This window comes from Mesoplodon bidens (genome assembly GCF_964165515.1).
Source record: "Mesoplodon bidens genome assembly, chromosome: 4".
Classification (NCBI taxonomy): Eukaryota; Metazoa; Chordata; class Mammalia; order Artiodactyla; family Ziphiidae; genus Mesoplodon; species Mesoplodon bidens.
This window is the reverse complement of record NC_138160.1, coordinates 85,677,746-85,749,834: the sequence shown is the minus strand read 5'-3', so window position 1 is coordinate 85,749,834 and position 72,089 is coordinate 85,677,746. Positions and strand designations below refer to the sequence as shown.

Below are 72,089 nucleotides of genomic sequence, written 5' to 3'. Positions count from 1 at the left end.
CAATAGATGCAGAAAAAGCTTTTGACAAAATTCAACACCAATTTATGATAAAAACTTTCCAGAAAGTGGGCATGGAGGGAACCTACCTCAACATAACAAAGGCCATATTCGACAAACCCATAGCTAACATCATTCTCAACAGAAAAACTGAAAGCATTTCCTCTAAGATCAGGAAAAAGATAAAGATGTCCACTCTCACCACGTCTATTCAATATAGTTTTGGAATTTCTAGACATGGCAATCAGAGAAGGAAAAGAAATAAAAGGAATCCAAATTCAAGTTGAGAGTTCAAAGATGAGTAAGAGTTAGCCAGACAGAAGTGATTGGGGAGAAGAGCTTTCAGGCATGGGAAGCAGTAACACATGAAGAGCCTAAGGTAGTAAAGGGCTGGAGACACTGAAGGAACCACAAAAGGTCAATAAAGTTGCAGAAGGAGACAAAGAGACACTAAGTGAAGTTTGAGATGTAGGCAGGGACCAGAGCATGCCAGGCCCTGAAGGTACAGGTGAGTATTTCCCACCCTTTATTCCAATTGCCACAAGAAGACTTAATATGTTTTAAGAGAAAAATCTGCATTTTTTAAAGATCACCCAGGCCTCTGCATGTATTTACCTGATATCCATATTCTTTCCATGTCCACTTGTAGGTATTTTAGCTCTCTTTATATATAAATCTTCCTTCATGAAGAAGATGCGGCTGTTGGAAAAGTCAAGTAATTGAATGATGTCAATTTCCTTGAGTTTCCATAAGTTACTGTAAATTTAGCTTCCAACTGAAATAAACTAACTGGTATGCTTGTGAAACTCAAAATTATGCTATCATCAGCTAAGCTGAATGAAAAGAAATTAGAAATGGAAGTAACAGGCAGCCATTTTAAAATGGTATAATTTATAGAAAAATCATTATATGGGACAATTAAAAAGGAGATTTATTTGAATACACATTTTTTTTTCTTTTTTTTTTGCGGTACGTGGGCCTCTCACTGTCGTGGCCTCTCCTGTTGCGGAGCACAGGCTCCGGACGTGCAGGCCCAGCGGCCATGGCTCACGGGCCCAGCCGCTCCGCAGCATGTGGGATCCTCCCGGACTGGGGCACGAACCCGTGTCCCCTGCATCGGCAGGCAGACTCTCAACCACTGCACCACCAGGGAAGCCCCATGAATACACATTTTTAAAACACAGTTCAACAAAAGCAAAACTCCAGCAAAAGTACAAAATAACCCTTTTAAACAGTTAAAAGACTACACTGAGAACATGAGATTAAAATCTAAATAATAAACCATGAGATAAAATTCAGAAATATAAAGCTTAGTTAGTATCCAATTGATAGTCAAACCCATTAAAATACTAAGACTAATAAGACACTACTTTAAATAACTTAGCAACAAATTTATACATTATTTTATATCATGCCTTCTTAGTTATATCACAGTAATCACATCTAAGTAGGCATTAAATATTTAATTACAAGTAACTGGTAACTCCTTTCAGGCCAGTGTATGTGCCAGGTTATGTTGTTGTTATTGTTGTTGTTTATTTCAGTTTCACTTAAATTCTAAACCTTTAAAATTAATACCAAATATGTCAAACCCTTAATTTAATTTTGTGTAGATTGTATTATAACATTTACCAGGACTAAATAAAATTTCCCTACCTTGAGAAATGTTTCTTTTAAGCAAAAATGGTGAAATAGCAATTCCCTGTGAAAAAATTATTTATGTTTATGACTCAACATTTTTTCATAGTAATAAGTATCCAAGCAAGATGATGATAATTTATTTTAAAAGCCAGTTAATGGCAATATAACGGCCAGAATTAACTTCTGATGTTTATCTCCTAAATTTAGACCAAAATTGTTTCATTATTGTAATGATTTCCTAAATGATTCTAATTAGAAATAGCCATTAATCAGAGAAGTCTAAAAAACATTAAGGTCATTTGCAAATGCTGTGACCAACAAGGGGTTAATATCCAAAACACACAAACAGCTCATACAGCTCAATATCAAAAAAATCAGACAACCCAGTCAAAAAATGGGCATAAGACCTAAATAGACAGCTCTCCAAAGAAGACATACAGATGGCTAACAAGCACATGAATAAATGCTCAACATAGCTAATAATTAGAGAAATGAGATATCACTCCATACCTTTTAGAATGGCTATCATCAAAAAGTCTACAAATAACAAATGTTGGAAAGGATGTGGAGAAATGAGAACCCTCCTACACTGTTGGTGGGAATGTAAATTGGTACAGCCACTACGGAAAAGAGTATGGAGGTTCCTTAAAAAAAAACTAAAAATAGAACTACCATATGATCTAGCAATTCCACTCCTGGGTATATCACACATCCAGAAAAAATGAACACACTAATTCAAAAAGATACATGCACCCCAGTGTCCATAGCAGCATTATTTACAATAGCCAAGACATGAAAGCAAGCCAGGTGTCCATCAACAGACAATTGGTTTAAGAAGATATGGTATATATACAGTGGAATATTACTCAGTAATAAAAAATGAAATATTGCCATTTGCAGCAGCGTGGATGGACCTAGAGAACACTGTGCTTAGTGAAAAAAGTCAGAGAGAGAAAGACAAATACTGTATCATATCACTTACATATGGAATCCAGAAAACAATACAAACAAATGTATATGCAAAACAGAAACAGACTTACAGATATGGAAAACAAACTTGTGGTTACCAAAGGGGAGAGGAGAGTGAGGAGAGAGAAACTGGGGGTATGGAATTAGCAGATACAAACTACTATATATAAAATAGATCAGCAACAAGGATATACTATATAGGACAGGGAATTACACTCATTATCTTACAATAACCTATAATGGAGTATAATCTGCAAAAATACTGAATCACTTTGCTGTACACCTGAAATTAACATAATATTGTATACCAGCTATAGCTCAATTTAAGAAAACAGATTAAAATGTCAAGGTTTACATAGATTTTCAGGTACTAGACTTTTCTAAAATTTAAAAAAAGGAAGAACAGAGATTTTAATTCCAGACATTTGGAATGTGCTAATTTCAGCAGGTTTCAATTTTGAAGACCCTATTTTAGAAGCACGGGTAAAATAAAATGTTTCTCTATCACTTACTGCTGCTGATATGCACTTGGATAAAAGAACATGCTTTGAAAAGTGTAAAATGATGTGTAAATAAAAGACATTAAAATCACATTCAATAAACTCAGTTGATCAAGAAATTATTGGGCCTCCCTGATGGCGCAGTGGTTGGGAGTCTGCCTGCCGATGCAGGGGACACGGGTTCATGTCCCGGTTCGGGAAGATCCCACATGCCGCAGAGCGGCTGGGCCTGTGAGCCATGGCCTCTGGGCCTGCGCGTCCGGAGCCTGTGCTCCGCAACGGGAGAGGCCACGACAGTGAGAGGCCCGTGTACCACAAAACAAACAAAAAAAAAAAAAAGAAAGAAATTATTAACTTTTCTATAAAAATAAAAAATGATCTATTTTTCCATAGAATAACTCAACTTTTCTCTTTTGAACTAACACTCCTCCTTGTGGTAGAACTTAATCCTAGCCGATCACCATCATCTAGCCATTTCCCCCCTCACCACCCCTGGTATGTGTTCACAGATTAGAAGAACTAAGTGATGGAGTGAAGGTGCACTTTGCCTGGGTCAGTAGCTGTCCCCTGAGTATCCACTGAAGTACCTCTGTTCACATCTGGCCTTCAAATTTTAGCTCACACAAATCACACCAAACCACTCTCTACCAAAATATTAAGTCAAGCCCAGCTTTTTCTACTAGAGCAGTATCCTTCTTGAGTTCACAGGTCCATTCTTTCTCTAGAAAATAAGTCCCATTAAAGAAAGTTTTCCATTCAACCCTGTGAAGCTAAGGTTCTGTCTATTCCCCTGTCACTTATGTTTGCATCTTCTGTCCCTCCAGTGAGACTCCAGGTACCCAGAAAACCTGCCAAGTTTTTTTAAGACCTCTCCACCCAGGGCCCGTTTCCTGATGTCATGCTTGCAGTTTCCTGAGCGTTACGCTAGAAGTGAGGAAAAAATAGGTCCTCGGAGTACTTGTATACTCATCCTACTTGGGGTTTCTGGCACAGTTCCCTCAGGGTCTCCTAAAACGTACAGAGCAGATTTTGCCTCACCATGTTGTTAAGAAATCTGCTTTAGTCCCAGGGAATGGAAACCTTGCTCCTGTAACAGGTAAAAACAATCTGCTAAATCTATATTATCAAAAAACATCTACTTATTAATCCCCATTCCACTCAGGGATAGAGGCATATTTTGAATCAATTTAGGCCTCTTCCTATTATATCCAGGGTTCTATTAGGTTTAAGGGGCTTATATTCTGCCAGGGCTGGGATAGAACCATCTAAGCAGGCACTGAATCCATACTTAGCTCCATCGGGTCTGCAAATGTCCATACCTATAGGCTGTTAAACCATCCCTTTTCCCAACTACAGAGCCTCTTTAGAAATTCCTCTTCCCTCATTTACTAATGCAACTTGGCCAGAGGCATGTGAGTTCATTCCGTTACTTGGGAACATCACTGGAGAGCATGATACTTCTTGACTCAATCTTTCTCTCTGACTACAAAAACTTCACAGCCACTTCCTCTCTGGATCCTGATGCTATCTAAACTTTGTACAGAAAGGGAAGGGTAGACCATCTTTGCCCTCAAATTGCCCCAAAACATCAGTGCTTTACCCAGGCCCATTACTGGCAAGCAGTGATTTTGAATGCCCTTTCTTCAGGGATCCACCCTATCTATGTATCCACCTATTTTTTTATTCTTTTATGACAATTATTTCTCCTCCAATTCTGTTTTTCTTGTTGGAGTATAGGCTGTAAACAGGAACCATAATTCTTGGCTCTTAATTTGAATTGGTCATCTTAATACCAAAACTCAAGAATTCGTGTGCTTTGTTTTCTCTGCTTTCTGTGGTCTCATCCCTTTCCGGAAGTAAAATCACTGAGGGCTTAGCTGTCTGAATAAAAAAAACTTTATTAAGAGAAAGAAATTAAAAATATATAGAGAGAGGGCTTCCCTGGTGGCGCAGTAGTTGAGAGTCCGCCTGCCGATGCAGGGGACACGGGTTCGTGCCCCGGTCCGGGAAGATCCCACATGCCATGGAGCAGGTGGGCCCATGAGCCATGGCCGCTGAACCTGCACATCCGGAGCCTGTGCTCCGCAACGGGAGAGGCCACGACAGTGAGAAGCCCGCGTACCACACACACACACACACACACACACACACAAAAAAAAAATATATATATATATATAGAGAGAGAGAGAGAGAGAGAAAAATTCAAAAATGTGCCATGACATCACTATTCTCCTCATCATTCCATGTGAGTTTTATATTTCCCCATTCAAAAAAGTTTATTATCTATTTGAATTGATTAGTCTTTTTATTTTCTTTATGGTTTCTAGCTTTGGACTTTTTCATGGGAATCAATAATCTGGTTTACATAAAACAGTATGAAATACTGTTGGGGAATACTAGAGTACATTAGATAATCTGCCTTACTTTTAGTCCTTAAATACAAACAATAAAGACCCTACTAAGTGTATGGTGAATGAGAAAGTTTTTATAAATTGTAAGGTCTTACATAAATATTATATGATAATCTAAGCTCCTAAAAGGAAGACACCCTCAATCATCTAAAAGGTAGTGTTATTGTCAGCTAAAAAGGGATATGAAACATTTACCAGTTTGGAGAAAATGGAAAAAAAATTATATATTAAAACACCACCTTTTTGCTTCATGTCAACAACGATAAGGACTTCAAAAGTGTTCTGAATATCTACCTCTGTGACAGAATGTATCAATATAAGAAAATGCCCTATTTTTCTCAGTATTCAGCACATAAAAAAAGTTATGTGTCATTATTTTTAGCTACTGCTGCTCTTTCAACTTCATGATAAAATATGTGGGACCAGCTATGGTGTACCTTTTGTATTGACACTGTTACCCTGTACACAAGTCACACAGAATGTCATTCCAATTGTACTCTTTAACATTTGGGAAAGCACAGTGACAGTAGAATTGGAGCCCAGGGCCCTGAGCAAGCAGAGGTTTTCACCTACATCTCCAGCACTGCACCTGAATTAAGGACTTGACTCATTACTTGCTATTTCAGGCTTGAGTCTTTCTTGGTTATACTGATAAAGTGCAAAACACTGGAAGCAGACATATCAGGCTTTTGATGCAAGCCTCACCCTGTAAAAAACAGCAGCTTTTTAAGTGCAAAGTGCACTTAACTTCCCATGGGTATCATTTATCTACCAGTCAATTGCTAATCCGCAGTAAATGAAGGGAAATTGGGATGGGCTTAGCATAAATTCTCCTCTTTCACAAGACCTAACTAGCAAAACTCACCAGGCAACTAACTGCTTTTTGAAGTGACAGTAGTCAAATTACACTGAGATATATGGAAATGGCGACATTTTTATGAGATATATGTCTTCAGCAGATTGATAAAAAAGAGTAATATTGTGATCTAAGCTTCATAAAAATCTATCCATATTATGTAAGAATATATTTGAATTTCACCCCGATTCTGTGTTTTGTTCATTTTTTAGGTTACCATATTTTTTACAGAAAAATGAAGACTCAAACTTTCTCTTTTTTCTTCTTAGGAGGTTAAGACATCAAAATTTAACCCAAAGCTGTTGTTCTTATGGAAGACCAGTAAACTCATCCTTATAGCTAAAACAAGCAACCTGGCCCTCAAAGACTGCTTTAAAGCACTTAAATGACTGCTTTTCTGCAAATGTCAAAAAGAAGAGAAGATTATTTTGAGAGCTTCTAGGGTATAAATAATTTTTCTGAAACACTAGAATTATGCTGGGATGACTTCTGCCTTTGGAAAAGATAATTGCAATTCGCTGTTGTGATACAGCTTAAACAAGTATTTCTCATTGTATTTAATATTTAATGTCATTTTTCATCACTATAAACCAACAGTTCTTTCTGTAGCAAAATTATCCTATTTGACACTCTCTTTCTTTTCTTCACCTCCTGGCACACCCTCACATGTGCAGGATTATCTAAACTGTTTACACCAAAATGTGCAAAGAGTTAGCCTGTAATGGAAGCACTGAAAATATATTTTCAATAGATTTTAAAATTCCAAGCAAGCCTCAACATATTCAGTAAAATGTCAGAAACAGAAAAACTTTAAATCTTTCAATTTTTTCATTCTTATTCACACATCTAGAAAAAGAAAAAAGCTACTTTAAGCCTAACACATATGGAATGTGTTTGTTTCCCGATGCTGATGGTCAGTCATGATCAGGCACTTGGTTATATTACTTACTGTGCTACATATCTGGCAATACTATGCATTGTCAAATGAGCTTTAGGTCTGATGGTAATTTTATTCTCAGGTTCAGTCATATGATGCTTCCCTACAGGAATAGGTTCTATCACAGGAGCAAATTATTCAAATCTAATTTAACAGACTCAATAGTTCTCCTCAGTTCTATCTTGGGCATTTTGTATTCCTTTCCTTACACCTAGTGGCTATGTAACAATTCAATTACCAAAGTTCTTCGTCCAGAAAGTGCAGTTGATTTCCGGTAATTCTTATTCTGTTTGATTTCTTTTTTTCTCCTAGTTTAACACATGCCAGTTGGTGTTGACTGAGTTAAAAATCTTGAAATAAGCCTGGCACTGTGTCAGTATGTAGGTTAATAAATGAGAAAAAAAATTAATAAAATACACACTAGAAATGGAAAACAAGATTAGCAGTGACATGTCATGAGGGCATTTTTCGTCTATGCACACAAAATAAAACGAGCTCAATGCAGCTGAAGAAAAGAGGAATGAGAGAGATGATATAAATTGAAAGATGAAAAGGCAGAAGGTAAGTGTAAAGAAGCGTGTTGAGAGCACACAGAGTCAGCTGACAAGAAAAGGCAGCTCTAAGAACCTTAGAGGTAAAACCCCAATAAGCAGATCAAAGGGTAAGAAGCAAGTTTTAGAATATAAAAGCAATAAGATAAGCAACTTCAAGGATGATTAAAAGAGCAAGGCGATAAAAGTATGCAAGAGTCTTTGGAGGTTATTAAGAATTTTAGGGAATTACAATAATAAGAAAGTTGTAAGGGAAAAAAGTCTTTACATAGTCTTTCATAAAAGAAAAATCACCTGTCAAAATCTGTCTGCCTGGACACTAGAATTAAGATTCCTGTTCTCCAAAAGCAAGGTATGTCTTCTGATCAGATCTGGCTTCATCTTTCTTCATTTTTCTAAATAATCTTTCTCTGCTTGAAGAAATATGCAAATAGACTTATATACCTATACATAAACAATGGAACTGAAAATTCAAAGAGAGTCAAAGAAAATAGACAATGTTGGAATTTCATGAAATTAAATTTGAAATGAATTTCCATAAATCTCATAAGTATATTAGTTATATCTACAAATAATAAATTCATTAGAGATCAGCAAGTATCTGATTAAATTATTAACACAAGAAGTAAATTCAATTGAATCAGATAGATAGATACTTGGAGAGAGGACCTGAGCAAACTCTCTTCGTCAGTACCGATTAAATGAATCAGAAAATGAGTTTCTACTTAATATCTGACAAGTACCCACAGACCCTCTTAAAGATTCCCTTTACGGATCTTCAAGTTAGATAACAGAAATACATATAATTAACATCTTGGGAACTTGTCTACCCTAGTTTGTACTCTTGTGCTCCATAAAGAGTCTTAATAGACTTCTTTAGAAAGAACACTGTAGATTCAGATACACAGTCATAGAAAGTTAATAAAAACAACTACCAACTATTCAGCCTTTACTATGAGAAATGTGCCTTACTGTCCCTATTTTGCAGATGGCAGAACATGGGACTGGGAAGTTACCTCACTCTTCTGTCTTCTTTATGTTTAGATTTCAACTAGATTATACAAAGTACTTCTACGTATCAATAAGAAAGAAGCTTTATAGAAAAGTGGTCAAAGCATAGGGATAGGCAATTCCTGGGGAAAAAATAAATATTTGAAAAGCTGATCAGCACTATTATTAATCAAAGAAATGGAAATTAAAATAATAATGTGATAATTTATAGAAAATAATTATAATTGACTATATCTGACTTGGCACTGGTGGCGACAAATGATCACATACATGTTGTTGATAGGGGAGGCACTGTGGCAGGATGTATCAAACTCAAAGTGAGCATGACGGAGAACCATTAATTCTGTTTCTAGAAATATCTGTAAGAAATACTCACTTGTGTATGGAGGCATACAAAAAAAGAAGCAAATGAGCACAATTTAACAGCAAAAATATGGACGAATTGCTCAACAATGAGGGAACTGTAAATAAATTGTCTCATATTGCTATTATGCAAAACTCTAAAGTAATTAAAAAGAACAAGATGAATCATATGAAAAGAACTCCAAGACACATTTTAAGAAAAGAAAAAAATCAAGTAGTAGTAAATAGATAAGGAAATTGCATTGTTACATCAGCAGAAGGAAATAGAACCTGCTGCTGAGAATGTAAAAGTAGGCTATCCTAGTCTTAATTCCATATACTTCTGGGTTTTGAAATAATTTATAAAGTGTTTCTGTATTACTCATGTGATTAAAAAAACACAAATATGAAATTCTTTATGGGTTCTATATTTCTCTCAATGACTAATTGGACTCAATTTTACATATAAAATTGTCTGAATTTTTATACCCTACTTTGTATATGTGTTTAAAAATGGCTCAATGAAATTAAAAATTCTCAAAAAATATAATAAACCCCACTATACTGGAAAGAAGTGCACATTTAGAATCATAGAACTTTGCACTTACTCTTCACACAAACTTTTATAAAAATCCCTTGAAGTCTGAACCTCAGTTTTCCTTATTCAAAGTCATCTTTCCTGCTTGACTTCTCATCTCCATAATCATATCCACCCTAATTCAACTTCCAGAGCTACTGTCAAATGCAAAAGAATTCTATAAAATTCACTTTGCAAACAGCACAGCATTTTATACATTGATAGATGCAGATGTAGATATTTAGTTAAGCTGAGACTGTTAAAGAAAAATATATAACAACTATTTTTTAATGTAAATTACTAAGCAGTTATAGTAGAATCTAGAGAGAAAACTCAAGATTCAGCTGCTTATACTTAATGTTTTACATCTCAAAAATAATATTATCATCAAAAAATGTTTATAAATGAAAAAAAGCCATTGGAATTGTTTCAGAAGTTTTATTATAAGCCTACAATCAAAAAAGGCTTTGTTAGACTAAAAGAAGAACATTCAAAAGTTTTTCTCAGAAAAACATTCAGAGTTTGTTAGCAGTTTGTTGTAATTATTGTATGAATGTTCAGAAACAAATTAATTATAATAAACAGGAATATCTGTGTTAATTTGAAAAAATCTATTAGAATCATTCATAAAACTGAGTAAACTTAAAGTTGCTTAGGTTAAAAAATCTTATGTTAAATAATTAAGATAGATATATTATAGATAGAAATGTAATAGATAGATGTATACATGAAATCAAAGAAACAAAGATGCAAGTTCATAAATTACATTAAATTCAACAAAAAATAAGCCATTTGCACTCCTTTCTCTAACATTTACCCAGAATTTTTAATAAAAAATAACCTAATAAGTAATAACTAATAAGTAACTTCATGGCTTAGAAGTTAATGTACACATCAAAATTAGTTTTGATGGTGGAATATGAAACGTTTACTTTAGAAAGTGATGGTTAGCTCACAAAGGAGAAAAAAGAAAAAAGAAAAGAGAAAGGGAAGACACAGTAAGAAAATGATTTAGATTGAAGGTTATAGCAGCTGTACAAATAAAGAAAATGGTGCAATCAACAGTTCACATCCTTTTGATGGATCACTGAAAAAGCTCTATGTAAATAGTTTTGACATTCAAGCTCCTGTAGAAAATAATACAGTAAAAAACATGCAAGCAAGAAGCTATAAAGCATAAAGAATCTGGCAGTCACTTTTCCCCCAGAAGATACAGGCCACTGATCAGCTGATTTATATATTAAAAAAAAAAAAAAAAACCTCTCAGGACAAAGAACTGCAACCTTTGGTGGAAAACTTAAAGTTTGTGAGGGCAATATGTTCTGCAGGCTCATGGGTACTCAACAAATGACAACATGATGGCCCAGATTTCAGTCTCAATGCTAACTCAAGTCTCCAAATGGAGAAATTTCTCTCACCTTAAGATTTTTTAATAAATAAAGTAACAAAAGTTAATGGCCTGCCAGATGTTCACCACAGGGAGTTTGCTTCAAGGAAATTGAAGGAGGAACTTAATTTTGAATTTATGGGAACATTTCCCCCCCATTTTTCCTTGTTTGTCCCATGTTGCTTTTCAGCTTTGTTTGACCAATGCCAGAAGTGCCACACTGGGACTCTTTCAGTGCTATTCATCTCTGCATTAGAACAAGATGTGTTTAACTCCCCCCAACTTTTTTTTCTCACCAGGGTACAGACAGAGGTAGCAGAAAAATTATCCTAAAACTAACAATTGCTCTGACAATTTTTGATCAGCTCAACAGAAAATGAATCACATGAATCAGTGAAAATATCTTAAAGCATAATCAGATATTCAAGCCGTAGCATTCTGTGAAACATGGCACTTTATTTTTCAGCTTCCATATTTAGGGGCTGTGGGTGTGTTTTGTTCTCTTCTTAAGCATTTTTGAAAATGATACGAAATCAAAACATTGCACTTGGGTGATCTCCAAGATTATATAAAGATATAACAGTGGAGGAGTCATCTTTTTCAAAGTAGTTGTAGGTTTAAAAGTTGGAAACCTACATGTGTTTGCTTTAGGAGGGGGTTGAAGCAAAAGGGAGAAAGGAGAAGCAAAGGAGGGGAGTTGAGGATGAAAGAAGAAAAAAGCAATCCACTATTCCTCAAATTATAGGCCCATATTTATTAATAATTTAAGGAGTGTGTTTTACATCCATTCACATGTGGAATTCTGCACAAACTCTTCACTCAGTCCCTACTCTCTTCTTGAGTGGCTCCCAATCTTTTAAGTACAAACAGAAATCACCTAAAAACTTGTTAGAAGTGTGGACTACCGGGCCCCACTCCTAGAGATATTAACAAAAATCAAGCAAGCAATTTTAAAAAATGAATATTATAATAAGTATTTTATAGTTAACTGAAAGAGATGATAGAAACTTAATAAATATTTGTTGGATGTACAACAAATGTACAAATGGAAGAATAAATGTGTAAGCAGGTTTACCCAACACATGCTCTCTGGATACTCAAAATTTCTAACCTGGAATAAGAACCCTATGTAAAACAGATTAACTTTCTTCACAATGTACAATTTAAAATCAATTCTTGTGTTACTTAAATCAAAAGAAATATATTAGCAGGCAGTACATACAAAGTTGCTTATGTTTTGTCAATTGGAAGATATTAATCTAATGCACTCACTCTTGTTCATTGGTGGTGAAAGCAAAAAAATGCTCAGTCATCACTGAAATAAGACAAACAGAATGAAAAATAAATAATTCACCTAATTTTTCCCTTTAAAGGCAGTGTTTCCCAAAGTTCATTTACTTGTATAATATTTTCATAATTTGGGCCATATCCTTGTAAGATATGTATGTCAATGTATCATGAAAAAGAAAGGTATTTGCTGAGACACTACTTATTTTGTTTCAAATATTTCACACTAACTCCAGTTATCTTCTGAAATCTCTGGTACATTTTGTTAGCTGTATTTCCCTACCCCATAATTTAAACAGAAAAACTCAGCTACTAAAGTGAAAAAGTATTTGTTCTTCTATCACCTAAAATTAGCTCATGACCTAGCAGTGGCTTATTCACAGCATTTTGAGAAACTATGCTCAGAGTCCCAATCCTAGATGCCCCTAAGATACTGTCACACTCATCTATGAATGAAGGACTGTTCCAAATCTTTCCATGTATAGAAAAGTCTTAAAATGTTTAAAATACTTTAACCTTAAAGAATCAAACATCTTTTCCCAGTGATCTTTGACTAGGAGAAATGTAAGTGGTGACTTTAAATGTCTTTGTTCTCACCTCTGCCACACTTACAAAATTAAGGTTAAGTTGAAGAAGGAGTCCCCAGAAAATCTCTAGGATCACTCTCCATGTTATAGAGGGGAAAAATTTAAATCTACCAGATTCAATTTGCAGAGATAACTCAGACTAAAATGAGGTGGCATTATTTCTAAATTACTGACAAAACCATCTCTACCCACAGATTTGCATAAGGAGAACTGTCCTTAGTACAATGGGTCACATTTCCTAATTTGTTTTAAAAGTCTACCTTGTTTGTGGTTTGTTTTATTGTCTTAAGTTTTACCTAAGTTATTTATACTTCATGTCTGGTTTGGAGCTTAGAAGAAAACAGATAATTGGCTTAAGTGTCATCAAGTATATAAGAAGGCTATGTATGTTTCTATTTTATATCACAAAAAAACTCAGGAGTAAGGAAAAAAGAATTGCCCTCAACCTTCAGAGTATTTCTGAAATTTATCTTTCCATTGAAAATACTACCTGCATCTGTAGACATTTGAGGAGCAAAGTTGAATAGGGCAGCATTTTTATTTCAAACTAATTTGTATCTAGTCGCAAAATAATAAATCAGGTCCATTGAGGAAACTGAATAGTATTTCAATTATCAACCTTTGCTGATGAACTAATATGGTGAATTGCACCATGATCTATTTGAAATGTTTGCATTTTTTATTCACTTAAAATGGGAATTTTTAATCTCATAAGGTTAAAGAGATTAAGACCTTGCATTTGTCTTTTCAGAATTACCCACTGTTCTGCTCATATACCATGAAATAGAGGTATTTGTGTAATCTAGCTCTATATTCTCACTAAAACTTATTACTTTGATGTGACTAAACCTCAATATAAATAACTTTACCAAGTTAATAAAGTATTTCAGTTTTCCACCAAGATGGAAAAACACAAATTAAATTGGTGATTAACAATATTTTACTCAACATTAATTATTAGAGAAATGCAAATCAAAACTACAATGAGGTAACATTGATCAGAATAGCCATCATCAAAAAGTCTACAAATAATAAATGCTGGAGAAGGTGTGGAGAAAAAGGAACTCTCCTACACTGTTGGTGAGAATGTAAACTGGTACTGCCACCATAAGATTCTGCAATCCCACTCCTGGGCATATAGCTGGAGAAAACTATAATTTGAAAAAATACATGCACCTCACTGTTCATTGCAGCTCTATTTACAATAGTCAGGACACGGAAGCAACCTACATGTCCATCGACAGATGAATGGACAAAGAAGATGTGGTACATATATACAATGGAATATTACTCAGCCATGAAAAGAAACAAAATTGAATTACTTGTAGTGAGGTGGATGGACCTAGAGACTATCACACAGAGTGAAGTAAGTCAGAAAGAGAAAAACAAATACCATATGGTAACACATATATATGGAATCTAAGAAAAAAAAAAAAAGGTTCTTAAGAACCTACGGGCAGGACAGGAGTAAAGATGCAGACATAGAGAATGGACTTGAGGACATGGGGGGGGAGGGTAAATGTTTATTTTAATGCTAAACCTTTGGAAACTCTCCAAAAAAATCGGAGCAACAGTTTCACGCTTTCCATGAAGATGGTGACATTTATCCTCTGGCTTTATGTGTCTCTATGACAACTCTACAGTTGAGAATGTCAGCTAAGTGATATATAAGAACTACAAAACCACATATTATAAAAGAAAATAAAGTTTTCAATAAAGATGAGAAATTCAAAACAGGAAAATAAAGGTGGAAAATATTTGAAATCATGAATGAATGCAGTTAGTACAGTAATGTCTTATCATCTGTGGCTTTGGCAATCATGTTTTTATTTTTCTATAGAATGGAAAAATATATATTATTTTATATTGTGCAGTTATATATATCTGCATAAAAATTTTAAACTGCATGCATATATTTCTACATAGAATAGTTCCAATCCCCATGAACAAATAGTCTACTGGAATGACTACTTCCCCACTTTTCTGGGCCACTTAAATGAATCTAGGGGATACTGCAGGTATAAGGCTTCTATTTAAACAACGTGTTCTCAATATGTAGATAGAAAAGTATAAATACATGTCCTTCAGGATCATCATAATTTGTGAACGTGCCAAGCAGTTATACAAGCGTTTGGCTGAGACTTACTAAAAAGGCAAAAAAGAAGTTAAGTGTAAGATACATTAAATTTCAAGTCAGTAAGGGTTGGTTTGAAAACTTTAAAAAGAAATCACTTTGCATAATATAAAACTTCTAGGAGAATCTGCCTCAGCAGATTACACCACTTCAGCAATATTTCCTGAACAACTATATGTGTGTGTGTTTAACTAGTGATTTGGTTTCAATGGGATGAATAAATTTAAAGCAAATTTCTAACTCAGATTGACCTTGTTTATTGTGGAGGTGGATTTTTACTATAATTTTTATTTCCTGAGGTTTAATTTTTTTAGCATATTAAATGCAAGTTTTTTCTGTGTTCTTGGTCTAGTCAACTTTAGTTTTGCCACACACACTGTACTTTTCAATAATGTAAAACCTACGGTTGACAATGTATCACTGTGCAAAAAATAGACGCCAGGACGATGCAGTTCACTAAGTAGATGTGGATCCCAAATCCACTTGGGATTTGGACCCAAGATTTTAGAAATGCAATTGATTACATGATTCACAGCATCCAGGAGGTAATAATAAACCAGTGACAGTCAGGACATTCTTGATTTCTCATCTCAGGCTCAAAGTTTCTGGAGTCATCTCTGATGTCTCCCTAACTTCAGGTCCCATATTTAATAATCAAGTCCCGAAGTTCTACTGTCATGGATCTTTCAAATCAATTTCTTCATTTCTATTCTCTTTGCCAACACCATATTTCAGACTTGCATTATCACAATCTGTTCTGTCACAATACAGACTTCACACTAATCAATCCTGAAAATGCCATCAGGTTAATCTTCATAAAACGCAATTCCGGGCATGTCACTCATCTGCTCAAAAATTTTCAGCAGCTCCCCATTGCCTAGAGAATAAAGTCTCTACTTCTTAGCTTAAAATTCAAACTGTCCCCTGTATTATAATTATTGTTGGATATTTAGTTTCTTCTTAGGTGGTGGAACCAGTTTTTCCTTTTTACATAGAAAGTAACTGGCACAGAGATTTACACATAGAAGCATGAATTCATTCTTATAGATTCTGTCATGACTCACATATCTACCTTTCTCAATTCTAACATTTAATTATCATAAGATTACACTCTCTTATTTTTAATTTCCTCTGGACAATAATATTCATTACTCCAGAAATTTTTCTACTATGGTTTTTCAGAATTAAGTATCAGAGACAATTTCTCAAACGTAGCATTCAGTATTTTTTCTATATTATTGATATGAGATAAAGAAGAAAAGACATTCCATTACTTATCTGTGGAGCATAAAATCCTTGAGGTCAGAGATTGACCCTAATCTTCAGTCCTTCTCAATCTACCTTTACTTCCTTCTTCAACTTCTCAGCAGCCTTGTATGAGTCCAACAGATGTGTTCACTAACTTCTGAATGCCCAGCCATGGAGAAATCAGGTAAGAGAAGAAAGTATCAAATGATATTTTCAAAGGCCATATTTGTCTAATCACTTTATTCTGCATTAACAGTCCACCTGTTCTGGGTTGTTTATCAGTGCTGTCTCTCTGCAGGGAGAATGATTACAGGTGAATCTCCACATGGATAATTTGGATGGGAGATCACTTAGACCACTTGTGTTCAATTCAGAACTAAAAATACTATTGGGGCCCCATAAATGTTAAATAGCACTAATAGTAATAATAACTAACCTCTTCTTAGTAGATGTGCTCCTGGGTACACCCACTTGAATTTTTCCAATTATAATTCAAGAACATTTCAGTTCCCTTTATTCAGAACCATTATTCAGGCTCTTCTGGATATGTTTTATTCAGTTTGCACATCTCTTCTCCACAATCTTTGATTTAGAATTCAGCTCTCTAATAATGAGGGGAAATTGGGGTCTGAAAGAGAAAAACACCATTTTCTTAAATGATGAATGCTGCAGGCACACACTGTCTTAAATTACAATACAACTACATTTAAAAAATATCCATGATCACATCTCTGACATTACAGCAAAATGACATGAGTAACATCAAAAACTGGTTTGAAAGGATTTTAGTGGTATTCTCTAGGCAAATGTGTGACCTGACTAGACAGGAATTGTGGGTATAAGTAAAAAATAGAAAATATCTTTTTCTTTTTGTGGTGGTGGTTGCTGTTATTGTTGTTGCCGTTGATAATAAAGAGAAAGGTCTGATCCCTCTGGAAAGCTGTGCTCAACCCTTTCCCTGGGCTGTAGTTTACTCTGCTATTCACACCAGAGGACATTGGGGCAGCATCTAAGGCACTGTAATGAGATCTGAGCAAAAAAAGCTTTCAAAATATCAATAAATCAGCCCGGTTTATCCCCAGGTCAGAGAGTTGGGACAACTCATTGTGAGACTTCCCTGTTTTTAACTGCAGAGCAGGCTGTTTTGCTTTGACTCCTTCATAAACCCAAGTGTAACACATATCTACTTGGCCATTCTTGGGAATAAAAGAAATAAAAAGAATCAGTCCTGGAGCATCTGAGTACTATAAGTTTGGAGAGCTTTAAGGGTCCAGCTGAGGCAACAGGGAACTCAGCTGAATGACTGCTTGCTAATGGAGGAATGAAAGGACATGATGGACACAGAAGCAGTGGCGGACAAGTGTCTCGGTGGGGAAATCTGCCAACCTGACAATGCCTTGCCCAGGAAATAGGGATGCATTTAGAACCACACTATTTTTAAATGACCACCATGACAAGAGCTGTTAAGTATTAAACAGGTGTGTGCTATCCATGATTGCATTTGTATCTCGCAATTTAGTGGTGTCAGTAGAACTAATGACTGAGACGGATAAAGTGGCATACTTCCCTCATGGATTAAGATTCTGTATGAAAGCCAAAATAAAGTGCTGCACACCTGCCACATTTGAGAAAACAGAGTCATAATTCCTAAGATGCTTATCTAAACTTTCTGGTCTTAAATTCTCAAATGGATCAGCTGAAAAGATTTCAGATATTTGCAAGTTACAGAAAATCACAAAACTTCTTTGGGCATATATCAGTTCCAAATCTCTTACTCAGGCTAGCTTCAAAATTACATTTACTATGACTCCTGCACGTGTGATCTAATAAGATCACTGACATATATTAATTACTATAAGATGAAACAAAACAATGATGTAGAATAAACCAGTAGTTTAAAAAAATCCCCAGTTCCAATACTTTACACTTGAATTTGTTAAATTTTTAAATATATACATAAACACTATTTGGCAGGTGAAATAAAAACTTGCAAAATATCTTTGAAATTTCCCCTCAGAATTTTAAGCTACTTTATAAACATTATCTTTCCTTTCTTTTTTCTTCAATATAAGTAAGACTATAATTGATTTTTTTCTGAAAATAGCTCAGCAATTCAAAAACTCTTTGCTCTATTCAAGATGTTTTGCTATGAATTATACAGTGTAAACGAATAAATAAGACATTAGTCCATATCATCAAAAAACCTATTCTGTGAGTGTAAATTGCATCTTCAGAAAAGCACAAATATAATATATGAAGATTTAATTGCCATACTAGAGATACAAAATAATTGGAGCAACAAAAAATTTTAATTAAAAATTATGCTTTCAAAATTTGAAGATAATATTGAGACACATCTCAGACAAATGGAAGAATTTCAACAGAGGTAAAAGGTGAGGCCTTTTTGGGAAAAGAGAATATTTTAAGTAATATTAAAATAGATATAATAAAATTATCTTCATAGAAGATATGCAAATCAATCAATGTGATACACCACATCAACAAAAGAAAAGACAAAACCACATGATCATCTCAACAGATGCAGAAAAAGCATTTGACAAAATTCAACATCCATTCATGATTAAAAAAAAAAAACTCTTACCAATGTAGGTATAGAGGGAGCATATCTCAACTTAATAAAAGCTATTTATGACAAGACCACAACCAATATAATACTCAATGTGAAAAACTGAAAGCTTTTCTGCTAAAATCTGGAATAAAACAAGGATGCTCATTCTCACTTCTCTTCAACATAGTATTGGAAGTCTTAGTCACAGCAATCAGACAAGAAAAAGAAATAAAACATAACCAAATTGGAAGGAAAAAGGTAAAATTGTCATTATATGCACATGACATGATACTACATATAGAAAACACTAAGGACTCCACACAAAAACTACTAGAACTGATAAATGAATTCAGCAAGGTAGCAGGATACAAGATTAACACACAGAAATCAGTTGCATTTCATTACACTAACAATGAAATATTAGAAAGGGAATGTAAAAAAAACAATACCTTTTAAAACCACACCAAAAAAAATAATAAAATAAAATACTCAGGAATAAACCTAACCAAAGAGGTGAAAGACTTATATGCTGAGAACTATAAAACATTAACTCATTATTGCCCAGGGGATTTTTGCAGAAACTAATGCCTGTGGCCATAGATTTTTATTTTGGCCAGCCAAAAATTAATTCTGTTATTTCACTAACACTCTGTTGTTTATTACATTCAATAGTTACACCTGACACACCTGTAAAGTCTTCTAATTTTTGTGAAATGTTGTCTTCACTCCACTCTTCTGTAGAAGCAAAGGAGCATTCTCCAGCACTGTGAGTTTCATTTTCACTTTCCATATCAGAATCAATCACTAAAGTTTTTGTCTTTTTATTGGTCTAACAGTCACATCGTCTGAATCAGAACTATGTTCTGAAGAACTATCACCTTCTGAGACACTAGTATATGTGTCGCTCGGACAATCAGAGAAAGTATCTGCATAAAATTCACCAAAAAATTCTTCTTCACTCAAAATTTCGCGGTGTCATTTTTGAAAATTTTACGTTTATAACATACACAAGGTTGGAACAAAAACCTAATGGAGCAGAATGCGAATGATAATGACAATCATAAGTTGTATAATGAACCCTTGATCAATTGTAAGCTCTAACAACTTCGCACAGTGACCTTAATTGTAGCACTCTCTATGAACGTATTGATAACATCTCCAGTCAATAACGTTTGGGTAACAAAATACCTACTAATATGTCTCCAGTCAATACTGTGTTAATAAAGGAAATTAAAGATGATTCAAAGAAATGGAAAGGTAACCCATATTCTTGGATTGGAAGACTTAATATTGTTAAAATGGCCATACTTCCCAAAGGAATATACAGATTTCATGTGACCCCTATCAAATTACCCATGACATTTTTCACAGAACTAGAACAAATAATACTAACATTTATATGGAACCATAAAAGACCCAGAGTTGCCAAAGCAATTCTGAGGAAAAAGAACAAAGCAGGAGGCATAACCCTTCCAGACTTCAGATAATACTACGAAGCTACAGTAATCAAAGCAGCGTCGTATTGGCACATAAACAGATATACAGATCAATGGAACAGAAGAGAGAGCCCAGAAGTAAACCAACATACCTATGGTCAATTAATCTTCGACAAAGGAAGCAATATAAAATGGGAAAAAGACAGTCTCTTTAGCAAAAGGTGCTGGAAAGGTTAGACAGCTGTATGTAAATCAATGAAGTTAGAACACACCCTCACACCATGTACAAAAGTAAATTCAAAATGGCTTAAAGAATTAATTATAAGACACCATAAAACTCCTAGAAGAGAACACAGGCAACACATTCTCTGATATAAATCATACCAATGTTTTCTTAGGTCAGTCTCCCAAGGCAACAGAAATAAAAACAAAAATCAACAAATGGGACCTAATCAAACTTACAAGCATTTGCATAGCAAAGGAAGCCATAAACAAAATGAAAAGACAACCTATGGAACAGGAGAAAATATTTGCATATGATGTGACCAACAAGGGTTTAATTTCCAAAGTATACAAACAGCTCATACAACTCAACAACAACAACAAAAAACCCAATCAAAAATTTGCAGAGGGAAGAAAAGAGCTTTGGGACGCTGTCCAGTACTGTTTTGCCAATCCCCTCTCCTCTCTGTCTTACTGTCTTCTGCTCCGACAATTACCTTTCTTGTCTGCCCCATTCTGTTTTTATGATTCTGGGCAGAGGAGGAATAGGGCTCCAGAGAGGGCCCAGTCTAGACAGGCCAGGCTATGGGAACACTTGTTGGCTGAGTGGCCTTGGCCAAGTCACTTTATGGTTAGAGGGTCACAGCCCTTCCTCTCTGAGCTGAGACCTCCTTTCATGTGATTTTTGTTCCTGCAGTCACTAATCAACAAATATTTATCGAGTGACTACTAGGTGCCGGGTGATGTGCTTGGGCATGAGGATACAGCAGAGAAGACAGGCACAGACGCTGCCCTCAGAGAGCTTGTCATCTGGGTTGGACGGGGCAGGGGAATCAAAAGAGACAATAAGATCACTACAATAGACGAAGCTGACTGGCTGGGGGCAGTGGAGGGTGCTTTGGCAAAGCCAAGAAAGAGCAATTAACCCAGTGTGGGAGGTTGGAAATAGCTGCACTATTTGGTCTGGGGTGGGGGGGGAGGGAGCCTTGTGGCTGGACGGTATGGGAGAGAATGACCAGAAATGAGTGAAATAAAAGTTCCCTCAGGCTGAAGTGTGGAGAATGGATTCACCTATCCTCTTCCCACCATTCCACACTCTTTTCCCCTCTCATATCTATCTTCCCCTGCCTGGGCTACATACAGACAGGTGACAGACAGTTCCACGGATGCCAGTGGGAAGCACTGCAGTCTGGGCATGGAGAAGCTGTGCTTCCACCGCACTCACTCTCACTTACACTCACACTCACAGTGACACTCCTGCCCTGCTGCAGCTGGGTCAAGTCTGGTGCACGGGAACAGGAGGCCTGGTCCCCAGGGCTTCAGTAATTCACATCCCTTCACTCAGATGCAGGGCTCTGTCTGTTGTATACTAAAGAATTTGGCTTTTGTCCCTGGTTCCTGAGAGGGAGACTCTAAATCTTTGGAATACCTCAAGTAATACGAGTGTCTTTGTTATCTATGAGTCCCTCGGCTCACACCTGAGTTGATGCTAAGAGATGAGGTGACTTGGGATGAGGCCTGGTGAGCAGAAAGACCAACCATATCATTGCAGAATTGGGGCTTTGAGCCAATCCGTCAGAGGAGATCGAGTCATGTTGCCAACAATTCATTCATGCCTATGTATGAAATCTCAGTAAAAACTCTCGACACCAAAGCTCATGGAACTTCCTGGTTGGTGAACATATTGATGTACTGGGAGGGTGACATGCCCTTTGTGTCTCCATGGGGAGAGAGCATGGGAGCTCTGCACTGAGACCCTCCTTGTGTGTCTTTTCATTTGGATGTTCCTGATATATATACTTTATAAAAAACTAGTTGTCAGTATAGCACTTCTGAGTTGTGTGAGTCATTCTAGTGAACTATTGGACCTGAGGAGGGTTTGAAGACCTCTGGACTTGTAGCTAGTTAGGCAGAAATGCAGGTGGCCTGGGGACCCCACTTGTGACTGGCAGCTCAAGTGGAGGCAGGCTTGTTGGGACAGTAAAAAAAAAAAAAAAAAAAAAAAAAAAAAAATTTGCAGAGGACCTAAATAGACATTTCTCCAAAGAAGACATATGGATGACCAATAGGTACATGAAAAGGTGCTCAACATCACTAATTATTAGAGAAATGCAAATTAAAACTACAGTGAGGTACCACCTTACACAAGTCAGAATGGCCATCATTAAAAAGTCTACAAATAACAAATGCTGGAGAGGGTGTGGAGAAAAGGGAACCCTCTTATGCTACTGGTGGGAATGTAAATTGGTGCAGCCATTATGGAAAACAGTATGGAGATTCCTCAGAAAACTAAAAATAGAATTACCATGTGATCCAGCAATTATCTGGGCAAAACCGTAATTCAAAAATATACATGCACCCCTATGTTCATAGCAGCACTATACACAATGGCCAAGACATGGAAACAACCTAAATGTTCATTGACAAATGAACAGATAAAGAAGATGTGTACATATATACAATGGAATACTACTCAGCCATAAAAAAGAACAAAATAATGCCATTTGCAGCAACATGGATGCAACTAGAGATTATCATACTAAGTGAAGCAAGTCAGAAAGAGAAAGACAAATATCATATGATATCACTTATATGTGGAATCTAAAATATGACACAAATGAACCTATCTATGAAGCAGAAACAGACTCACAGACATTGAGAACAGACTTGCAGTTGCCAAGGGGGAGGGGTGGTGAGGGAGGGATGGATTGGGAGTTTGTGGTTAGTAGATGCAAACTATTACATATAGAATGGATGGACAACAAGGTGCTACTGTATAGCACAGGGAACTATATTTAATGTCCTGGGATAAACCATAATGGAAAAGAATAAACAAGAATGTGTGTGTGTGCATATATATACACACACACACATATATATGTATAACTGAGTCACTCTGCTGTACAGAAGAAATTAACACAACATTGTAAATAAACTATACTTCAATAAAAAAAATAAAAGGATTCAAATTCCAATGCAAAAAAAAAAACAAAAACAAAAATAACATTTTCCCCATGTGCTTCCCTGAATACTTTAGGAAATCCTGTCCAGAATTAAGACTAACATAAGAGAAATCTGAAGCTCTCTTCTATATTATCCCTAAAAGCTGATGAGTCCAAAAACCACAATTTGGTCTCTTTTATTTCTAAAAAACTTACTAATACCCATAACTTATTTCTTTTTTAATATAAATACATTGGCCAAATCTTTTAATGGACTGTAGCTAGAAAAAGAGACCATAGCTGCTTACTGGTAAGATTTACACCTATAGTTTAAAATTCATGCTATCTGGGTGAACACTGGGACCTAATAAACACCTCCATATACCCATTAAACAGAAATTTTAGCAGGGGTCTAGTACAGGTTCTTGAAGGAGCCATTAACAGTAGTACCCTCAGGTCTCACATTAATGGTAAGTAAAATAATTCCCAGGTGAGAAATGATGCTATTAAAACTAGGTTGGGAAAATGGAGGCACAAGTAATTGGTTAGCCATTTCCTTCTTCTCCTTTCTTTTTTTTCTTTTTTTTTGTAACATCTTAATTATAAGGTCTTCTTTTTCCCTCCCCAATGTCCTGGTGTTAAGGACTTTCAAATTGTATTAAAACTCGTAGCTGATTTAGGAAGAGCTAGAATTTCTATGCTTAAATTACTGATTCTAACCCAGAAGTCATATTGCAGCAGGGGAACATAACACAGTTACCTGGGAACTTTTCAAACTAAATATAGTCCCCAACACATACCTCATGCAATGGAAATCTTCCTATATCTGCCATTTGCCATTAAAACCACTACAAAGTAAGCCATTGCTTCTGACGGTAGTGGATCAAATTTCTAAGTTGTGAGAATTATTTATGTATTAACTAAGAGATTGAGAAACACCTTTGCATCAAGTAAGAGTTTAATTATGCAGTAATTCAATAAACATTTTTTGAGCAACTACTACCTGCCCAGCACCTAGCCTCTAGGAATACAACAGTGTGGAAAATAGACACAGTATTAAAGAAGCCAGCAAGTTCAGCATGGAGAGAACTATGATAGGTATAAAACAGAGCATTATGAGACTATGCAGAAAGAATACTAACCCAGTCTTAGTGAGTCAAGGGAAAATGTCCAGTGGAACTGGAATCTGTATTGAAACATAAATGATGAAACGACTTAGGCAAAAAGGAAGAGAATAAAGTCCCCAACAGAGGCAACAGTCTATATTAATGCCCAGTGGTGGGAAATTATATCATGTTTCAAGAACTAAAGAAATCCAGAATGACCACAGTATAGAACTAAAGTGGAAGAAAGGGAAAGAGATTGAGCAGTACAGAGATAAAAGATGAGGCTAGAGAAGTAAAGAGGGGTCAGATCAAGGGTGCTTTAAGCCATGTAAACATGTTTGAATTCTATCAAGAGAACACAGAAGAACAGATGAATATTTAAAGCAGGAGAGAGACCTAATTTTTTCCTTGAGAAAGAAAACTGACTGCAATGTGCAGTACATATGGGGGGGGGGGAGGGTCTAGAATCATGGAAATAGGTTAATATTCAAACTTGTTTTGTGTTTACTTCTGAATAAAAGTTCAACTAAGTATTAAACAATCAGAACTCTCTGACTAACCACTGATTATTCTGTGAATTATCTAGTTAAAACACAGTGTCTTAACGATTATACTTAATAATTGCACTGTTTATAATCTAAGTTGTTTATTATCTGAGGTTTAACACTCAGAGAGTTGATTAAATTGGGTAACTCCTCTCTTGGATGAGAGTAGTAAACTTCAGTGGGATGCTAACTACCTCTGAGAATTATGCTTAACTCAGAATTCCTTTGCCATAGGAGTAATTGATTTTAGGCTGGGTGAACTGTTTCTTAATATATATGCCCACAGGGAGAATGTTATTTTAATAAGATGCTTCTATAAGCCACACCCTACTTAAAACAGAAGGTTTCCCCTTTGTCTTCATAAGCAAAAACTGAAGGAGCCCTGTTTGTCCTTAAGTAAACAACTGGGAGGTAATGTAATACTGAGTCGGTGGTCTGCAAAGTATCTCTTTGCCAATTCAGCTATCCATGTTTTGCTTTTGTTTTTAACTATAGCTTTCCTAGAAAATACATCTATGTTTAACCTTACTGAATACCACTAATTTGATCTAAATCTGCTTGTACTGGTCTTTCAGCTGTTCTCTTGATTTCATGATCCACTGTTTTGCTCTGCTACCACTATGACACAACTAAAATAAAAGTATCCAAATAATTAGAAATTGTGGAGGGGAGGTAATAAAATAAACAATGTCATCTCAGAGATCAAGGTAAAAGATGGAGTCTTTAAAAAATATAAAATCATTGATTCATCTAAGCAGTCAAATTCTGATGCTGAGTCACAGACTTGACCCAATGGAGTATAAGCACTAAGGATTGCTCAAGACTATCAACTGAATTGTGGGGAAAACTGCTTATAAATCTATTTCTATTCATGTTTATATAGCCGTCCTTTAAAAATTTTAACTGTAGTGTATGTTTGCTAACTCAGAAAATTATATTAATATAATATATTATGTTAAATTTATTTATAAATACATAAGTGTTCATCTATTTGGGACTAAACTGCTTACATAATATTGTTAATGTTATATAATCAAATTTATCATTCATTGTTCTTACTATGTGGCATCTAGTTTACAAAACCCCACAGACAGCCTATTTTATGGGAATTTACATTCAATTCAAAAAACAGTTCCTTTAAACTTATCTAGTCGTGGCTGGTATTATAGTCCTTTAAAAGTCATTTCCAGAAACTTTAATCTCTCTCAAACTGCTGAGGATAACCTGGCTTATTTTATATGGTACACAAATAAACATTTTGTGCATTTATTTTAATGGCAGCTGGAAATATAGAGCTAGCACACAAACTAGCACACAAATCAATGGACAATCACATGCTGGGCACAAGGACTTGGCTGCCACCCCCCAGGACAAGGCCATCTTGGACATGGGGTGGCCTAACCTCACAATCTACAAGCCCCACTTTACCTTCCCTCATGGAACATGTGGAGCTGCCCAGAAGCCAGGAGCTCACTGTCACTCAAATCAACACCCCCCTACCATCTCCATCACCCTGGAGGTGTGGGCAGAGAGTTGGTCTCCTGGAACCATCTCTCAGATTTTAGCCCCAAGAACCAGCCTCTACCATTTCCATCATCCCAAGACCACCTGCCCAGATTCCAACATCTACAAGAAGTTACTCATCTACAAACAGAGAGAGTTCATGGGAGGCAGCCCTCAGAGCAAGGCTTCATTGAGGAACTCATCGCTGAATCACCCAAGTTCCCTGTATCCCAGCCTCCTGACTCCAACCAGATGGCCAAGATCGAAACTGACTACTGGTCTGCCTCCCATGACTCTTCATTGTGGAGACAGAATGGAGGAAGCAGAAGGCATCTCAGGGACTTCCCTAGTGGTGCAGTGGTTAAGAATCCGCCTGCCAATGCAGGGGATGCGGGTTCGATCCCTGGTCTGGGAAGATCCCACAAGCCGTGGAGCAACTAAGCCTGTGCGCCACGACTACTGAGACTGCACTCTAGAGCCTGCAAGCCACAACTACTGAGACCACACACCACAACTACTGAAGCCCACACGCTTAGAGCCTATGCTCCACAAGAGAAGCCACTGCAAAGAGAAGCACACACACTGCAACAAACAGTAGCGCCCGCTCACCCCAACTAGAGAAAGCCCGTGCAGCAACAAAGACCCAATGCAGCCAAAAATAAATAAATAAATAAATTTAAATAAATAAATAAATAAATAAATAGTGTGTTTTTTTTTTTTTTTTAAAGGCATCTCACAGGGAGGCAGACGAAGAGAAGGAAGAGGAGGGTGATGGTAACTCCAGAGAAGAAATGGCACTCAAGGAAGCATCAGAGAGAGAAATTCAGTAAGGTGATGTCCAACTTGGGAAAGATGGTCTTGAAAGAAGAGATGGAAAAGTCATTGCCTATCCAGAGAGAACCAGTCCCTACTGGACTGGACACCCTTTCATACTTCCTTACACCATGGAAAGTCTAATTGTTCTCTCTCTGCCTATGGCAGGACCACCCTGAACTTACTATACCTCTCAGACTTCAGCCCATGGGGAGTGAGAATGGAAGCTCACACCTTGTTGATCTGTCCCTATGAAATGCTGGTGGTGACCAGTAAGGGGCAAATGAAGTTGCCTCCAGGCTTGACAGGCATTTGTCAGACAAGGACTTCTCAAGGGTATTTTCCATGTCTTCTGCAGCCCTGGGGTTGTGGGACATGGACTTCCTTCCCCACAATGAGGGCACAGTCCTCTTTCTCTCATCCCTGGTCCTCACTGGATGGGGCAAATCCAGCCTGGACTCAAGCACACACAGAGTAAATGTTTGTGACCTCTTCCTGTCTCCATCCCCACATGAAGGTTCCCAGAAGAAATTAAGGAAAAATAAATATGGCACTTAAGAGATCAGACCTGTCAGCTGTCTTGACCAATGGGTGGGTAGAACCCCCAGCCCTGGAAGGAGGAGGGTGAGAGTGGGAAGCAGCCAGGCAGGCAGGGAAAGCTCCAGGATCCCGTGTGTACCCAAGCACTCCTCCTCACTTCACCTTTTACAGCTCCCCCATCACCATGACCTCCAGCCTCTTTGACTCTAGCAAAAGCAGGCTCCAGCTCAGGGAGATCTCAAACAGGGTGGCCGCCCTGCCCTCTATCTAGTTCACCTTGTCCTCTACTTGTGACCCCCAACCTTCAAAGTCTCTTGCTCCAAACCTGTGGCTTCCCCTAAAACCTTGGCTTAGAGTGGAGATGTCACCAAAACAAAATCCTTGCCCACCATCAGCCTCCAGGCAAAGTCAGCTAGAACTCTACCTTCTAGTACCAGCCCAAATCCTGGGCAGAACCCAGGCCTTCAAACTCCCTTGGATGGGATCAAGAGGCCAGGCTACAGGAGCATTTCTGAATGTCCTGGCTACCAGGTCCTGTTCCTACCCATACCTAAAGAATGTAAGTTATTGGGGCACCACCCCCTTACACTGCATTTGTCACCTAACTCTCTGCCCTACCTTAATCATACTCCCAGCTTTTCCTCTTTACAAATACATATTTGTATATAATTTTTATATATAGATGTAAATAGGTATAGATCTGTCTATCTCTGGGTCTGGGTTTTATTGCCCAGAGCCTGGGCACGATGCATGTGATAATGCTGGGGAGGGGGGACTCTGCTTGGAATTAAAGGTTCCATTGGGTAACCCCCCAAAAAAAAGATACATGTATATAAATATAATTACGTGAACATTCTATTATTGCCAATATTTAAGTGAAAGTAAAATAAGACCCATTGAGAAAGGGTGGATTTGAAGTGTGTGTGTGTGTGTGTGTGTGTGTGTGTGTGTGTGAAGACAGAGAGACAGAGATAGGGAATCCAAGTATAAGTGATACTCAGAAAAGGCAAAAATATGAAGGTAGCTTTTTTCCTGCCTTCAGACTTTAACTGAAACATTAACTCGTCCTAAGTCTTGAGCCTGCTGACCTTTGGAATGGAACTATATATTCTCAGCTCTCCTGGGTCTCCAGCTGGCCGAATCACCCTGCAGATCTTGGAACTCGCTAGCCTCCATAATCATGAGCCCGTTCCTCAATTCTTTATAATAAACATCTTTCTAGAAAGATAGATAAACAAAAATGTCAGAAACAGATGTTATATTGTGCCATTATGCGTGAATGCACACGCGAGTGCACACACACACACACACACACACATTCTGTTTCTCTACAGTACCCCAACTGTTATATAAGAGGACTGAGGACAATATCTCCATTCTAACATGAGGACCAAGAGATCAGTTCATGCTTCATATGTTATCCGGTGATGGAAACAACATAAAAAGAATAGTTATCTCCCAGCATAACGATGCATTTGATAACACCTGCATGTTTTTATAACTTGCTTACCTGAAAAAAAGTTATTATTGTTAGCCAAAAGTTAAGTGAGTCTTATTAATAATTGTATTTTTAATTTTCTCCTCATCAAATGACTTATTTTCATGTGCTTCTAATCGTGAGAGCACATTTTAATATAGCTATAGAGTGTAGCCCTAAAGAGATGGCCCATTTACCATTGTGCAGTAATATAAAAGCAATGGCAGCTAGTCATACAGGTGTTTTCAATTTCCCTCGTACATGGTATACAGCCCTTGGTTCAGTGGATAATCCAACTGTAAACAGTGACTCATTGTTAACAACTCTGGGAAATAGGATTAACAATTTCTAATTTCAAAGTAAACCTATTTCATTTTTGTCCTGCAAATAAAAACAATGCGTTCAGAGATTTAGCTTTTCATATTTCAGAGCTTCCCAGAAACAAAAATGTTGGAAACAAATTTTTTATTGTACCGATGCCATTATTGGAAACCATTGAGTATATGTTCTTAATAGCTTTTTAACAGTTTGGTACCAAAATAATAATGATGATGACGATGATGATGACGATGACGACGATGACGACGATGATGATGATAGTAATAATAAAAATAAATTGAAGTTCAATCAGATGAAACTTAAAATTTGAATTGAAAAAAATTTAATTGAATATCTGAAAACTAAAAATCTTTTAAGTATCTACTACTCAATGTAATCAGGAGAAAAATAAAAAGCTTACTTAATATTAGAAAGCTTTGTTTCCAAAACGGAAGTTTTAGGTGAAATTTTAGGAATCTGGTGTGCCTTAGAACACAGTTAAATTGAATCAATAATCTTGTAATTTTTGTGACTTGTTTATTGTACCATTCTAAAACCTATTTTCCTCTACCTTATCTGTGAATTCCTTTAGTAGAATATTGCCTCAATTGAAATCTCTACCTCTACACTGAGTTATAGACTCTTCTCAACTCCGTATTCCAAAGAATAGAGGATGGTGGCTTTATTCTGCTTTTAGAATACAAAAGTGTCACTGTGTAAGGCCATAGGGTCTCTGTCAATAACACTCATGCCTGGCTTTTAAAAAATGTTCATGCTTGAACCCTACACTCAGGGATTTCTCTAATTGCTTTGAAACTTCTAATCTGTGTTTTTTAAGCTCTCCAGATATTTACATATTATACAGTTATAGTGGGAAACACTAGCCTGGATTAACCAAGGAAGGGTTACTCCAAAAGGAAGCGTGAGGCTTTGTAACTGGGAATTAGACCCACAATATTTATTGTCCAAGTTTGTAGCAAGAAAATTGTACTGAATCCAAAGGGCGAATGAGATCAATCAAGAGACAGAATAAAGTTAGTGGACAGGAAAGTCAATATTGCAGACTGGAGGAATTTTGTGGAACAGTTTTTATAACTTGTGATCATTAGCAGAAAGTAGGTTCAGGAGATAACTTGAATAACCCATTCCAAGGTGAAAAAACTAAGACTAAATATCTTCCTATCTCCTTCTGTGTGAAACTTGACTACCTGTCTAGCCAAAGAAATTATACTATGCTAACAGTACAAATTACATTTTTTCCATTGAAGTCATTAATCATCGACCAACTTGTTCACATCATTCTGAGATGGGTAAATAACTCTCTAATGTGAGATTAGAGAAGGTCTGTGTCATCTATAAGTTTATGGTAGAGAGAAGTTAAAAATCAGAGCTCCACGTCCATGACTGACCAATTCTACTCACCTTTAAAATCCCACTCACAAATTTGTAAAGTATTTTTATATATCTGTACTCTCAATGGATTTTGGAAGCCACTAGAATTCATTCATTTATCAGTCTTTTAGTCTGTAATAGCTATATTTGGTAGGTACTATGCAAGGCACTCGACACTCAGAAAAAGATATAATCCTTGTCCTCAGAGATCTGACATTCTCATAAACTAGATAAAAGTTCTGCAGCTATTAAAATATATTTACAATACTGCATAATTAGTGATATGTTGGAAGATAAGACCAAGGTGCATGGAGGGCAGGCACAAAAGAATTTAACAACTGTGGTTGAGAGTGGATTGCTGAAGACCATCAAAATGCTTTTGAAAGGAGATTATATTTATAGTAGTTCTTGAAGCAAAGAAGAAGAGGGTTAAGTCCCTATAATGCAAAGCCACAAAAAACTCAAAGAACATCCTTATGGTATGGTCCAAAGAGGAGCTGCATGTAGGGAATGACGTGGGGAAAATAGGACAAGACTAAAAGATGGCCTTTTCTTTTATACCCAAAATAGTTTGAATTCTATCTTGAAGGTAATGGAAAACAATTTGAAGATATCACACAAGAGTGTGAACAGTCAGATATTTAAGAATTAAAAGAAGCTAAATGAGAGGCAGAAACATTAGCTATAAGACTATTAAAATAATAACAGTTGAAAATTATGCTGGACAGAGCTAAGATAGCTAAGATAGAGTCCGTAAGTGCAGAAAGAACAGAATTCATTGAAGAGGTATTTAGGAATTGACAGGATTTAGTGAACAGTAGGAAAGAGGATGGCTGGAACAATATAGAATGACTCCCAATTTTTAGCTTATAAAACTAAGTCAAACTGAAGTGCCATTTACTAATGGGATAAAATGAAACAACTGATTTAGGACACAGAAGGCTGAGGTGCCACTGAGCAGCCAACAGGAGCTATCTTAGAACTGTTGGAGATATGCCATGATGCCTGCAAGTGAGTTGTGCTTCAAATCAGGATTGTGGAGTTATCAATGTAAACTATTTCTTTGTTATAGCCATGGGTCTTCTCAGAAACACAGTTCCCAGTTTCTCCTTTCTGATACAGGGGAGACCATAGAAACAGTTGATGTCAATATTGAGGTGACAGAAAATCTGGCAGAATTCACACATTTGTCACCTAATATGTTTTTAAGATAGTAGGGCTTTGGATAAAACCATGAAAAACACTGAAACATGGAATATGGTGGAGGATATAGGTACAAAAAGGAGGCTAAGAAAGCTCAGAAAAATAGAAGGAAAACAAAGAAGCCAAGAAAGGAAAGCATTTCAATGAGAAGAAAAATTAAATAGTCAATCCTACTATCTAATACCACTCAAAAATTAATTATATGAGAACCATAAATAATTCATTCAATTTTGCAATTAGAAGTTTTGGGCAACTTTGGCAAAAGTAGTTTTGTTGATTTCCAGGAGTGATATTCTAATTACAGTAAGCTACATATAAGAGGCATGCATATGAAGTAGAGATATTGTTTCTCTACTTCTTTGGTTGTTAATGGACAGAATGATATGATGTAATGCCTGCAATAATATACGAGACTGAGTTCTGGATTTATTAATTGTGTTTGGTTGCAGAGGTGAAAGTTTGCTGAATGGAGTCAGTATAGTAAGAAACATTCAAGTTATGAGATCCAATCATGATGCTTGATGAAGTGCCTGAAGAAATGGGGATGATGTGGGACCCATGGCAAAGTAGGAAGGATATTTTTTAAGAAAAAAATGACTGCTTCTTATGAGAAGAGAGGAAAAAAGGCTAGAGTATATACAGATATTTTGTAGTTGAAAGGCTGAGAAACTAGAAGAATCCTCCTAGTCTAATCTACTCTGTTTTCACCATTAATTCCAAGGCACAGTCTACTTCTGGGAGTCAAAGAATAGGAGTAGCTTAGGGAATCTGAGAAGGGTTGTGGGAGCTTAGAATAATAATGCATGGAAGAGAGACTGATGAAAAGCTTAAAAGATTTCCAGGAAGATTTAAGTACCCAATTGAAGCTAGAAGCTGTAAATCTACTTTCTCCAATACCCCCATAGTTATGTGATTTCCTTTACCAGTGTTCAGTTGCCTGGACATAGTAAACAGAGAATCCAGGTTGCCAACTGTGCCTCTAAGTGCAGCTAGAGAGAAAGACGTGGAGACAAAACTGTTGAAATTATCGGAGGAAGAAGGACTGAGAGAAAGTTTCAAGATTAAATGCAGAGGAAAATGAAATCAGGATGGAGAAATAGAAAGCTGAAGAATCAAGGAACTAAAAGTTATCTTAAATTTAATGCATGGATATAGTGAAGAAAACGGATTGAAAGCTGGAAAGGTATATTCAGTAAGAAGACTGTTGTAACTTACTGTTGCATAATACAGCAATTATTTTGTTTTGTACCTTCATCTTCTACTACCATGCCTGGCACTCAGTAAATGTTTGTCAAATTAAACTTATTCTGAGAAAAATAGAAAAAAAATTTTTTTTAAAAATTGAGAGATGAATCATACAGTGTTCTATGTTGTAAAATACTTTCCTCATAGAGACAGAACATAAAGGGCCTATATCCAAGTTAGTAAACTACTAAAAGCAATAGCAAGCGCTAAGCCTTCAATTTCAAGTTAAAACTCGGAGGATGTGATTCAAATACCCTGACCTTAGATTAGTAAATTCTAATTTTAAAACTAGATGAGTCATCCTGTTTATAGTATATTTTAAGTAAAGACTGCATCCCATGAAGAAGAGAACCCCTATTAGAGCCTAAAACTAACACAGAGCAAATACAGCAAATTATACACAATTTTTGTTGTTGGCTTTTTTCCACAGAAAAGTAAATCAGTTACCGGAATTTTACTTCACTCTGCTGAAGAAACTGATCCTAGGGATATATATATTGACAATCACTTGTAAGAATTTCTATTATCCTCATTCTAGAGGAAAAAAGTCCTTAGATATCACTAACCCAAGCGCTTCATTATACAGCACAAAGAGTAAGTCCTGTAAAGGTTATGTGTTTTCAACAGCACATGGAGAGTAAGCCGCTGCACTGTAACCAGGATCAAACTCTTCCACTATAGTGAGAATCACTGGAATAGTAAAGAATCTCCCTAGCTTATCTATGTAAGTGTGTATATCAGGGAAACTGAGTAAAGTAGCCATGATTTCAATAAAAGGGATTTCTTTCCATCTACCCTTTACCAAAGTACTATGGGCTAAAAATCCTTCTTGTATATTCTTTGTGTGTGTGGCAAATGAGCAACAGAAAAGTTCAAATAGGCCATAATACACACACACATGTATGCACACATATACAAACAGTTACAGAGACAGGGAGACAAATCAGAGAAGAGTGACAAAGAGAGAAAGAAGATATGATGAAAATGTATCATTTAGAAATGGAAGTTTCTCTCCTTGGATAATTAGAAACAGGCCATATTCACCTACCTTTTTAAAAAATCCCTTATGTGTTTTACTAAAATGGTAATTAGCTGTATTTTCCATTTTGGTTGAGACATATTGTATATTATTTGCAGTGTAGCTCTGGTCTCAAGAGGGAAATAGATAATCAGGAGAATATTTTTCAATGTCTCCTCTCTGTAAAGATTTACTGAGTTGTCTCTAATATACACTGACAGCTTCTGCATTAAAATTAGAGGAAAGTAGACATCAATATTGTCAAGCTAAAAAAAAAAAAACCAACAACTCTCTCCTTTCATTTTCATTCTACTAAAATAAATCAGGTCCATATCTTTTAATATTTTATTAGAATTGTTCATTTCTGAAGGTCAAGAGCAAAAGGACTTTTCAAAGTTTAAAAAAGATTCAAAAACAGTGGCTGCTAATTGATAGTCTCCAGACACCAACAGAAGGCTGGACTAGCAGCTTAAAAGCCATATTAATTTCCTTGTTGAAGCTGCTGGTGTTACTTACCAATGTAACTTAACTTAGGTATATCCTATATTAGAGTTATTTGTTTGCAAACAACAGAAACCTATTCTAGATAACTTAAATAAAGAGAAATTTATTAGAAGGATATCAGGGTGTTACTAAATGCATAGAGTTCTAATCCTGGAAAAACCAGGATTAGAAACAAAGCAAGAACCCACTGGAACTGCTTTGCTGAAAGGGAAAAACTGCTGAAATAATTGAGCTCTAGCTATTTCTTCCATCCTGTTTCATTCCACTGGAGATTTAGAATTCTAGAAGACAGAATCTATTTGGATAAACTTAGGTTTCACACGTACCCCTTGATTGTACCTGAGTAGTGAGATGTGGGGACCCCTTGAGCTTCAGCAAGTCAGAAAGACTACATACAACAGAAGAGAGATCAGTTTTCATGAGAAAATCAGGGTATTGATAAGAAATAGAAATTGATGCTGGGCAGTCAAAATATAAAAACTGCCCACCTCAAGGCAACAGTCTTAGTGTTAATTTTGAAGTTAACAAAAAATATATTATTATTACTATTATTGTTGTAGTTGTTATTGTTACTATTATTATTCTAAGTGCTACATTTTGCAAATATGCCTGTTAACATATAAGAAAATGTATACATTATTAAAATGCCCCAGTATCTAAACAGCATAGGATACACTGAAAATCTGGGACAAGTGCCCCCCTCAAGTGATAGTGTTTATGAATATCTTTGCTTCCTAGAAGCAGTCTGAGTGCCTGTGGGACCAACAGTCTGTTTATTTTTTCTAGAGTCACAAATCAAGCTTTATTTTTATAGTCTGGTGAGTCAGCATAAGTACAAAGTGGAGAGAGCCATTCAGTCTTGCCCCAAGGAAGAGAAAAGGAATCACCTCAGAAATTATTTAATTCATGCTTCAAACTCATATATATACCCTGAAAATCATTTCTGACTGCATGAACACATGAGAGAAATTTGCATAAGATAGTTCTGATCTGACAATCATAAACATTAAACCCTAATAACACGTAATGCTGCAGAAGTTTCATATATCTGCATTCATAAAGCACTATCTGTTCAGAGCAAAAATAAGCCACCAAAAGAAGATTCAAATGGCTTCAGTTTAATGTGATGACTAATAAAACAATGCTTAACACTAAGTAAAACTCTAAATTCTGTATCAGTGGTTCCAACAACTTCTATATTTCCTGAATTACTAATTACCTAAATGCAAAGAAATCTTACATAATATGAGCATTTTCTTTTATGTGTATTGTGTGTTGTTTAAGAAATATATTCTTATATAGTGAAAAATCAATGAACAAGTTTAAATAATTCCAAAAAATTTTTAGTCATTTTATGTATGAACTGAGATGGTATTTTAATACAATATCTAAAGCATGTTACATAGAGTTATGAGACATACGTCTTAGAAGGTAATTGAGAAGCATTTTAGTCCAAACTTTATTTCATGAGATTATCAATGCTCTAATAATGAATATTGCATAATTAAGACAAGTCAACACAGTAAATAGGATTGGGTCTGGACAATATCTAGCACGCTCCTAAATATCAGAAATATATGGCTCAAAAAAAGGATATGAAAGCTAATACACTGTCTACCTTTGACATTTAACTTCTTCGGAGCCAGAAAAAAAAAAATTGTCACCTTGAACATGAACTCTTGCCCTTATCTTCCATAGTCTCTAATTTTCAAACCTTTAATGGAAAATGTACTGCTGTATATTGGGTCTCAAATACTTTACTGACAGTCCTCTTCTTCCTTCCTCAGTATTACCATAAGTCTTCACGGAGAGCAAACAAGTGGCTCAGCACTAGAATATATCAAATGGTTTCCCAGAGAAATTATGGCAACATATTCTCACAAACTGGCGTTGCTATATGAGAGGTTTTCATAAAGCATTATCTTAAAATAGATAAATTTATATAGAGCAAATCATATGTTTATTCTATTTTGTTGACAAAACACACTCCCTCCACACACACACACCGAATCAGACTTTCAAGATTAGAAGAAAGTGAGCAGATAAAATAGAATGTTGTTTCCTAAATACAGAAAGATTATTTTATGTAGGGGAATATTAATTTTTAATGCACATATTATTTATGCATCAAAAAAGTATGACTGGAACATCAACTGCCTTATTTCCCAGATATGTGCATTACAAAGAAGTTAAAGGTTTATTGTTGTTTGGTTTGGTTTGGTTTGAATTTTGGTTTTGGTTTTGGTTTTGGGTTTGGTTTGCTTTGTTTTTTTCAAAAGCCTATTTTAGAGTGCTAATAATTTTGAATATAGATGAAGGTAACATATATATTCATTATACTACTCCTGGAATATTTCTATGTATTAGAAAACTTATAGTATTAGTTACTTCATGCCTCTACGCATTTTGCATACATTGTCCTTCCCTACCTGCTCCACCCATCTAATTCTAATCATCTTCAAGCTCAAACATCACTTCCTCAGCCAGGTGACCTGTCCACACAAAGCCAGGCACTCTCCCAACTGTAACTGAACTATATATGGTACCCAGACAATGATATTTGTTGTATTCCTCTATACTTGTCAAGGCCAAATCTTCCACTTTCAAGGGTACCAACTGCAAATATGCATTAAAATAACATGGAGAAAATTATTTTAAGGTGCTGATATAATTCCCTGCCAAGACTTACTGAGGGAAAAGAATCTGTATTTTTTAAAAGTCCTTGAACCCAGTGCTCAACTATAGTTAAGAGTAACTGCACTAAACTGGAAACTCCTCAAAGTCAAAGAGCTTTTCACTTATTTGCTTACAAGTTGTTGTTGATTCAAACACATGGTAGACACAGAGCAATGTTTAGGGAAGCATATAATGTAGTCACAAATATCAATCAATGAAGATGATGAAGACAGAAATATATAGAGAAGTACAGGTTGAGCTAGAAGATCAGTCAGGATTCAATCAACAATGCACGGAGGCCTGTATTCACCTGATCTTCACATAAGGCTTGGCTGAAGAGACAAGAATAATGGAGGATCATCAGTTCTAGCAGCACAGACTGCTTCCTGTATTCAGGCATAAATCTATATTAACAAAGAGGAAATACTTCCTGCAGAGGGGATCACAGCTTCTAGTTAAGTCATTCCTATTAGAGCAAAAGCTTCTAATGCTCCAACGTAACTGTAAACTTTCTATTAATAAAGAACTTGGTTGCATTTAAATATTTTCAGGTGGTTGTGAGAATATTTTCATGAGATTTTTTAAACTGAACTAATTTTATTACATGTCATTTTATTATTATTCTTGAGTCCCATATCCCTTTCCTCCGTAAAACCATATAATTCTGTCTCCTTTAAAGTAGTTACTTCAACCATAAACAAGACGAAAAGACAACCCTCAGAATGGGAGAAAATACTTGCAAATGAAGCAACTGACAAAGGATTAATCTCCAAAATTTATAAGCAGCTCATGAAGCTCAATATCAAAAAAAACAAATAACCCAATCCAAAAATGAGCAGAAGACCTAAATAGACATTTCTCCAAAGAAGATATACAGATTGCCAACAAACACATGAAAGGATGCTCAACATCACTAATCATTAGAGAAATGCAATCAAAACTACAATGAGGTATCACCTCACACCAGTCAGAATGGCCATCATCAAAAAATCTACAAACAATAAATGCTGGAGAGGGTGTGGAGAAAAGGGAACTCTCCTGCACTGTTGGTGGGAATGTAAGTTGATACAGCCACTATGGAGAACAGTATGGAGGTTCCTTAAAAAAGTAAAAATAAAACTACCAGGGCCTCCCTGGTGGCGCAGTGGTTGAGAGTCCGCCTGCCGATGCAGGGGATACGGGTTCGTGCCCCGGTCTGGGAGGATCCCATATGCTGCGGAGCGGCTGGGCCCGTGAGCCATGGCCGCTGAGCCTGTGCATCCGGAGCCTGTGCTCCGCAATGGGAGAGGCCACAACAGTGAGAGGCCCGCGTACCACGGAAAAAAAAAAAAAAAAAACTACCATACAACTCAGCAATACCACTACTGGGCATATACCCTGAGAAAACCATAATTCAAAAGAGTCATGTACCACAATGTTCATTGCAGCTCTATTTACAATAGCCAGGACATGGAAGCAACCTAAGGGTCCATCAACAGATGAATGATAAAGAAGATGTGGCACATATATACAATGGAATATTACTCAGCTATAAAAGGAAATGAAATTGAATTATTTGTAGTGAGGTGGATGGACCTAGAGTCTTACAGAGTGAAGTAAGTCAGAAAGAGGAAAACAAATACCATATGCTAACACATATATATGGAATCTAAAAAAATAAAAAATAAAATGGTTCTGAAAAGCCTTGGGCAGGACAGGAATAAAGACGCAGACACAGAGAATGGACTTGAGGACACAGGGAGGGGGAAGGGTAAGCTGGGACGAAGTGAGAGAGTTGCATGGACATACATACACTACCAAATGTAAAACAGATAGCTAGTGGGAAGCAGCTGCATAGCACAGGGAGATCAGCTCAGTGCTTGGTGACCACCTAGAGGGGTGGAATAGGGAGGGTGGGAGGGAGACACAAGAGGGAGGGGATATGGGGATATATGTATACATATAGCTGATTCACTTTGTTATACAGCAGAAACTAACACAACATTGTAAAGCAATTATACTCCAATAAAGGTGTTAAAAAAATAGTTTCTTCAAACCTAGCATTCTGAATACTATAAAGAAATGGTTTAGTCCACAGAATTCAGATATATATATCAGGCATGTGGGAAGCATTTGGTTTACTGAGTAATGAGTCACTATCTGAACTAAAATATAAGAAAAGTGTCCCTGCACCCAGTACAGCCCATTCATGATGAATGAAGCATGACTGAGTGCCTCAGCATCACTGCCTCCTGAGGACATTTTCCCTTCCTTTCATCTACCATTATTCATACATGAAACTATTCCTTCTCTCCTAACATTCCCTTCCTTTTATGAGTAAGAAATTGTATGATTTCACCAGGTAAGAAAAACTCAAGTGTTCCGAGTCTATTTCAATATATAATGCTAATAACATATTAAATTGGTATTAAAAAGTTACACTATAAAGTCATGGACATTGTTGTAATCACGTCTGTATCCCCAACTTTTGGAACAATGTCTGGTCTAGAACAATAGGCACATGACAAATATTTGTTAAATAAATCAATGAATTAATAATATTAGATCTACTCTTCTTTAGAATAAATAAATAGAGTGAGGTAAAGCAAATGTAGGTTAGTCTTCCTGTGTTATAAAACACATATTTTTTCACTCAAAAGCTTAGACTTCAGAGAATCCAGAGTAGCATATCTCTGCAAGCTCAAAAGCTGCAGTCAACCACGGTGGTACGACTATCAGTTGACACTCTTCCTATCTCACTAAATCCTGAGTTAGAGTGCCCTTGAAAAATATTCCAGAGTGAAAGAGGATGCAGAAGCATGTGAAGTTTCTATCCAGTAAGGCATGGACAGTTTTGGAAATAAGGAAAATCACAAGACCACCCAGAAATGGAAATAGTACATTTTAGTAGGTAGAAGAAAATGCATTCTCTTCTACTATTGATACGTTTATAAAATGTGGGATTCGGTTTCCTACCAACAAAGACCCAGACACCTGAAAATTTATCTCCCAACTTAATCATAGTTTAGAAAAAAATCTCATGTCTGATATTGTAGAATCTCTAATGTGGTGTCTTTTTAAAAATTTTGTTGGGTACAAGTTTATTAACAGAGAAATACACTTAGATTAGCATGTCATACAGAGGTCTCTATGCCTTTAATGTTGCTATTAATAGCCAGGGAAATTCAGAGCCTCTTACTTATTCTCTCATTGTTTGCACCTGATGTCAACTTAGAATGATTTGCTTAAAATACGTAATTCAGTAGGCACCTCAAGAAGTCATATGGAATGTGTAAACCTGGCCTGCCCAAGTTCAAGTGAAAAGTAAGAGAGAAATGCACGTTAATGTAAAATGACTATAACTCAAAAGCTATTTCATTTTCTAAGGTAGTGGAAAAGCCAAACCTGTTTGAAACCATAACTCATCTGTCATAATCTCTTAGACATACCATTGACCTTCCGTAGAAGCTTCTGTCACACAGAAGTGAATAGATCAGGAGGAGCAACATTAAATCACACAGCATCACTGAGAGCCAGGTATGTGAAAGTAATTCAGCCCACTTGAGCACGTCCTTAACCACAAGTCCCACTTCCCTACATACCGATTCCTTGTGCTACACATGTACATACCCTGACATAAAATGCATTCACTGTGTAGACTCTACAATGAGATGCATTGTGTATTCCATGCTAGTGCTTACAGACTTTTTTCAATCAATATTGAACTTGATGATCCAATGTTTTCAAGAAACAACTGAAAGATTTTGTGTTGTAATTCCTGAAGCCACATTGTCTGATTGACTTAAGAATGTATATTTTCTCTTGGCATTTTATATTTATTATTAATAAACAGCAGTAGCTAACATGATTGCTTGGCTGCCTACCTCTCTAAAATGAATTATTCTATTAAAATTGTGACTTTCAATGTTCAGTCTGAGGTAAGAAATGGGCTTGAATCTAAAATCATGTTATTCACCAATGTAGGGACTGGTGCAAGGGATTTTAAAAAAAAAGCTTTTTGAAATAAGGGTTAAAGAACAATCTGCCTTTGGAACTTATGGGACTTTTAAACTGGAAGGAAATAAACAATGTTTATTAGGCTCCACTTGCAATTTGTTACTGGATTTTCAATGCAAAGCTGGTGTTGTTTCTGTGCACAATAATTACTTTATCATTACCTCCCCCCAAAGGTATGAGAAGATAAAATTGTTTCTTTAAAAGCTTTTTAACTCTGTCAGAATTTCTTATGATTGTGGATGGAATGGAGGGTAAGATGTGGAGTACAGAGACCCCTGCTCAGAGCTTCAAACAATTATTAGGAACTGTACTACAAGTTCTTGCCCTGTGGATCCATGTTCCACCCACAAGACTTTCTCTTAATGAGTATCTGCTGATCTCTAAGAGTTTTTAAGAGATAAGGAGAACTCTGGAGAAATTTTTTAAAAAAGAGAGAGATAAGCAGAAGAAAAGCGTTCATCTTACAGTTGAGGAATAATTGATTCTGTAAAGGTAAACTTACTCTATCCACAAGAAAACATTTTAATAATCATTTCTACTATCTAATGCAAAGATAGAGTATGAAGTGTTTGGTTCTATTTAAAACTCAACTGATAATTTTCTGGGTGACTTACTCTGTACCTCAATTTTGTACTTATAAAATGTGCAAGTTAAATAATTAAAAAATAAAAATGAATACCCGGCATACAGTAAGTGCTGAGTTTTTACCAAAAAAGTCATATATTAAAGCATGATTTCAAATATTTGTGTAATTACTAAATGAATGATCAACATATTTTTTATGTGTACAGGGCACCGTGATACATGATGAATAGTACTTTTTTAACAAAGAATGCATAGTCCCTGACTTCACAAGTGTTACAATTTATATGGTAAAGCCAAGTTTTCAATGGTTTAATTCATGTTTCCAGAGTCATTTACAGATTGACCACAAACAATTTTCTAACAGCCTTATAGCCATCCCTCACACCGGGTGAACAGAACCTGCCACAAGAGGCCGGGTCACTTTTAAGGAATCTCAACCTAACTTGACATAGTTTCTTGAGAAAAATAATACTAGGGAGATAGTTTCCTTATCACATCCCTAACCCTCAAGCTCTTTTAAGATCTTACATAGAAATAGGTTTCAGTTAACTCAAAGTTATAAGAAAACAATTACTCTGTCATTTAAAACCTGGAAATATTTCTTCTGGTAACAAAAATCAGTCAATTTAGTATCCCCACCTCATGTTCCTGTCCTGAGCCTCCTAAGACCGCTGTAGTGCACCTTGCTGCCTGGGATGAAAATAACACACTAGTGATTCCTGGCCCCCACCAGTTCCTCAGACACATGCCCTGCTTTTATGAGCATCATCACTTCTCACACACCTGAGAACTCCTCTCATATTTACTCTAAAGAAGAAAGAAAAATTAAGCCATCCCCAAAACAACTACTGCAGAGAGTTGGCACTAAACTCTGCCTTATAGGACTCATTCACAAAATTTGGCCCTGTCTCTGACTGGTGGGCAGATGTTTGAATTCCCTATAATTACAAATGATGGCAAATTAGAGGCCAAGCTACACAGCAAAAGAGAAAACAAAAAAAAGCAAATATTTATCTGATATCTTAAACTCTTTCTCCTGAGAAAAACATTTAGGTGTAGGTGTAGGTCATTTAAAAATGTAAAGAGGAATAATTAGAAAGAATGAAAATGGGAGGTGTTAGGAAAATACTTAGATGAGTATAACTTTTTTCAAGAGCATTTATATAAGACTGCAAAGAATGTACGATAAGTATCCTTTGCTTCTGGGAACTACTTAATTATCAATCACCAAACCTTGTAAGGTTCCAGAGGTACCTAAGTAACCTAAGCCATAAGATAGAAGATGATTTGTAAGTTATGAAATAAAATATAAGAATTGTTACATCTCAATGAAGGGACTGCATTCCCAGTGAGGAAAAGATTGAAGGAGTGAAGTGTAGGGAAGGTGACTACAAAGACAAATCTTTCATGTTCTCATTGATGAATAAAGGAAATTTATATCAGGAGCAACAGTAGCTGCAAAGAAAAATGATAGGGTATTTTCTTTAATCAAGAACTGAATTACAGGATGAACATCTCATTCACTCTCATTGTTTCAAAGACTACTTATATTTTGTAGACCTCCCAAAGTTCTATTGGGTTGGCCAAATAGCTCATTTGGGTTTTTTTCTGTAAGATATTATGGAAAAACCTGAATGAACTTTTTGGCCAACCCAATATTTCTGTATCAGATACTTCACCTGAACTCCGAATCTTTATCTCTAAAGTGTAATGGACATCCCAAAGGAATGCCAAAAAGCAACTCACACTTGGCAGGTCCAAACACTGACCTTATTTATTTTACTACTGGCCCATTCTTACTCATTTAGGCAGTCAATCAGTCAGTCACTCAATTATTTAACCAATATTTACTCAGTAGCCACTATGTGCTTGGCATTGTTCTAGAAGTGGGGAATACAATAGAGAAAAAACTTTCACAAATGTCTTACACAAGGAGTTTATATTCTAGTGGGTATGTACAAACTAGGAAAAAATAAAATGTAACAGATAATGATAAATTCTAAAAACAAAGAAAGCAGGAAATGGGGAGGAGTTTTAGAGAGTGGAGTCACCTCATAGAATTTGATCCTCTTCCTGTGTTTTTTATCTCAAAATGTCACTAACACACACTCAATTGATAATCCAAAGACAACTGCTGATTTTCAATGTTGCAATTATTCTATACCCATAATAACTCTCCAATTCAATTATTTCCTTCCCACTGCTATGACATTAGGTCAACCTGACGTTATCTTCTGCAAAAATAATTACAACAGACCGCTAAAAGGTCTCCCTACTCTAGTCTTGCACAGCTTGAATCCATTTTTCATACTGTAGCCAGAGAGATCTTATGCATAATCGTTAGGGTTGCTTAGGTTCCCTCTGGATAAAGTCCAAATGAGCTATTTTCCTCTCTCACTCCTTCTCCATCACATCACTCTCTATTTTACATGGTACTTTCAAGCCATATACTGACCTACTGACAATCCCCTGTTCTCTTCATACTTATCTTGTTTCTGCACGTGCTATTTCCTTTCCCTAGAGTACTTCTCATTCTCTCCCTTTCTCCCTCTTCTCTCCCCTCATCTTTTATTTTCAACTGGATAAATTCAACTAATTTTTCAGTTTAGACACCAACTTTTTCAGGGACTGTTGAGACTCCCTGGAACTTATTCCAGAGTGTACTGTGCCTACGCATATGAGAAACCTTACATTATATTGAAAACCCAATCACTTATATGATAGAATGATACTTTATGATATTAACTTGTATGTTCTTCTCCCTCTCTTTTATTCATACAGGTAGTTGGTGATGTAAATGTTGCTCCAGGAAGTGATGCATCAGAGTAGAAAGGAAAAACATCCCATGAATCCTCCTGCTTCCAAAGGGTGGAGAGGATTTCTAGGTGTAGGCAAAATGCCTAGGTTTGCATCATGAAGGAAGATGGATATCCCTGCTATTAGAAAGAAACTGTTCTGTCATGGGGTCAGGAAGGGGGTAGAGAACAGAGATCTGTGGGTCCAAGAGAAAAGAGGACCTGGGCTTGGCTCCCAGAGCAGAGTCCATGGGGGGGAGAATAACTGTGTGGTACATTACTGCAGTTTTCAAAGACAACCTTACCCCAAAAAGGAACACATAAGAAGTAGAATGCCAATAGACCTGAAACAGCCATGTGGAGCAGGGTGGCAGGTGATTCAGTGATATTCTGGTCACTGGGGACTGAGGACTTTGTGCCTTGGCAGTGCATGTGAGTCCAGATTTTTTGGTACAACCGAGGTGATGAGATCCTCAAAAGGATCAAGGGTCAGTGTGGAAGATGCCTCTGGCTGCCTACTCAGTATCAATCTACTCTTCACCTTATTAACAAGAACCAATTTTTTTCAGGGTGTCAATGTGCCCAACAAAAAAACACTAAGATTTCCAGCCTTCCTCATAGCTCAGAGAGCCCAACAAGATGTAAGCCCAAGTCCTTGGAGGGACTTCTTAGAAAGCTGTTGAATTGTGCAAACCCAACTGGCATGTAGACTTTACCCTTTGCGTTTCTCAATTTCTTGCCTCTATGTTAAGTGGTGACATTGAAGACTGTCTTTGTCACTGTAACATTCCCAACAAAGTACTGCATAGTGATCATTTAGTAACTATTATTCAAAGAGTTAATAAATACATAGGGGAACGTTGTTTCCTGTAAATACAAATGATAATAAAATAATAGAAGAGCATTTAGGTCACATTACAAGAGAGTAAGGACCTACGTATTATCCATATTCGACACATTAGTTACATAGAGCCTGATGACATTTTTTAAAATAATTACCTCTAAAGCATCAAAAAATAATAAATGACATTTTTAATAAAACTACTCTGAATCATCTTTTATTCTAACAGTATGAGGACTTTCCTTTAGCTCTCAGGATAATAATCCCCTAAAATTGTCTGCCCGTGTTGGTTTTCCCATGAAAAGTCAGGTACAAGCCAGGATAGGCTAGTTTACGCAGGAGTATTAAATAGCCTTCAAGTCTCAGAGATTTATCACTAACCACATTTTTCTCTAGCTCATGCTCGGTCTACTGCCAGTCCAGGTGGTTCTCCAGAGGGGTTCTCCTTCCAGAGCCGGCCCAGTATCCCGGTCTGTTTTAATCTTTTGCACCTTTATGTCAACACGTGCTTCCGTGGTCATGATAGCAGGAAAGCAGAGTTCTTAAGAATCTCTTATCAGCCATCAAATGTTCTGACAGTGACACATGTCATTGCCACCCACAACACATTGCTAGAACCAACAATATAGGTTTGCTCTATCATAGGGCTATGAGGATGTATACTCCTCCCTTCTCCAAAAGGAGAAGAGAAACGGGCATGATGATCATTTACAGTCTCTGTCATACACAGACAATTTTTAGAAGAAACATTCTCATATCCCTGAAGGCAGAGGTTCTCAAACTTTTTAGTTTCAGGCTCTCTCTATACTCTTATAAATTATAGGGGCCCCTAAGAGCTATTTTTGATGTTGATTTTGTCTATTAACATTTGAAATTAAAGCTGAGAATTAAAAAATATATTTATTAATTCATTTTAAGAGAAAAGTATGTTAACATAAATAATGTTTTTTAGTGAAAAATAACTATATTTCCAAATAAAACAAAAAAAATAGAAGAGTGGCATTGTTTTATATTTTTGGAAATCTCTTTAGTGTCTTTATTAAAGAGAAGACAGCTACATTCACATATCTACTTCTGCATTCAATTGGTTATGATATCACAATGTAAGTAGCATCTGGAAATGTTTTATTGTGTACCCATAAGAGAATTTTTAGTAGTAAAAGCAAATAACACCTTAGTATTATTACAAAAAGTTTGACCCCACAGAACCCCTAAAAGGACACTTCGAGAGGCATCACCTTAAGATGGCTAATGTGATTGCTCACTGACACTGCCAGCTGTACAAAGGTAAAATGCTTACTGCCTATAATGTCTCCTATTTTTCTTTACTTTTGCTCTGAAAAGTTTTATTAGGTCAATTCATTGTGCTTTGATTGAAACATATTCAGTGCCTCAATCAGGGGATAAACATGCCTGCTGGTTTTTCCAGAAACGATCTGTGAAGAATGTCCCCAATATCTTAAATAATAGTATTGTTTTCTTCTTCTGGTGTGCCTTTTCAGCTTTCTCAGTGAATCCATCTGTCATTTTCTGATCAGCAGCTGAATAGGCACATTTGCTTTCATATCCCGTTAAATCCACTTTCTCCATCTGTCAGGACCCTAAATCTCACAGTCTGGGGGGCCTTATCCTTAACAAACTCTTTCTTCCTAACTGTGGGGTTTATTATCTGACCCTGTTTTTTGGATAGCCCTTCAGTTTAAATCCCTTTATCAAGAGAACTCATGGATTCTTTAAAATAGTATGAAGATACTTCTTCCCATTTTCTTTCTAATTAAAATATCTACGTCAACAAATATTCATTGAATACCTACTATATACAAAAGACTCCTAGTACATATAAAAGATTCTACATTTGTTCAAACAAATATAGTTTAAACTACAGACTCTCGGTGGTGATTTTAAGGTTATCAAAACAAACAATATATCGGAGTAGAAAATAAGATATAAAAAGTCAGAGAACAAAAATAAAATTGTTTTGAGTCCCTTCCCCACTTTTGAAACTCACTTTCCGAATCTGTAAAATAGGACTAAACAGAGAGGTATGAGGCGTTTGAGAATTCTCTTCTCAGTCGGCCAGGAAGTGTACCCACTCCTCTTGCCTCTTTGGACCTTGAGAAAGCTGCAATGTCACAGGTGCCCTGGGGTCAATCTCTTGGGGCTAGGGGGACAATGCAGGATGCATGCCCAGCCCCAGGCTGCTGACCAAGGACTTCAGGGTCCTCTTCTCTTGCCCCTGAAAGGACATTCTCAATACTGTAGGGACCAGAGTCCAAAGGGCACAAATGGAGACCCACCAGGAGTAGAGGTCCTGGGCAGGCCTGCAAAGTCACCCCTCTTCCATACCCTCTGCAGGCTGTTGTCTTCAGCCACTTCGCCCCTGCCATGGGGTTCCCTGTCCTCCTTGTCCTTGTACCCACTGTCACAACATCTTGCTGTCATAGGGGGCCAGTGCCCTGATGTTGTACATGATGTCAGCTGGAAGCCAGTGGCCGGTTTTGGTTTTGGGTGGTTGAGCTGTGCCATAGGAGTTGTGCTTGGCTTGGAGCTCATGCTGTTTTTGATGCAACTGAAACTGTAGGTAAGGATGCCACCCTCCAAACACAGATGCCCTCCAGGAAGACCCCCAAGTGGCCAATGTCTTCCCAGTTGAAGGGTCTCCATATTTATCAACTTCCCCTCCCACAGAAGGATCTCCCTCTCCAGAGATCTGAATTCAAATCCCTGCTTTTCCACTCTTGGCTGTGTGGCCCTGTGTAAGTCCCTTAATTCTCTGAAGATGAGAGAACATGACATATTACTGTGCACAGAGTAAGTGCTCAATAAATGTTAGCTTATGATTACTATTACTGTTTTTGTATTTCCATTTATTAACTGTGTCACCTTCATCTAATAACTTCTCTAAGCCCCATTCTCCTCACCTATAAACTTGATTAATTGCACCTGTTCACCCAATAGGGCTGTGAGAATTAAACAGCATGGTGCTTGGCATACACTAAGTGTGCCGTAAATGTTAGCTCTTTTTACTTCCATGCCTACTTACTAGCCATGTGACTTCCACATTTCTTCACTTCTCTGAGCCTCAATTTCCTCATCTGCAAATAGCATAAACCTCCTAGAACTATGAGCATTCGATGATGTTTAACACACTGTAACTGACAAAATGTATTAGTATATTAGTAGTATTATTCCTGTTGTTATCTTTACCAGCTATGTGACCTCAAACAAGGCTCAGCTTCCTCATGAGGTAAGATAGTAAAAAATCAATCCCTTTCCTAGCTTTGCTGTGAAGAAGAAATGGCTACATCAGTATTCTGTTCTTATCAGCTCTGTTTCCTGGCTCTGTGACTGCAAGCAAGTCCCTTCCCTTCTCTGTACCTCAGTCTCCTCATAGTCCCCATGAATCTCACAATCTCTTATGTGAACCCGTAGAATAGGAGGAAACACTCTGAGCCATGCGCCTGACTAGGAATGGCATGGACCATGTAGGGGCCTTGGCCAACCCCTAGGAGAAGAAAGGGACCCACCAAGGATGAGAAACTTGCACCTGTCTGCATAGAGCTTCAGCAAGCAGGCACAATGGTCCTGAGCCGGCAGTCCCAGGCAGTAATTCCACAGAAGCAGCACAAACTACTGGATAGGATTGGAGAGGGGGGCTGTATGTGCCAAGGCTGCTTACTCTACAACTATGGGGGACACCATGCAAGTTAAGTCCTAGGGGGTAACTCTTACCCAAGCTCTGCCTAAAAGACCCAGAGCCCTCTGGAAGGACATGTATGAACCAGGCCTCCTCCTCTGTGGCCTACTTGGGAGACATCCAGAACCCTTGGACTGCATGACAGGATAGGATACAGAATCAAACAGCCTGAGTTCAAATCATGGCCCCTTCCCTGATCAGCTCTGTGAAGAAACAGGTTTTTGACTGGACTCTGCTATCAATTATTCCTTTAGACTTCATTCTCCTCAACCAAACGAAGAATATTTTACTGTTCATACCCATTGACCTCTATCATTCTATGAGATGAGTCAGTGTCTGAACAATCCATCTATATATTAGCAAATATCTTGACATATGTTCCTTTTCCACCATCTTTACTATATATCTTGTATAAACTACAAATATTAATTATTATTTCATTGTCAATCATTATCTGAAATTCAGAACAAACTCTAGCCAGTATCATAACATGGCTCCCTGAGAAAAAGAGCGAAGTAACCAGGACATCCCACAAGATAGCTGTTCACAGTTACTCCTTACAAGTGGTAGAAGTAAACCGAACAGCTAAATAGTTAGTAAAATACTTAAAATATTAATAACCATGTAAAATATGTCTGTAACTTGAGAACCCGAGGTTCTCTAATTGCTATCTCCAAATACAATGGCCTATTAAGAGATAGTTTCATGGATAAAAAACAAGGTCTTACATATAGCACAGGGAACTATATTCAATATCCTGGGATAAACCATAATGGAAAAGAATATAAAAAAGAATGTATATATGTGTATAACTGAGTCACTTTGCTATACAACAGAAGTTAATACAAGACTGTAAATCAACTATACTTCAATAAAAAAAAATAGATAGTTTCTTGTGATGGGGGCAATGTTTGAATTTTGAAATTCATGAATGTTGAGTCTCTTATCTTAATTTTCAGTTTCAACTAAACTATTTCTCTCATTAACTCATTTAAAAATGCAGTTGAAGAGAAAAAAAAAAAACCCTATCCAAGATAGGTTCACTATCCAAGAATGTGAAAAACCTCTTTTTTTTTAGCATTATTAGTAAGAAAAGCAAACATGAAAGAAACGAATCCAATAATTCAGTGGATCACCATCTTTGGAACCAGAAAGACTCAGATTTGACTCCCACTCTGTCATTTTTAGAGGTGTAACACTAGGCAAGTTATTCAACCTTGCTGAGCATCAGTGTCCTCATGTGTATGGAGTCCTCCCCATCTGTATGACTGAAATGACATAGTGCTTGTACCTGGCATATTTTAGGAATTCAAAATAATTTCTGGACAACATCATCCTTTTGATTAAATTATAAGGTTCATATGAATTTGAGGTCTAAATTATATGAATAGGCAACTTAAAAATACCCAAACTTTCTCAAACATACACTTACCTTGGCATATTCATTTTCAAGTGATTCACTGTGATCACTATAGGGAAAGGTGGATCATTCAAATAAGAAGAAATCTAAAAAAGAGAGTCAAAGCTCTGACTTTTACTTTGCTGATTGAACTGGTTTCATATAAAGGAGAAGGGACTTTGAAACATCCGTTCAGTAAAGTATTAACCACAAGATTTAGAAACATGACTTTTAAAGGATAAAGCTAATGTAAACTAAATATAATTTTAAACAGCTTTACAAATTGTTGTTAAGAAAAAAATCACAACTAAATGTCTGTAATATTAATATCAATAGTAATAATAATATCTTTGCAGATAAAGATATTTACTGATAGTCTCAACAAAACAGTACTCTTTTACAGTCTTAAATTCATGTTAGAGAGTGAAGTGTACTGTTAATAATAATTCAAGACTGAAAGGAAGGATTGGGTATGCAAATGAGAATGCAGTGCCTTTTGAGCCTTTTTGAAAGACAAAAATGAATAAGGAACTGACAGCTTTCACCAAAATGATTGAAAATGATTTCAGAGGAATTGAAGTAAAAGGTACAACTATCTACAGCTTACTAAAATGGTTCATATGGGCAGGCGGTAAGTATGTATAAGGCCAGCATGACCAGAAGGAATGTCTTCAGCTGAGTTGTCAAAATGCTCAAGATGTAGCTTTACATTGGAAACAATCTCATCTGTGAATGGAAAATAAATCCAAAGGAATAAATTTACTAAGTGGTTCAAAAAACAAACCTAATCTTTCAAATGTGTGAAAACTTAGAGAAGTCTGCACATAAAGAACAACAGGAAGTTTTCATATAAAAAATAAAATAGGGCTTCCCTGGTGGCGCAGTGGTTGAGAGTCCGCCTGCCGATGCAGGGGACACGGGTTCGTGCCCCAGTCCGGGAAGATCCCACATGCCGCGGAGCGGCTGGGCCCGTGAGCCATGGCTGCTGGGCCTGCGCGTCCGGAGCCTGTGCTTCGCAACGGGAGAGACCACAACGATGAGAGGCCCACATACCGCAAAAAAAAAAAATAAATAAATAAAATAAAATATACTTGAATATTCCCCTGCACATAATTAATTCTACCTAATAAAATGCAATAATCAGTAAGTCTTACTTTACCCACCCCACCCCACACATACAGTTACAATAAATTCTCAAAAAAAATCCTCATGGTAATAATTTCCCTGAGTAAATATTTCTGTAATCACAACTTTAACATTTCTCTAAGTCTATATTTATGGATATACAGATATAGAATTATTGTGGTAATATCTCTATTCGGTAATATGTATATGCTATTTTCAAACTGTCACATAGGACTTGTCTCTAAACACTTCCACATTCACATTTATGGGAGTAGAAATTACTTTAATATCTGTATTTGGTAAATATTCCTATGTCATTTTCCAGGTTTAAATATATCTTGCAAATGAAACAATCCCCAGGAAAGCTTTTCTGAACTTACTACTTTATGCTCATGAAGGGGGCCCCTCCCTGAAAAAAGTCATTTGGGAAGTGGTGACAAGGTGTGGCTGTGTTTGTTGTTTGACTTAAATCAAATCATTTCCGACACAGCTCAAATCCTTAGGAACATATCTATGGCCAATTCAAACAAATAAACACTCGAATAAGAAAAGTAGAATGAAATCCTGCTGTCATACATTTCACTTAATAGTTGCTTTCCTGATGTATCCAAGAGGGGTGTTTGAAAGGACAGTATGTATTTTCCTGTGATGTCAAAATGTCAGTTCAAAATCCATCTGTTTTAGCAGAAAAATAATACTTTGTCATAAACATGAGCTAACAGCCAGTATTCTACCTGGCACCCAGAGGAGATTGAGAAAATCCTCTATTGTCCTAGCACAGTATTAGTTATTATTTATAAGGCCTTATGGAAAAAATAGTTGTCTGACATTCATATAGTTTTCTTAGGAGAAATATTCTCTTTCCTCAATGTTTAAACATACCTGGGCAGTCAGAGCTATGGTTATTTACCTTGATATTGAATTATTTTTCTAAAGCTTGTCGTTTTAAAGAAGAGATGCTAAATATTGATAAGGTTTCATTGGTTCCACTGCTTCCACACTAAGAAGCATAGAGAAAACCAGGAATAAAATAATACTTTTCTCCCACTGTGCTGTAAATACATTTCATTCAAACCTGGTGTGAGTGCCCTTCAAGTCTACAGTCTGTAGAATTTTAAGACTCAAAGCATATCAAAGACAAGATTGCCAGATCAGTACCAATTTAGTGCAATTTAAAATTGTGTAATCTTGTATAAGAGAATACAAGCTGGGACTCATTTATCTAGTGACATTTTTGGCTGCCTCATTGTTCTTTACTGCTTCACTCTTCCGGGTATAGCAAATATCTTTTCAAAATATCATATGGCTTTCTGGTTAACATGGGGGAAAAACATCTATGAAGGCCAATTGTTGGTCTGGTGGGTATTCATCTTTTAAAAAAGCCACAAAACTTAATAAGTGAGCCAAAGAGACCAATTTTCTTTTAATAAATAAAATAGTGTGACATTCTAACCATAACATTTTATCTGAAATACAATAAAAGTACAACCAATGATTCTTTTAAGAGCAGGTTTGACAAATAAACATAATACATAACAAAAAAGATTGGAACAGTAGGGGATGGGGTAATTAATGATTTCTTAAAGTAAAAAATATTCTTAATTGTGTTTTTAGCATCTTTGAATTTTTCTCCCTTCCTCTCCCCAAGGTATAATAAAACAACTTTGATTACAGTTAAGCAACTAGAAAACTCAGTCTCACCAGACCCTATATCTTCTTTTTTTTTTTTAATTGGGGTATAGTTGTTTTACAATGTTGTGTTAGTTTCTACTGTACAGCGAAGTGGAGTTCCCTGTGCTATACAGCAGGTGCTCATTAGTTATCTATTTTATACATATTAGTTAGTGTATATATGTCAATCCCAATCTCCCAATTCATCCCACCCCCCATCCCCCCTGGTGTCCATACATACGTTTGTTCTCTACGTCTGTGTCTCTATCTCTGCCTTGCAAACAGGTTTATCTGTACCATTTTTCTAGATTCCACATATATGTGTTAATATACGATATTTGTTTCTCTCTTTCTGACTTACTTCACTCTGTATAATAGCCTCTATATGCATCCACGTCTCTATAAGTGACCCAATTTCATTCCTTTTTATGGCTGAGTAATATTCCATTGTATATATGTACCACGTCAGACACTATATCTTCTTAAGTAAAATGAGAGTATCAGATCAAACCATTCATTCACTCATTTTGTGTGTTCCCCAAATATTAATGACTATAACATGTCAGGCCTGTGCTATACACTGGGGCTACATCAGCAAGTAAGACAGACATGGTCTCTGGACTACTGAAGCCTAGAGCCTATGAGAAAGACTGACATTCTCCACAGCGACAACAAAAATCTATTTCAGTTGTGATAAATACTATAAAGAAGCAGTACAGAGTGATATGGAAGCATTTGGCAAGGAAACTTGACCCACGGTTGAAAAGGAGAGTCTTTCAAGCAGAGAGAATAACATCTGAAAATGCCTTGAGGTGGGAAAAGTGTAGGTCAAGTTTAAGAAACCAAAAACAATGTCTGGTTGGAACAAAGATAGCGAGGGGCAAACAGAACGAGATGGGGCTGCAGAGCTGGCAAGCAGCAAGACAGGTGGGTCTCTAAGGCCATGTGAAGGGTTTAGGGCTTTATTCTGAGAACAAGGAGAAGTGTTCAAAGATTATGAGAAGGGGGATGACATGACTTAGTTATCCTAAAGTTAATACCTACTCTAAAAATTCTATAGGAATTTTTTTCCCATTTAAAATTGAAGTAAGCAGGGCTGGCATTATTATCATCATCTTACTATGGAGATTACGAATTGACATAGGCACAGAACTCAGATTGATAAATCGTAATTTTATTATTACATTTGAGAACTAAAATATTGTCTGCCATATCAGTAAACAAAGGCTGTTGCAGCCATCAAGCCACCACATTACAGCTGCCCCAACAGTAAGCCCTGAGGGAACTCAGGATGGAAACAAAGAATTCCTGCCATCTAGCAGTCAACTGCTGCAGTCACCCCTATGGTGTACCCTGCAAAGACTCAGGATGAGAAAACACAGGATGCTGGCCCCAGATAGCTGAGGTGCATATCAAAGTAATGATTTCAGTGAGCCCAGACTCTTGCATATTCCCATACATAGAAAAGCACTAAATTCCTTACCTTGAGATATCTGGTTTTCTTTTAGAAATAGTCATCTTTTCATGTTCCAACCACCTGGCTTTGTTGCAAAAACTCCTATATATCCTAGCTCTCCCCCCTCTTTGGGGGGAGACTTTGGAGACTTTGGAGAAGTCTCTCAGAATTATCTGAGATGCTGTGTCCTTGGCTTAAGTCCTCAGTTTTGTCCACCAAATAAAACATAACTTTCACCTTTTAAGTTGTGCACTTCTTTTCAGTCGACACACTGTTAAATTGAATTTACCTCATGAGCTTCAATTCCTCTATTCCCAACAATGAAAGGATAACTCAGTCTTTGCAATTCAAGTTAACCAGCGTCACTTCTACATTAAACCTTGATCTCTGTTTAATACAACTCAGTCAACTGCAGTCACTCCTTAGGATTCTTCCACCACTCTCATCCCCATCTGACTTCCCTTTCCTTTCTTACTGGAGGTAATCTATGTTCTGAAGGGCTGTTTGTGTTGTTGGACATCTTACCCAGGACTCTTAACTCTCCACGTTGTATGTAACTCATCTCATCTAGTCTCCTTCATAAGATTGATATTTTCTGCTGATGGCCTCAATAGTATTTTTACCCAGTCCAAGCATGTATCTATTCCTCACCCTGACCCAGGCTGTAAGATCTCCTTCCCCAACTTAATAGGACAGCACTTTGAGAGAGTCCACCAGGCCAAGTGTCCAAGGTATTCCTCTCAGCCTCTGCTGCTCTGTTCTTCCAACAACACACTAGATACCAGTGTTCCAGAGAGGCTTGTAGCCTCACCAACTATACTTGGTAAGGGAGGGCATGTGACTCTTCTATTCCCACATCCCCCTAGACATATCTGTGTTTTATATAGTCTCCAGCCCCACTATCTACCCCTACACCCACCATGATTCCAGGCAGCCTCTGAGTTCTAGTCACAATCCCTCTGATCTTCTTCTCAACCACTGATCAAAACAAAGCTGGCTCCATTTGAGTGGGCACAATGCCTTCATGTCATTCATATAGTCTTCCCCAGTCTGTGGTTTATTGTGTAAACCCTGTGCCCTGAGTCCTCCAGGTTTTGCTCTTGATATTCAGAGCCCATCTTTTGGAACTCAAACAAAACAAAATAAAACAAAACTGTTCTCTCTGAATGAATTCTACCCATTCCAACTCAAAAGAGCTTTGACTTTCAGACTATTGACTTGGCAGTAGATTTTTAACAGTCTACCTGGGAGCTCAAAAGCCAAGAATTTGACTCTTCATTCCCTTTAGATTATTTCTGTGCTTCTTTCAATGGGCAATATGCCTCAGCTTCTCAAACTTGTTCTATTGGGAGAAATGTTTCAGTATGCAAAGAAAAAAGAAGTATATAAAAGGTAAACTATATCTGATACTCTTTTAAAATTTTAACCCAATACATAATAAATGAAGCACTAAAACAAGACAACAGGTTGTAAGATCCAAGACTGAAAACACAGTCTTCTATGTTAACTTGCAAAGAAATAGAAATAAACATTTCAGATTTTGTTTACAGGGTGTGGCTTCCCTTCTGATCAGCCATCCTCATAAATTTACAACGAAAACAAAAATGTGGCTTCACTACTGACATAGGTTAGGAAATCTGAAAGAACTCTTACATAAAACAAGGAGTAACCTGGAATATAAAATTTGCTGTCACAGGTTCATAGAAGATGATTAGAATGTCTTTCCTCATAGTTCTGGAACTCAAAGCAACCAAATTCCAATAATGACCAAGGCACACTTTTCCCTAGATTTCAGGTACTTCCATTTAAAATGAAGTTATGTGAGCCAATATGTTAGCTCAGGTTTTGCTACTGAAAACATGGTGCATGAACTACATGCAAAAGCATCAACAGGAAGTTGTTAGAAATGCAAAATTTTCAGGTTCCTCCCCAAACCTAATGAATCTGCATTTTAACAGAATGAATCCCTGTGACCTGTCTACAAAGTCTGCAGAGTCCCCTGGTCTAGGGTATTGCTCTGTTAGTTTCTCTTCTACAAAAGAAAAAAATGAGACATTTTATTAAAGATAGACATAACCATATAGTAATTAAGAGCTCCTTCCTGAAAATAAAAGATAATTTTAATGTCATTTGCATAGCATTCAATGCTGAAATATATAGTTAGTTAACAAGGTACATTAATGTTGTTAGTGAGCCAAACACAATATATGAGTGAGCCCACACTTTCCATTCTTAATCTGTTCTTGCCAGGCTAACATGAATTATATCAAGTCTACTGGCAAGATAAGAGTTTAGAGTCTTGGTGCAAATGGATAACTCATTAGTTCTCACTCTATCTGCTCTAAAGCATCCTGCTGTGGCTTAAAATAAAGTTTGAATCTTCAAATATTTTTCTGAGAGAACTCTCTTTGTGTGTGGTTTCACTCTGTGTGTGTGTGTGTGTGTGTGTGTGTGTATGACTGGTTATAAAACTCTCACAAAACTGAATAGTATAAAATGGTAAAAGAAAAAGCATCAAAGACAGTGTTGTTTACAAGGCTTTTAAACATTTCACTGGGGGCTTCCCTGGTGGCACAGTGTTAAAAAATCTGCCTGTCAATACAGGGCACATGGGTTCGAGCCCTGGCCCAGGAAGATCCCACATGCCGTGGAGCAACTAAGCCCGTTCACCACAATGACTGAGCCTGTGCTCTAGAGACTGTGCTCCACCACCAGAGAAGCCACCACAATGAGAAGCCCGCACACTGCAACCAAGAGTAGCCCCAGCTTGCTGCAACTAGAGAAAGCCCACGCACAGCAATGAAGACCCAACGCAGTCAAAAATAAAATAAAAATTAAAAAAATTTATATAAAAAAAATTTCATTAGAACAACTTATACATTAAAGTCTTATTGATGAATATGACACATTTGAACATCTCGTATTTTTAGTTGCTTCATCAAAAATTGGAAACCATGTGTGGCATGCTTTTCAGTAGTCATGATAAAATCTTACTGTGGTCATTTCCCATCATGAACACTCCCTTATGCATTAATGCATGACCATGTCTCCAGAACCAAAATGAAACTTGGAGTTAAGCAATCATTCAGTAATTTCTAGTGCCAGGTATGGTCTTGGTCCTGGTGAATGCTTATAAATGTTTATTGATGATAATGTCTTATAAAGTTGCCACTATTTGCTATGAATTACCCAGATTGCCTTTTGGAATGGTGAATGTTCTCTAAATAACTCTATGCCTCATTTTTATTCTTCAATCCTGGCACGTATGTCTATCTTGAAGGAATTCTTCCAAACTGCCCTGGAATACCAAATTTTGAAAGCTTAATGTGCCGTTCCTCTTTAGGCCTTCTAATTCTGTCTATTAAGTGGTAGAGTATTGATGAACTGTGAAGACTAAACCTCAAAATTCATTTTAAATTATTTCTCAGGCAGAGGGAATGGTTTGTTCCAGGCCATCTGTAATCTCTTTGCTTTTTTTTTTTTTTGCGGTATGCGGGCCTCTCACTGTTGTGGCCTCTCCTGTTGTGGAGCACAGGCTCCGGACGCGCAGGCTCAGCGGCCATGGCTCATGGGCCCAGCCACTCCGCGGCATGTGGGATCTTCCCGGACCGGGGCATGAACCCGTGTCCCCTGCATCGGCAGGCGGACTCTCAACCACTGCGCCACCAGGGAAGACCATCTCTTTGCTCTTTTGGCCCACACCACATAGTGGTGAGGCAGTTGGTTGGGTTGGAAATGTAATAGCAGGCAGTTCTACCACCATCACCACCCCTTTCATGAAGTTCACTGATCTAGAAAGAATTACAATAATGTCTGCTGGCTATTCATGGTTCAGTGTATTTCAAGTAACATATAGGTGCTTTTCACTCTTTATCTCATTTAATTTGAAAAATATCCTATGAGGTAGGTGTTATTATCATCATTATTCACATTTTACAGGTAAAGAAACTATGGACTAAAGCCAAATAGCGAGTAAGTACTGTAAGCAGGATTCAAAGCCAAGCTGTCTTGCTCCAAAGCCCTATTCTCCTCTGTCTTTCATTACCATGGCATTCACCAAATATAGTTCTCTGGCCTAGGCTATCCCACACAATATCCCACTTGAATAACACTGTTCAGGTGAATAGAATTGAACTTTATATTCTTAAAATAGAAGGCTACAAACACATATATATTCAGAAATACAGGTTTAAAATGGAGTTGTTTCTAAGTCATAAGTGCTACACATGAAGTGACACACATCTGGTACAAAACTATAAAATGTAAATAAAATAAGAATTACTATGCCATTCCTATTGGATAATATCTAATCTCACAGACATCAATGCAAATAACTAAATGTACATGAAAGTGACAATTTGTATTCTCTAGATAGACCATACATGTGAATTCCAATTTCCACATACAAATGGACCTACACATATAGACCTCCACTCTTAAGACACACAAACAAAGGACCATTTTTACGTAAGAAAAACCCTGAGGACCCATTGAATTCAGAAGTCCACTTCAGAAATTTGTTTATTCCATGTGTATTGACATCATTACAGGCTGAAAGCTTATTAACTGTAATCAAGAAGGTCCTTTTGGAATTATCTTCCTTACTCTACTTCCAAGGGAAATCATTCGCAGGTTTCTTCAGAGCAATGGTTATCAAACAAGGGCTCAGGCTCATCTTCAAATGTTCCAGACCAAATTTACTGTAATAATGATAACTGATCTTTCAGTATCCTGATCTTTTTAACTGCTGTGCATCTTTTCAACTATTTCCATTTCCCTTAGGTAGAGTGCAGACTAAGAAATCATCAGACCCATTTTTCAATACTATACATCATCAGAAACAATTTTGATAATCATATTATTAGTGTGTGCAACCCCATCCTTCAGAACTCTGCTAAAAGAGTTGCCTAAATATCCTGCTCTTATTCACATGCTCTATTTATATGTACATATGTCAAAAATTCTAAATGGAGTGTATGAGCCTTGATTGACAAAGAGAGATGGCTCCCTTTTGTGGCAAGTAAAACAATAGTTAATAAAATCCTAGCACCTGCTTAAAATTGATCTTTAAGTTTTTTAAAAATTGTTCTTTAGTTAATTCAGATGATGCACATTTGTACCCTGGTTCTGGAATAGTTTTTTAATGCATGATTATTTGGGAGAGAATATTTGATTTATTACTTTTGCTAATGAACACTTAGAAAAAAGTGGTATTCTCAAGATAAGTATTCTCAAGAGGTGAACTCTGACTACCATATATTAATTTTCATTTCAGTTCAGAATTACATAAAGAGTGAACCTAGTAGCTTTACATATAGAAAATGGGACCTCTCCAAAGTACACTCTGCCATAATTCTCAAACATGCCTTGTCACTTTTCTAATGTCACATATCAGTAGAACCAGAATTCATCATCATGGAGGTAATTTCAGAGGTTTAAAAAAGCAGTGGATGGGGATTTCCCTGGTAGCGCAGTGGTTAAGGATCTGCCGCCAATGCAAGGGACACGGGTTCGAGTCCTGGTCTGGGAAGATCCCACATGCTGCGGAGCAACTAAGCCCGTGCACCACAACTACTGAACCTGCGCTCTACAGCCCACGAGCCACAGCTACTGAAGTCCACGTGCCTAGAGCCTGTGCTCCACAACAAGAGAAGCCACTGCAATGAGAAGCCCGTGCACTGCAATGAAGAGTAGCCCTTGCTTGCCGCAACTAGAGAAAGCCCGTGCACAGCAATGAAGAGCAAACATGGCCAAATATAAATAAATAAATTTATATATATATGTATATATACATAAAGCAGTGGATGAAACTTTAAGTCACAGGATTTAACTTCAGGTCTTTAAAACGTGTGTTAGCCCTGTTTCAATGGGATTGAGGGATCTGACTTTAAGAATGGTCAGTGAATTGGCTGAGATACCTCTTCCCATACATTCTTTTTTTTTTTTTTACATTTTTTTAAAATGCAATCAAAATCTAAGGAAACTTTTTCAAGTATTTTAAGTGTGTCAATACAAGAATTTTTCTAGGTGATGCACATTGTTTTGGCAAGAAAATCACATAACAATAGAAATATTTCCCAACATCTATTTTTGAAATCATCTCCCCGTAGCAAAGTTTCTTTCAGAAAGTAGTTGCTTTCTCATTCAGTTAAAACATCATTTTACCTTAAATCAACAGAATTTTAGGAAATATGTAGTAGGTTTCATACGATTAATAGCTATTTATTACCAAGAAAAAAAAAAGGTTAATAAAATTGGAACGGTTTTATTTTTGCAAAACAAAAGTACATAATTCATTGTTAAGTTCAAGGATTCTTTTTTATATTGTCACAAGATAAAGAGCAAACCTCTGGATGCATAAACAATAATCATGGTCACTCCCATCTCATCATAAAGTACTATAAAGACTATATATTTTACAGCATTTTTTTTAGCATTTTAACCATTATTTTTAATTTTTGAATTTTATTTATTTCTTTATACAGCAGGTTCTTATTAGTCATCAGTTTTATACACATCAGTGTATACATGTCAATCCCAATCGCCCAATTCATCACACCCACCTCCCCACCCCCCTGCAGCGTTCCCCCCTTGGTATCCATACATTTGTTCTTTACATCTGTCTCAACTTCTGCCCTGCAAACCAGTTCATCTGTACCATTTTTCTAGGTTCCACATACATGCATTAGTATATTTGTTTTTCACTTTCTGACTCACTTCACTCTGTATGACAGTCTCTAGATCCATACACATCTCAACAAATGACCCAATTCCATTCCTTTTTATGTATGAGTAATGTTCCATTGCATATATGTACCACATCATCTTTATCCATTCATCTGTCTATGGGCATTTAGGTTGCTTCCATGACCTGGCTATTGTAAATAGTGCTGCAATGAACACTGGGGTGCATGTGTCTTTTTGAATTATGGTTTTCTGTGGGTACATGCCCAGAAGTGGGATTGCTGGGTCATGTGGTAGTTCGATTTTTAGTTTTTTAAGGAACCTCCATACTGTTCTCCATAGTGGCTGTATCAATTTACATTCCCACCAACCGTGCAAGAGGGTTCCATTTTCTCCACACCCTCTCCAGCATTTGTTGTTTGTAGATTTTCTGATGATGCCCATTCTAACTGGTGTGAAGTGATACCTCACTGTAGTTTTGATTTGCATTTCTCTAATAATTAGTGATGCTGAGCAGCATTTAATGTGCTACTTGAAATGTAGCACATTTATATCTGTATGTCTTCTTTGGACAAATGCCTATTTAGGTCTTCTGCCCATTTTTGGATTGGGTTGTTTGTTTTCTTAATATTGAGCTGCATGAACTGTTTATATATTTTGGAGATTAATCCTTTGTCCATTGATTCATCTGCAAATATTTTCTCCCATTTTGAGGGCTGTCTTTTTGTCTTCTTTATGGTTTCCTTTGCTGTGCAAAAGCTTTTAAGTTTCATAAGGTCCCATTTGTTTATTTTTGTTTCTATTTCCATTACTCTAGAAGGTGGATCAAAAAAGATCTTGCTGTGATTTATGTCAAGAGTATTCTTCCTATGTTTTCCTCTAAGAGTTTTTATAGTGTCTGGTCTTACATTTAGGTCTTTAATCTATTTTGAGTTTATTTTTGTGTATCGTGATAGGGAGTGTTCTAATTTCATTCTTTTATGTGTACCTGTCCAGTTTTCCCAGCACCACTTATTGAAAAGACTGTCTTTTCTCCACTTTACATCCTTGCCTCCTTTGTCATAGATTAGTTGACTATAGGTGCGTGGGTATATCTCTGGGCTTTCTATCTTGTTCCATTGATCTATGTTTCTGTTTTTGTGCCAGTACCATATTGCCTTGATTACTGTACCTTTGTAGTATAGTCTGAAGTCAGGGAGTCTGATTCCTCCAGCTCCGTGTTTTTCCCTCAAGACTGCTTTGGCTATTCGAGGTCTTTTGTGTCTCCATACAAATTTTAAGATTTTTGTTCTAGTTCCATAAAATGTCATTGGTAATTTGATAGGGATTGCATTGAATCTATAGATTGTTTTGGGTAGTATAGTCATTTTCATAATATTGTTTCTTCCAATCCAAGAACATGGTATATCTCTCCATCTGTTGGTATCATCTTTAATTTCTTTCATCAGTGTCTTATAGTTTTCTGCATACAGGTCTTTTGTCTCCCTAGGTAGGTTTATTCCTAGGTATTTTATTATTCTTGCTGTAATGGTAAATGGGATTGTTTCCTTAATTTCTCTTTCTGGTTTTTCATCATTAGTGTATAGGAATGCAAGAGATTTCTGTGCATTAATTTTGTATCCTGCTACTTAACCAAATTCACTGGTTAGCTCTAGTAGTTTTCTGGTAGCATCTTTAGGATTCTCTATGTATACTATCATGTCATCTGCAATCAGTGACAGCTTTACTTCTTCTTTTCCAATTTGTATTCCTTTTATTTCTTTTTCTTCTCTGATTGCCATGGCTAGGACTTCCAAAACTATGTTGAATAATAGCGGTGAGAGTGGACAACGTTGTCTTTTTCCTGATCTTAGAGGAAATGCTTTCAGTTTTTCACCACTGAGAATGATGTTTGATGTAGGTTTGTCGTATATGGCCTTTATTATGTTGTCTATGCCCACTTTCTGGAGATTTTTTACCATAAATGGGTTGTGGATTTTTTCAGACGCTTTTTCTGCCTCTATTGAGATGATCATATAGTTTTTATTCTTCAATTTGTTAACATGGTGTATCACATTGATTGATTTGCATATATTGAAGAATCCTTGCATCCCTGGTATAAATCCCACTTGATCATGCTGTATGATCGTTTTAATGTGTTGTTGGATTCTGTTTGCTAGTATTTTGTTGAGGATTTTTGCATCTATATGCATCAGTGATATTGGTCTGTAATTTTCTTTTTTTGTGATATCTTTGTCTGCTTTTGGTATCAGGGTGATGGTGGCCTCATAGAATGAGTTTGGGAGTGTTCCTTCCTCTGCAATTTTTTGAAAGAGTTTGAGCAGGATGGGTGTTCACTCTTCTCTAAATGTTTGATAGAATTCACCTGTGAAGCCGTCTGGTCCTGGACTTCTCTTTGTTGGAAGATTTTTAATCACAGTTTCAATTTCATTACTTGTGATTGGTCTGTTCATATTTTCTATTTCTTCCTGGTTCAGTCTTGGAAGGTTATACCTTTCTAAGAATTTGTCCATTTCTTCCAGGTTGTCCATTTTATTGGCATAGAGTTGCTTGTAGTAGTCTCTTATGATGCTTTGTATTTCTGCAGTGTCCATTGTAACTTCTCCTTTTTCATTTCTAATTTTACTGATTTGAGTCATCTCCCTCTTTTTCTTGATGAGTCTGGCTAATGGTTTATCAATTTTGTTTATCTTCTCAAAGAACCAGCTTTTAGTTTTACTGATCTTTGCTATTGTTTTCATGTTTCTAGTTCATTTATTTCTTCTCTGATATTTATGATTTCTTTCCTTCTGCTAACATTGGGTTTTGTTTGTTCTTCTTTCTCTAGTTCCTTTTGGTTTAAGGTTAGGGTGTTTATTTGAGATTTTTCTTGTTTCTTGAGGTAGGCTTGTATAGCTATAAACTTCCCTCTTAGAACTGCTTTTGCTGCTTCCCATAGGTTTTGGATCATCGTGTTTTCATTGTCATTTGTCTCTAGGTATTTTTTGATTTCCTCTTTGACTTCTTCAGTGATCTCTTGGTTATTTAGTAGCGTATTGTTTAGCCTCCATGTGTTTTTGTTTTTTACCTTTTTTTCCTGTAATCCATTTCTAATCTCATAGCGTTGTGGTCAGAAGAGATGTTTGATATGATTTCAATTTTCTTAAATTTACTGAGGCTTGATTTGTGACCCAAGATGTGATCTATCCTGGAGAATATTCCGTGCGTACTTGAGAAGAAAGTGTAATCTGCTGTTTTTGGATGGAATGTCATATAAATATCAATTAAATATATCTGGTCTATTGTGTCATTTAAAGCTTGTATTTCCTTATTAATTTTCATTTTGGATGATTGGTGTAAGTGAGGTGTTAAAGTCCCCCACTATTACTCTGTTATTGTCGATTTCATCTTTTATAGCTCTTAGCACTTGCCTTATATATTGAGGTGCTCCTATGTTGGGTGCATATATTTTATGATTGTTATATCTTCTTCTTGGATTGATCCCTTGATCATTATGTAGTGTCCTTCCTCGCCTCTTGTAACATTCTTTATTTTAAAGTCTATTTTATCTGATATGAGTGTTGCTACTCCAGCTTTCTTTTGATTTCCATTTGCATGGAATATCTTTTTCCATACCCTCAACTTTCAGTCTGTATGTGCCCCTAGGTCTGAAGTGAGGCTCTTGTAGACAGCATATATATTGGTCTTATTTTTCTATCCATTCAGTGAGCCTGTGTCTTTTGGTTGGAGCATTTAATCCATTCATGTTTAAGGTAATTATTGATATGTATGTTCCTATGACCATATTCTTAATTGTTTTGGGTTTGCTTTTGTAAGTCCTTTTCTTCTCTTGTGTTTCCTACTTAGAGAAGTTCCTTTAGCATTTGTTGTAGAGCTGGTTTGGTGGTGCTGAATTCTCTTAGCTTTTGCTTGTCTGTAAAGCTTTTGATTTCTCCATCGAATCTGAATGAGATCCTTGCTGGTTGAGTAATCTTGGTTGTAGGTTTTTCCCTTTCATCACTTTAAGTATATCATGCCACTCCTTTCTGTCTTGCAGAATTTCTGCTGAGAAATCAGCTGTTAACCTTATGGGAGTTCCCTTGTATATTACTTGTCATTTTTCCCTTGCTGCTTTTAATAATTTTTCTTTGTCTTTAATTTTTGCCAATTTGATTACTATGTGTCTCGGCATGTTTCTCCTTGGGTTTATCCTGTATGGGACTTGCTGTGCTTCCTGAACTTGGGTGGCTATTTCCTTTCCCATGTTAGGGAAGTTTTCAACTATAATCTCTTCAAATATTTTCTCGGGTCCTTTCTCTCTCTCTTCTCCTTCTGGGACCCCTATAATGAGAATGTTGTTGCGTTTAATGTTGTCCCAGAGGTCTCTCAGGCTGTCTTCATTTCTTTTCATTCTTTTTTCTTTATTCTGCTCCGCAGCAGTGAATCCCACCATTCTGTCTTCCAGGTCACTTATCCATTCTTCTGCCTCAGTTATTCTGCTATTGATTCCTTCTAGTGGAGTTCTCGTTTCATTTATTGTATTGTTCATCTTTGTTTGTTTGTTCTTTAATTCTTCTGGGTTTTTGTTAAACATTTCTTTCATCTTCTCAATCTTTGCCTCCATTCTTTTTCTGAGGTCCTGGATCATCTTCACTATCATTATTCTGAATTCTTTTCCTGGAAGGTTGCCTATCTCCACTTCATTTAGTTGTTTTTCTGGGGTTTTATCTTGTTCCTTCATCTGGTACGTAGTCCTCTGCCTTTTCATTTTGTCTATCTTTCTGTGAATGTGGTTTTTGTTTCACAGGCTGCAGGATTGTAGTTCTTCTTGCTTCCGCTGTCTCCCCTCTGGTGGATGAGGCTATCTAAGAGGCTTGTGCAAGTTTCCTCTCTTCCTGTATATTCTACACCCAAGAGAATCTCTTACTTATCTGCTCATTTTTCATAACAGTATTTAACACAGAGACAAATGTAATGGAAAATGTAATTCTTTAGTAAATCCAAGGTGCATCTGCATCTCCAATATTTGAGACAATGCCACAACCACTTAGTACCAAATAGTGACTCTAGGGCCACAGAACTCATATTCTCTGCAGGATCTTTCCTTGTCCTGATGCATCTTGTGCAAACATATATCATGAAGCCAGCATAACTACAATTCTAAGGAAAATTATTTAATCTTCTAACTAACTGGAATTGAGCAAGAAAAAAGTGTATTGCCTTCATGAATTCTGAGAACTAGAGGTGCCCTGAACCATCATATATTGTGATAATTTATGCTAGCATATTTGGTATTCTGGTGGACCTGGGAAATATCAACTTATTCTGCAATATTTGCTTCAACAGAGAAATGGCACATCTACATGATTAATTAGCCTGTTTGCACTTAACAATATTGTTTATCCTGTGTATCTTTTTTAAAGTATCTCTTCAAATGGCTAACTGTTTTAGTGAAACATGATCAAAATTAGCACTAAGCATTTTAACTCTTTTATAGTAATATAACACACATACAGAAAATTCACAAAAGTGTAGAGCACAGGGAATTTTCACAAAGGAAACACACCAATGTAAGCAATATTCAATCAAGAAATAGTGTATCTGCCATGTCCCTCAAGTCCCTCATTCTATGCTCCATCCCAGTAACTACCTCCTCCCTTCCCCCCAAAGGTATTACAGATTTAGTATATGTCTGTGAATTCTTTGATAATCCTACCTTCAAAAGGTAGAGCCCAATTCCCTTCACCTTAAGAGCAGACTGAACTAAAATGCTTAATGCTTTTAATAAATTTGTAATCATTCTAAAAGATTAAGTGTTCCCAAAATAAGAAGAAAAATATGACATAAAACTTTTTCCCTAAATCCTGTATTTATTTGTTTATATAATAAGATAATTTCATAGCACCAGGCTTGAAAGAGATAATGTCATGTTTTAACCATGCTTTGGAATCTATATAGTTAATGGTGTACATGCAAGTTCTTATTCTAATGGTAGATGAAAGAATCCCCAAATCTGGACTTTGCCTGCAGTTAACTATCCTTTATCAAGTTTCGACAGATGAGGCCCAATAAAGTACTGGTAAATTATAACATAACAAATAAATGATGTATAATAAGGCCTTTTAAAAATGCTTTCCCACACATGCATTTCTGTCTCAAAGGCACATTACAAAGTCCCACAGAATAGGACATGTTTAACATTATAGCAAATAGGAAAGGTGAAATAGCTGAAGTACAAAATGCATTAGCCCACTATTTCTTACATAAAAACACAGGTATCCCACAAAAATAATATATTAACATGATTGTGAACTCCAGGACTTCAACACCTACAACTTAGGCAGACTCTATCTCTGCTCAGTAAATACTAAATACTTCACCAAAAGAAAAAAAGTATTCATCTTTAACAGAAGAATGGATGATTAATTAATCATTACAAATAGTCTCCCAAATACATAATTGATTTTCTTCTACTCATTGGTGGTTCTTATGGATCCACTAAAGAAAAAGAACTAAAGGCAAGCCACACACACACACACACACACACACACACACACACACACACATGCATACACACACACAAAGAATAGGAAAAAGGAAGAATGAATAGCAGCACCCAGAATGGGTAACAAACCTTTTAGTTATCATACCAGGAAAATAAATGTTAGAAAATAATTTTAAGGCACTGCTATTTCACATTGCAGCCCATACTAGAATTTAGTTTGAAAACTACCATTATAGACTTCTATTCATTATATATTTATTGAGCATTCATTATATTCCAACCAGTGTTCTATGTACTGTGGATACAGAAGTGAATGAAACAAAGTTCCTGCATTCATGGAGGTTGCATGCAAGTGTGATAAATGATGATAGGATAGGATAGGATGGGATGGGATAGGATATAGGATATGTATGCATACATATAATATTAGGTAGCACTTTGAAAAAAAGTTGAAAAATTATTTTTAAAAATAAAGCAGGGTAAGGGGATAGTTAAAAATGATGAGAGGGAGGCAATTTTAGGTGGCAATGGGAGTGTCAGAAAAGTTTTCTTTGAAAAAGTAAAATCTGAGTTGTGACATGGGAAAAAAAAATGAGGAACTAAGCTGAATTATGACAAGACCTTAGGGAAGAGCATTTCAGGCAGAGGGAAGAGCAAGTGAAGAAACTTAGAACAGTAAAAGTACTTATTGCTCTTGAGGAACTGCCAGAAAGGCACATAACCGGAGCAGAGATTATAAATGGGGAAACAATGAAGGTGGTGAGACATACAAGGGTCAGATTATGAAGGACCTTTTATGTCATATTAAGAAATTTGGAAATTATTCTCAGTGTGATGGAATGACACTAGGCTTTCTCACAAAATCTGAATAATGTTTTTAAGACATCATTGTTTATAGATAATAGAATAGAATAGGATAGAATTAAATAGAATAGAATAAAATAAAATAAGGGGGTGAGAGCTGAAGCCCCAAGAAGAGTCATGAGGTTATTATAGAAATGAGATGATGGTAGCTTTATGAGAACAGTAGTGGCAGTGGAGGGCGGGTGGGTGGAGTCAGGATACATAATGAATATGGAGCCAAACAGATCCAACGTGGGAGGAAAAAGTATCAAGAATGACTCCAAAATGTTTGTACTGAGCAACTGGGTAAATTTTTACTGATAGGAAAGAATAGAAGAGCAAAGTAGTGCATAGGGGATGTAAATCAAGAGTTTGATTTGAGACATGCTAAATTGTAGGAGCCTATTAGATGTCAAAGTAGAAGTGTTGAGTAGGAAACTGGATGCAGAAAAAAAATTGAAGAGGAGTGTCCCACACTGGAGAGATAGATATATATATATACATATATGCATACATACATATATATACACACATTGGAAATATGTGTGCGTATATATACACATATACACATACATATGTATGTATATATATAATTGACTGGTTATTATGTATTACATATTTGTAAAATATAGTTACTAGCTTTTTATTAAATTTAAAGTCCCAGGACTAAGTGAAATCCCCCAGAGACTGAGTGTAGCAGGCAGATTCCTTTTAGTGAATCACATCTCCTTCATCTTAGGCCATGCATTTGGGGTGGTATTGAGCCCAAATTGAAATACCTTGGCTTAAGCAAATCAGAAATTTCATTTGCTTGGCTAACAATGACTTCAGATTTGGGTCAGGTTCAATTTTGGCTATGGAAAAGATGAGTTTCGGGGCAAAAGTTTTTCCTGATTTCCCATGAAAGTTATCAAAAAAAGAAGTAATCTTTAAAGGGAAGTCTGAATCACAAAGAAGTTGACCCTGCAGAAGGTAAGTACAGAAGTGGAAAGAAACAAGGTACTCAGGGTGTCTTTGATCAACTATCAGCTGAAGCCAGAATACCTCTGAACTTTCAATTTAAGAAAACCAATAAGCATCTTAACTCAAGCAGATGTTTTGGTAGTTTTTGTGGATTTTAATAAGCATCTGAGACCAAAAATAGAAATAAAGGTAACAAAGAAGGGAGAGAGGGAGTAAAGTGAAACAAAAGGAGGAAACAAAGGAACAACATGGAAGGAGGAAGAAAGAAGAAAGGGAGGGAGGGAAAAAAGAACATACTTCAGTTTCAGCAATAAAAAAGAAAAATGAACCAGAGAAATTTATTCTTTCATTCCCTAAAGGAGCTTTTCCAACTATTTTCTTGCAAAATCTACAAATATCACCAAATTTAGAGGAGGACCAGTCCTCTCAAGTAGTTAAGATACCTGTCAGAAAGGACCTTAACACCTCTCGGTTTTACAAAAGGAAATTGATGCCAGTGAACTTTGGGTGCTTGGTCAATGTTACATTACCATTCTGCTATGAGGTACCACACTGTTAAAAAGATATTACTCTTGCTCCTGAAATTTGCTTCCTCAGTGCACTCTCAAAAGAGTGACTGATGAATCCTGATGCTTCGTCATCGATGGGTTCTAAAATTTCAATGGATAAGACGAGAGTTTCATTGTGTTTGTTTTTTAGGGCAGTGTACTCAGCTGTTATTTACAAGAGATCAATAACAACATCATTTAAAATATTTTAAAAATCCATTTCAACTAAAACATAACAACAGACATTGTTTTTAACATCTTTATTGGAGTATAACGGCTTTACAATGGTGTGTTACTTTCTGCTGTATAACAAAGTGAATCAGCTATACATATACATATATCCCCATATCTCCTCCCTCTTGCATCTCCCTCCCACCCACCCCTCTAGGTGGACACAAAGCACTGAGCTGATCTCCCTGTGCTATGCAGTTGCTTCCCACTAGCTATCGATTTTACATTTGGTAGTGTATATATGTCCATGCCACTCTCTCACTTCATCCCTGCTTACCCTTACCATTCCCCATGCAGACATTTCTTAGTGCCTGAATTTTCAAGAAATAGTCTGAACAAAATGAAACCATTTCAATTAATATGGCATTAATCGTGCTTTCAAGGAATGGTGAAGGGATTACAGGCTTTCTTTCGCCTCAACTCTCTGTGCTATTCACCTGAACTTGGCCTGGGTTCTTGGCAAATGCAAGGAGAGTAATTAAGGATTATATTTATCCTTTCTGTTGACATCTGGAAAAAACCCCAGGCAAAAGTCAGCAGCCGTTAATTCAAATAAGTATAGCTCCTTTGACAATGCAACTGAACATCTTTCTCTTTTAAAGATGTAAAGTCTCATTCTAATCCATCATATTTTCACCACATCTAAGCTTTGCCACATAACTTACATGCTGGGAAGTTGTTCAAACAACATTGTAAGTACTTCCTGAATTTCTAATAAAGATGTAGTTATAGAAGAATAATATTTTTCAACAGCCCGATTTTGGGTAACTTCACACATACCAGAAACATCTGCCAGCTACCTCTACAGAGACCTTCTTTCCTAACAT

General features: G+C 36.6%; 1 pseudogene across 1 annotated transcript; it reads left to right on the top strand.

Annotated features, from left to right (window-relative positions):
- Nucleotides 1–26,577: 26,577 nt before the first annotated feature.
- On the top strand, nt 26,578–30,237 carry LOC308616337 (dematin-like; annotated as a pseudogene). Its single transcript has 3 exons — nt 26,578–27,087; nt 27,487–27,584; nt 30,105–30,237. The product of its transcript is annotated as a dematin-like (transcript).
- Nucleotides 30,238–72,089: the final 41,852 nt, after the last annotated feature.